The 64,119-nt window shown below is 36.4% G+C and overlaps 1 protein-coding gene across 1 annotated transcript; it reads left to right on the top strand.

The window, feature by feature from the left end:
• The first annotated feature begins 30,654 nt into the window (after positions 1 to 30,654).
• On the top strand, positions 30,655 to 59,011 carry LOC134739320 (sulfotransferase 1B1). The gene is made up of 7 exons (XM_063663144.1): positions 30,655 to 30,802; positions 31,074 to 31,202; positions 36,077 to 36,174; positions 51,820 to 51,946; positions 52,573 to 52,667; positions 55,404 to 55,584; positions 58,899 to 59,011. The coding sequence occupies exons 1-7, from the start codon at positions 30,655 to 30,657 to the stop codon at positions 59,009 to 59,011; spliced, it is 891 nt and encodes a 296-aa protein (XP_063519214.1).
• Positions 59,012 to 64,119: the final 5,108 nt, after the last annotated feature.

Raw genomic sequence — 64,119 nt, 5'->3', positions numbered from 1 at the left:
GGCCAGTCAGTAGGAGCAGGCACTTCAGAGCCAGCAAGGGAAGGATGGTGCCTTCCTGGACCCACAAGAGCGCACAGAGGCCCGGTTCTACCACCCTGACTGGAAGGGCAGGGCTGCGGCCTGCTCCCAGCTCCTACTGGCTCCATGGAGCATGCATCCTGGCTGTGCCCCCTTGCAGCCTGGGCCGGAAGCTGCATATCCTCACTGGAGCAGGGCCTGCATTCAGGGCATGGGCAACATTGCCAGGAGTTTCCCCTATTGCCCGGGTGCTCCCAGGCGGCCCAGGATGGAGCAGATCGTGGGCAGCAGGCCCTGGGCCCAGCCATCTGGAGTGTCAGGCTCAGCAGTCACCCATGGCAGGGCAGAACCCAGGGTGTGACTCCACACAGAGCCTCCTCTAGAGGCACAGGAACCAGGCACCCTTGGAAGGGTGGGTGCAGTTGCTGCGCCACTGGCCATGTCCCGGAAGCAGGCACTGCTCCCACTTCCCACCCCTGGTCCCAGAACATGGTCCCAGCTCCACACCCCAGGCTTGGCCCCTATGGTCCATGTGCAAGTGCGGCACAGCCCCAGGCCTAACTCTGCCTTCGGGCCCCACTCTTCCTGACTGCACTGCTCCGCCATCAGAGGTCAGCCCAGCCCAGCCCCATTGAAGCGGCCCCCAGGGCTGTGGGCTGTGGGGTGGCTGGCCACCTCCTTCCCGTGACCTCCCTGCAGTGGCCAACGTGATGACAGCAGCTGCTCCAGATGGCCCTGGCTGCCATCATTTTGAATATACCAATAGGTTATTTTTTTGGCTTAAAATATGCTAGATTTCAGACTTTTTTTTTTTGTACAATAACAGTGGGACATCAAACACTTAAAATTGATAGAAAATACAATTGTCTTTCAACTGTGGACAAAATATGAATCACATTCCACATTATTGCTGTGAAGTACGGCTCTTCACATGGCTTTGCTCACGCGGCGGTCCTCACAAGGGGCACCGGTTGAGGTATTACTCTTCACACTTCCTTCTCAGCTTGCCCCACGAGGGGCTCTATCTGCGGGGAGTCTGTTTCTGCAGACCCCTAACGTTCCTCACACGGTTCCTCACACTGTTCCTCATACGGGTCACCAGTTGAGGTATGGCTCTTCACACGGCTTTCCTCTCACGGCGGTCCTCACACGGGGCACCAGTTGAGGTGCCGCTCCTCATGCTTGAGGGCATCAGCTGCGGGGTCTGCCCGCAGACCCTGACCCAAACGACGGATGAATAAAACATACACTGACACACAGATGTTCTGCTTTGCCAGTCCTGTTTAGTGTCCGGCTGCCTACACACCAAGAGAGGTTTGTCACTGCGGTCGACCCTGAGCAGTTCACACTTCAGGCATTTATTTAGTATACAATTAACAACAGAAGCTTTGAGTCAACACACTTGTGGATAAGTAACATGGTTAAGAGAGTATTTCTAGGAATGATTAAAGCTCAGGTGTCCGCAGTCTAAGGTAAATACCATTAGGGGGCAATATCCCTAGTCGACCTCCCCCCAGAGGGCCATCTGGCTCAAAGGTTAGTTAATGCAGGTAGGGTAAACAGACTTAACTGAGGGAGCCTCTATTGTCCCTAGTATTTACCCTATGACCTAATGCTTTAAGGTAAGAACCGGCTACCTTCAGCCTGTTCAATTATTACAAGCTATGTAACCTTTTGGCCTTCCAAAAGGTTTGTGACTGTTCCCTGTAACTTTCCCTCATATTTCCCTTTAATATTTCTGCCACCATCCTGAGTGAATCCCAACATAGCTGCAGCTATAAACACAGCATCCACAGTAAAGAAAACAATGCTATGAGCTATAATAACCACACACTCAAAATTTCCCATAATAGCTTTCATTTCAGATATTTTGTTTTCTTTCCCTCATATATATGTGAGTAGATTTTAGGCTATGTCACCAGTATTTTCATTCAGAAAACAACAGCACTGCACTTACAATTCTTAGACTTAGAAGAAAAATAACACTGAGGGCATTAAAATATTCAGTATTGTCCATTTACATCACTCAGTTGGAATGGAAGTGTTCAAATGGTTTTATCTGAAATGTACATTTAATGTAAAACATTTGATATACAAATGATGTGAAGGGACTTTTATTGATAAATACAGTAATCTATGATTTTAATATTTAAGTCCTTTTTAAATCTCAACTATTCTAATTTTAGAAAAATCATCAAGAGTTCTAATTTAAGATGAAGGAATTTTAATTGACTGGAATTAGCAGAATTAGTGGCTGAGTAATTGAGCTTGGCATGATCCTGATTTCTACTAAAAAATGAGATAGTTTTGCTTTGGGTATCTCACAGTCAACTAAGACAAATAATAAGACAGTTACTCTGATATCATTCTAAGTACAGCCACATGATGCTTCTAAAGGTAAAATGAGAATATAAGGAATAGATATTTAAGGTTAAGATTGTAAGTGATTGCTCAGAGTAATTGTCCTACTGTGTTGCAATGAATGGTATATAATCATTTTAATAGTGATATTAATTAATTCAGCAAACTAATAACCTACTGCTACATAATTTTAAATAGGCACTCTCCAGTGGATAACTTGATAACTATAAAGTGTGCAACATGTTCCATAAATTCAATGACCATAAAAGATTAATATGTGTGTGTGTGCACAAATACACACACAAAGTGAAGTAACTTCAGGCAATGTCTTGTGATATTTATTGCCTATGCGGAATCCAAAGAAAGTAAATCAAAAACTAATGTTACTGCTAAGAAATAAAAACAGGAACAAAAATATGTATGATATAATTTCGTAATATTTTATCCAAAATAGCGATATTTACCAAAATTAAAGCTATGTAAATAAAGAGAATTCTGAAGGAATGATTGTCAGGAATTTTTCTCTAATGCATATTTTTCTGTTTTTGATTTTCACTTCTTTCCATCAATCAGTTAATGAACATGTGCGTCTATATTTTTATCACTTTATTAGTCATTGTTAAAAGAACAAAAAAATGCAGAGCACATGACTTGTTTTTCTTTGGGGAGCTTACAAATGAATGCATCAAAATGAACTGTGAGACTATGTATTAAATGTTCACTTGTGTTGTTCAAACATTACATATCTCAGGAATTCTGATATGTTATTTATTTCAGCTGTAAGAGACAGAGTGCATATTGTATACTGACACCCCTTTTGTCTCTAGAAAGAGAATGAGAAGAGTATTTTAATTTAGAATTTTAAAAAATTAATGTGTTCTAAACAATTAAACTCTGCTTTGTATGTGAAAAGACAGGGACTGAGAAGATTTGGGGAGAATTACTAGAATCAGAACAACAACTAGGTTAAAATAATATGTATAAAATATTACATTCTAAAAGAGGAATCTATTTTTAAAATAATTGTAAAGACTGTGTGTGTGTGTGTGGTGTGTGTGTGTGTGAGGGAGAGAGGGTGAGAGAGAGAGACAAAGAGACAGAGCATGCCATGTTTTACACAGGGTCTCCCACAAGACTACTGCATGAAAACTGAGAAAGATAAATTTATCTTTCATTCCTTCCATTTCTTTACCTTCCATAGGGAGATAAAATTTATCAATAATAGAAACCAGCATTTGTCTGTTAGATCATTTTTAACAAGCATAGAATTATGCGTAATTTATTGAACAATTTAAACCAAAAATTACTAACCTTATGAATCCTACACATTAGTATGGTCTGGGGGTTCTAATTTTTCAAAGCGAAAAAAACATGTGAGATACTCTGTCAAAGAAAGTGGAAAGTATCTTACATTTTAAAAAATCTTAACCATGACCTTTAAGAAGTACCATATTTATGTAAATATGAGGTTTTATAACTTCAACTAAAAGTTATGGAGGTTCCTTGAATAATTTTAAGAAATTTGATCATGGCCAGATTCACTTTTTTCAAAGACAAGTTTAGTTACTATGGCTTATAAGTTAACATACCTGGTTATATTGGGAAAATTAGAAGATTACTGTAATGATATTAATCAAAATTGCGATGACTTATCTAACCAAATTGACAAAAGACTCACATAAAGGAAAAGACGGAAATAATAATGAATAATTGGAAATTCATTTTATTACCAGTATTCATGTTAACTTGATAATAGAAATTCACTCATTAATTTAGATCTTCTTAGTATCTTTACAGTTTTATATTTTCTCCATATTTCACATGATGTTATATTTATTTTTATTTTAATAATTTTGTAGATTATCAATATTTTAAACATAATCTATGTTTTGTTGATAGTGTGAAAATACAATTTCTTTTTGGTATGTTGTTCTTTATACAACAAACTTGCTGAAGCATCTTAGTCATCTAATAATTGGTCAGTGTAATCTTTTTAGTTTTCCAATGATAGCATCTTCCAATGATAAAATTTTATTTTTTAATTCCAATTTATATGCATTATGATTTGTTTTCTTCCCTTATTTTGGCAGCAGAGACCTTTCACTATTTTAAATATAGGCAGCAGTTAGTATATATCTTTATCCTGACTTTATAGAGGATTCATCTAAAGGATTATCATTAGGTTCATTATAGATTCTGATAGATAACCTTAATAAGTTTAAATTACATTAAAATATTCCTGTCTGTTCCTAATTTGTTAGATATTTTTATAAAATACTGTCAGATTTTATTGACTTTTTTCAGCTGTCATGGTAGTTATATGGTTTTATTCCATGAAGATATTAATGGAAAAAACCACATTAATAAGGTTTTTTTTCTTTTTGCTTTTAAACAAAACTTCCATTCCAAAAATAAAGTAACTTAGTTTTAATATCATTTACATTTAATATCATCATTTACATTTTATAAATTCTGTTTGACAGTATTTTATTTTTTTTTGCATTTGTATTTATTGAGATTGGCCTGTATGTATTTTTTCTCAGATTGTCATTATCTGGTTTTGATATTAAGGTTGTATCAGCTCCACAGAATAAACTTGGATGTACTCTCTGTTTCCTGCTTCTCTGAAAGAGTTTATAAAGAATGGAAATATTTTGAAAAGTTGTCAAACTTTTGAACAGCAACAAAAACATTTAAAAAAAATTTTTTTAATTATAATTTTTGCCTTAAACCACATAGGATTGGCGATTTCTTTTTGGGATGAATTTTCATCTCAAATGTAATTCTTTTAATGATTAAAGTACATTTTTCTATTTCTTCTTGAATCAGTTATTAGGCATAATTTTTCTTTTCATTTATTCATTTCTATTATTTTTTACATTTATTGGCATGAAATTGTCTATAAATTTCTCTCATCTGTGTTTAAACTTCTGTAATTTGTGGCAGTCTCTTCTATTCCTAATATTGTTTTTCTCTTCTATTTGTTTTACAACCAAGCTTTCCAGAGATATTTATAATCTATTAAACTGCTCCAAGTAAAAACTTTTATTTCTCTGATCCTATCTAGTGAATACTTCTTGTTTGTTTTATTTAATTCTCATCTATTTAGTAACTCCTTTTTTTTCTACTTGGTTTTGGTTATTTCTTGTTGGTTTTATTGGGGCTTCACTCATCATCTTTTGAATATATTTATTTATTTATTTTTTATACTTTAAGTTTTAGGGTACATGTGCCCAACGTGCAGGTTTGTTACATATGTATACATGTGCCATGTTGGTGTGCTGCACCCAGTAACTCGTCATTTAACATTAGGTATATCTCCTAATGCTATCACTCCCCCCTCCCCCCACCCCACAACAGGCCCCGGTGTGTGGTGTTCCCCTTCCTGTGTCCAGGTGTTCTCATTGTTCAATTCCCACCTACGAGTGAGAACATGCGGTGTTTGGTTTTTTGTCCTTGCGATAGTTTGCTGAGAATGATGGTTTCCAGCTTCATCCATGTTCCTACAAAGGACATGAACTCATCATTTTTTATGGATGCATAGTATTCCATGGTGTATATGTGCCACATTTTCTTAATCCAGTCTATCATTGTTGGACATTTGGGTTGGTTCCAAGTCTTTGCTATTGTGAATAGTGCCGCATTTTATTTCTAATGTAAATATATAAGGCCACACATTTTGCTTCATGTGCTACTTAGTACTGCTTTAGCTGATTTCTACAAATTTGATATGTAGTTACTTTCACTATTTTTCAGTAATAATTGCATTTTTACCTCCACTGTTTCTTTTTTGTATCACACATGACATAAAAATGGGATTTTTATATTTCAAATGCTGATATTTTACGTTAACTTTTTGTTTGAAACATTATTGCACTGCAGTCAGAAAATAAGACCTATGTGATTTCAACTTTTTAAAATAGGTAATGGCTTTATGCAAACCTAAGAGAATATGTGATCTTGATTGCTTGGATTTAGGGTTCTGTGTTATTCCATCTAAGTCTTCCATAGCCTTATATATTTTGTTCTTCTTAGTCTCTTAAAAACTCAGAAATGTATGTTGCATCCTCCACAGATACGATGGTTTATGAAATTTCTCTTGTATGGTTAGTGTTTCTTAACATTTTAAGAAAAATTTTTAATAGCTTACAATTTTTAATAGAGCTAGTTTTTAGAGCTGTTTTAGGTTTACAGCAAAATTGAAAGGAAGGTACAGAGGTTTCACATATATGCTCTTCCCCTACACATACATAGCATCCCCCATTATCAACATACCCCACCATACTGATACATTGGTTAAAACTGATAAACTTACATGGACACATCATTATCATCCAAAGACCATAGTTTACATTAGAGTTCACTCTTGGTATTACACATTGTATTGGATTGAGCAAATTTATAATGATGTATCTACAACTATAGTATCATATGGCATGGTTTTATTGCCCTAAAAATCCTCTGTGTTCTGCCCCTTCACCCCTCCCTTCCCCTTAGCCCTTGGCAATCACTGACCTTTTTACCATCTCCATAGTTTTGCCTTTTCCAGAATATTATATAGTTAGAATCACAGATTATATAGCTTTTTCAGATTGGCTTCTTTTACTTATTAATATACATTTAAGTTTTCTATATTTTTAATGGCTTGTTAGCTGATTTCTTTTAAGCATTGAATAATATTCCATTGTCTGGATGTACCATAATTTATTAATTCACCTACTGAAGGACATGTTGTTTGCCTGCAAATTTTGGCAACTATGAATAAAGTCGCAATAAATAACTGGGTACAGGTTTTTGAGAGGACATATTTTCAACTACTTTGGGTAAATAAAGAGCTAGATTTCTGGATCACGTGGTAAGCATGTTTCTAGTTTTATAAGGAATTGTCTTCCAAAATATCTGTACAATTTTGCATTTCCACCAGCAATGAACTCAAGTTCTTATTGCTTTTCATCCTCTTAAGCATTAGGTGTTGCCATTCTAATAGCTGTGTAGTGGTATATGCGTTTCCATGATGACTAATATCTTTTCCTATGCCTGTTTCCCATCTGTACATCCTATTTGGTGAGGTGTATGTTAAGGTCTTTGGCCCATTTTTCATCAAGTTATTTGTTTTCTTATTCTTGAGCTTCAGGAATTCTTTGTATATTTTGTATAATAGTCCTTTATCAGCTATATATTTTTTGAAAATATATTTTTCCCATTCCATAGTTTGTCTTTTCATCTCTTGACAGTATTTTTAATAGGACAGAAACTTTTAATTCTAAAGAAGTCTAGCTTATTAATTATTTCTTTCAGGGATCATGACTTTGATGTCATATCCAAAAAATGTCACCATACTCAAGGTCATTTAGATTTTCTCCTATGTTATCTTCTAGGAGTTTTATAGTTTTACCTTTTACATTTAGATCTGTGATTCATTTTTGTTAAGTTTGGTGAAAGGTGTAGTAATGTCTGTGTCTAGTAACCTACAATTTTAGAATGATCATAGCTTTCTAGTGAGTTGAAATATACATATATATATCACTATTCAATGACCTGCTTTTCCATCAAAATTGTGGGTGTTCTTATTTTACCTGATGTTAATATGGCTAACATAATTTTTCTTTGATTAGTATTTTGCAAGTATAATAACATTCTTTAACTTTAGTCTGTTTTTATGTTACAGGTATTTTACTCTAAAATACTTTTATTGTATTTTTTGATGTAATATTCTGTATTTTAGGTGGTAAAATTAAATCCTTTTAAATATTTTTCAAATACATATACATTTGAATTTATTTCTACCATTTTATTTTATACTTTCTATTTTTCTTGTTTTATTCAACTTGTCTCCATCCTCCTCCTCTTTCTCCTTTATTTCTTTTTTATTTCTTAATTCTTTTGAATTATTTTTTCTCTACTCTTGTTTCTACCTCTACTTGTTTGGAAGTTATATGGTTTCTTATTCTAATTTTTTTTTTGTTTCAGTGGCTTCTCTCAAAATTATCCATGTACAATTAACAAAGTTAAAAAATAATGATGGCACACGTTTACCCATGTAACAAACCTGCACATCCTGCGCATGTACCCCGGAACTTAAAGTACAAGTTGAAGAAAAATAAACAAATAAACAAAAATAATCAAACTCTTTAAATTTTGCTTCTGAATAATAGAATAAAATTAGAATTTGTCTTAACAGGCTACATATCCCTTCAATTAACATTTTGGTGCACACAATTAGAATTTCACAGATATTTTCTCACAGTCCTAGAAATACGTTACTCTATTACCCTCTGGCCTCTATTGTTCAATAGACAGCACTATGTTCTGAATGACTGCTATGGTCTGAATATTTGTGATGATTTCTATTGCAAGCAACACTCCCAAAAGTGTACCCATGAGACCAGATTCCATTAGTGTTCAGCCAGAGCAATATTGGGAAAAGAAAAGATACAGCTTCATATTAAGGAAGTTCTAGTAATCATGAAGCGATATGTTTGACTTCACCCTCAACTCATAAACACTCCTTATTTTCAGACAGTGTCAGAGAAGGATAACATCTGTTCCTGCATGTTTCTGACAATCAGTTTGCATGATATCTGTGCCCTGTTCACATCCCCTTGTTAGATAACCGCTAAAGATTATAACATGAAGCCTAACAAATCAAAACCATAGCTTAACTCAGAAATTCATGGTATAGTTTTCTTTGAAAAGCAAATACATTTTTAATAAAATATAGGCCACAATTTCTAGAGGATATACAGGGTCCACAGTAAGAGCTTCTACATCTGAGGCACTCTGATGGCTTCAAAATTCCCGAGAGTAAATTTAGTAAAAACGAATATGGACAGTGTAGGGAATAACAGAGGCTGTGGATGTTTATGGTATGTGAGTTTTTGAGTTGAGGTGTTATGAGAAAAGTGGAAGAATAGTAAGAAATCCAGAGAAAGTGAAGGAAGTGCACATACACTGAAATTTTATCTGTACATGTAGGTATATAGTAGTAGCATGAACGGAGTTTTCTAGCACAATGCAATGAAAAAACCAAATGTGTTCTAAGAACCGACCTCTAAAGAAGAGTAGCTGTAGCATAGTTGAGGAGGAAGCCAGTCACAGTGACATTCCCATAGAGATACAGTCCCTACTGTCATGAACAATGTTCTTTGTGAGCATGACTATATCTGGATCATTAAAAGTTCTACTAAATAGCCTATTTTGCCCCATAACCCACTGCTCAGAAGCCATCTTCATTGTTCTAGCTTCTCCTGTTACTTAATGAGAAAGTGAATGCAAAAATAATAATTACAAAATCCTATACTTGCATAATGCTGACCATCAGTGATAGTACTAAGTGCTTCACAAGCATTATCTTTGAAAATGTGCACACCGTCTCTGTGTATTAGGTACGGTATTATCCCCATTAATATATAATAAAATTGAAAGAGATATTAGGTAACTTCCTCAATGTCTGAAAGAACTGGGATTTGAAACTAGACATTTCTACTTTGTTATAAAAATCCTACCTTATCCCGACCCCAAATCGCTACTTTACAAATTAGAAAATTGACACTAGAGTTGTTAAAAGGTATTTCATGGGCTATACTGATAATAAAGTAGCAGAGACCAGGTTAGAAAGTATCTTGAATTCTGACTTTCAACCCTAAACCACTAATGTAATTGACAAAAAGGTGGTATAAACCAGAAAGTTAAGGATATTTAAAAATAAAGTCATGACAAAATAAAACATAGGCATATCCTGGAAAGAAAGACACAAAAACATTGTGCATCAGGTAGTGGGTGAGTTGCAATACAGCATTTTATGCTTTCTCTACTTTACCCCTTACGGATTTTCAGTATATTCAACCTGTCTATGAAGTTACAGCTCTTCAGGAAAGATTAAAAATGGGTCAGCTATGCTAGAAGTCTGAATCACTATTCTGTGTTTACTTACTGGTTAAAGTTTATTAATTTATGAGTACACTATGATAGGTACAGGGTATATATTAAACCACCTATGTCAAACATTGTACAGCCAGGTGACACAAAATTAACTCTAGACCCACCTCTTTATTTCTTTAAAAATATACAAAAACCTAAAAGGTCTCATGTGTCTTGTTATTTAATGTAAACTTGGAAAGCTCAACAGCTGTAATACACAATATCACCTTAATTTTACTAAAACTGAAATAAATCATTATTATACCTTTCAAAATAAAAAAAGATACATTTTATTTCCTGTGGGTAAATAAAAGTAGTCATTTATTTTGTTTTTTAACAATCAATCATAAAACAACCATTTTAGACTAGTCACTCTTTGATAAATTTACCTTATCTAGCTAGGAAAGTCAAAATTCTCAAAAGATTTAATACAACTTCTTTTTTTTTCTTAGTAAAATGCAACAAAATGTTTAATGAGCAAATTAATCTTAGCAAATATGAAACTGCCACAGAGAGTAGGTGAAGGGTAGGGGCCACGGGGCTGGGCGCAGGTTGGGAGAGACTAAAGAGGAAAAATAAACTACATAAGAAACCCAGGAGGGGACCAGAGAGGACCAGGGGCTGAAGGAACAGAGCTGTGGTCCTGGTAAGGGAGAGGGCAGGACTGAGGGCCGGACAACAAAATTCAAAATAGTTTGGCCATAAAATACAAACATGCTATGTGGGGAATACAAAATACAAACGTTCCTACCGTGGGGAAAGGGAGGAGAAAGGGGGTCTAAGGGAGAAGGAGAGGCTATTTTGGGAGGGGCTGGGGTCCTACCCCGCCCTGCTGTGCACAACTTCTAAATAAGTAAATGATGCTAATCATCTGCAAAGGCAATTTGAGGAAAACCTAGAAAGCAGGTGGATAAAAGGCAGCAGGAATCTCTTCTAAAGACTTATTCAGCTGTAAAATATTAATTTCTAAATATATATTTAAAAATTGATTTGGTGGTATTTTGATTCATTTGATGTATGTACAAAGAACTACATTCAATCTAATACATAAAACATTCTTCATTTGTTAAAAATTACATGAAGCAATGTATTCGATAGGGACACTTGCCCAGCTGCACACTTTGATATAGTTTGGCTGTTTCCCCACAGTCTCATCTTGAACTGTAGTTCCCATAATCCCCATGTATTGTGGGAGGGACCTGGTGGGAAGTGATCATGTCATGGGGGTGGTTTCTCTCATGCCCAAAAATGTTGAAGTGACTTTGGAACTGGGTAACAGGCAAAGATTGGAATAACTTTATCAAGCTGATAATGGATGAAGATCAGAGATGTGGCCAGTATCTCCAAAGGTGAAGAGTTAACAGAGGGAGGAGTAATGGGGTAAAGGTTGGAGATATTCAAGTGCAAATTACATGTTAATAAAAATATAATTTTTATGTTTTACTGAAGCCACCTAAGAGATCTCAGGGTAAAACCACACTCTTTTAAGAGAGCTTTTGTTGTTTCTTTTTCATGAAACGGAAACCACAGGCAGATTATATGGGCAATAGAGGCAGCTGTTCACCTTTCCTAAGGCTACGAAAAAAATAAAAGGGCCATCTGTGTCTCCCCTTGCTTCTTCCCAACCTTGGCACAAAAAGGAGAGGTAGTCCTGCAACTCAATCCCTTTTATGGTAAACAAGAAGCAGGTGAGCCTGCCTGTATTTTTGTGAGTTAGAGTGTGCGTGTTGGTCTGATTCAAGGAAGTAGTAACTCTCTTATCCTCTTTTCTTCTGCCGAGAAAAGGATTGTGAGTGTATGTGTGCTGTAGGTAGAATTGAGTGTGTATAAGTGGGGAAAAAGAACATATGTATAAATGGGCATAAGGTAACGAGCTTTGTTACTTCCTTCTCCAGGGGCAAGAAACAGGCCAGAAGTAAATAGAAAAATTATAGCCCTCAAACAGGTCTTCTTTCTTTGGCAGCTAAGAAAGTAAGCACTCATGTAATTCCCAAGATTACTACAATTTTGGTACTGAGACATTCATTGTCTAGTGTTCTATAGACTCATTTTTATTAACAATGAGAAAGAAAGAAAAAAATACATACCCATCTGCTTAGCCCCAAGAACCTTGTCTGGCCTAACCAGATACATCTCCCTTTCTTGAGAAAGAAGTGAATACATTGGTTGGTGGCAGTTGTGTATGAGAATTTACTTTTGTGCTCATTTTGGTTTCAATTGTGTTTACACAACAAGCAACAAGTAGGTTGGAGAATCTTGATCTGAACTCAAGTCTATCTTTCTGATACTGGAGTTCATGATCTCACCACTGTACTATGTTTCCATTGAAGGTTGATTAGTTGGTTTGGGGTGAAATAAATAATTAGAGATAAAACAATTGTGATAACAATTACATGATTGTATTTACCAGGTACAATTGGCTCAATAAAATTAATCTGTTTTCTATACCTAGGACTAAAAATTCCTATTATATGTCACATAACTCTATGATTATTAACATATTCCTAACAGCCTTTCATTCAGAAATACCTGTACTGAGTACATTATAAAGGCTAGGATCAGTCTTAGTCTATAGTACCAATGTTACAGAAAAGGGGTCCCAATCCAGATCCCAAGAGAGGGTTCTTGGCTCTCACACAAGAAAGAATTCTGGGCTAGTCCACAGAACAAAGCAAAAGCAAGTTTATTAATAAAGTAAAGAGGGCCGGGCTTTGGTGGCTCACACCTCTAATCCCAGCACTTTGAGAGGCCGAGGAGGGTGGCTCACTTGAGGTCAGGAGTTTGAGACCAGCCTGGCCAACATGGTGAAATCCCATCTCTACTAGAAACACAAAAAATTATCCGAGTGTGGTGGTGCTTGCTTGTAATCCCTGTTACTTGGGAGGTTGAGGCAGGAGAATCGCTTGAACCCAAGAGGCAGAGTTTGCCGTGAGCTGAGATCATACCACTACACTCCAGCCTGGATGACAAAAAAACAAAAGAAAAGTTTTTTTAAAAAAAGAAAGTGAAGGAATAAAAGAGTGGCTACTCCACAGCCAGAGCAGCCCTGGGGGCTGCTGGTTGCCCATTTTTCATTTTTATAGTTATTTCTTGATGATATGCTAAATAAGGGGTGGATTATTCATGCCTCACATTTTCAGACCATATAGGGTAACATCCTGACATTGCCACGGCATTTGTAAACTGTCATGGCACTGGTAGGAGCATAGCAGTGAGGATAACCAGACGTCACTCTCGTCACCATCTTGGCTTTGGTGAGTTTTAGCCGGCTTCTTTACTGCAACCTGTTTATCAGCAAGGTCTTTATGAACTGTATCTTGTGCCAACTTCCTATCTCATCCTGTAAGTTAGAATGCCTTAACTGTCTGGGAATGCAGCCTGGTAGGTATCAGTCTCATTTTACCTAGCTCTTATTTAAGATGGAGTTGCTCCAGTTCACATGCCTCTGACATTTACCCCCTCCCTTTTATAGGAGAACCCTTTATCCTAAGAGAGCAGAGGGATGAAGATCTATCTTCTGTAACTTTTTCTGCTGAATAAAGGTGATGATATTCCTGCCTAACTATGAGGGTCTCTTGTGTTTAGAATAGAGAGGAGCTCAGTCAGAAAGTGTTGGTATGGCTATTGCCATACATAACTCCGAGTTCTGACAAAAGGTGATTACTGGAAGATTAATAAGTTTTCAATATAAAACAACATTCAACATTGTCCTGAATACCTATGCAAAGACTAATCAGCAATATATTCCACAACAGTAAAGCAAAACAAGTAAAATTACCCCAAGTAAATTAATTAGCAGGCTTTCCATGAACTGGGCAACTGTTGGAACCAACCTGATATGGGGTTGCTAGGTGACTCCAGTATATGCCCAGTATAAGAATACTGATCCAGATTTTTACATAACCGATTCCTCTTTTTTTTCTTAGCAGCAGTTAGAGATCACTGGTTTGTTCACAAGAATATGCAGGATTACCATAAATTGCATAAACATATTTAAAAACAACTGAGGAGACTAGAATCTAAGAGCAAATGTACCATAGTTCTTGAAACATAATATTTCTCTCTCCGGTTTCCTATTTTTACTAAAGACAAATCACGGTGAGACTGATTTGCCTTATTATATTTTGCCTGATTATTTGTATAAAGTACAGCAAGAATAATTATTTTTCACATAGGCTTCTCAAAATTGGTTTTGATGAAACCCTGTTCTATAGAAAGAATCTCAGATAAGACAATTTTGAAGTTGGTCCCTGCTATTTGCACCCTCAAATACCTAAGAGTTGGGTAAATTCCTCTCCCCTTGGGGCCTCAAGATAACTTGTGGCTCCTGGACCTGTTCAAAAGTGAGATTCTTGGTCAGGCATGGTGGCTTATGCCTGTAATCCCAGCATTTTCAGAGGCCAAAGTGGGCAGATCACCTGAGGTCAGGAGTTCGAGACCAGCCTGCCCAACATGGCGAAACCCCGTCTCTACTAAAAATACAAAAAAATTAGCTGGGCATGGTGGTGTATGCTTATAATCCCAGCTACTCAGGAGGCAGGAGAATTGCTTGAATCTGGAAGGCAGAGGTTGCAGTGAGCCAACATTGTACCACTGCACTCCAGCCTGGGCGACAAGAGTGAAAATGCATCTCAAAAAAAAAAAAAAAGTGACGTCCTTTAATTACCACAGGTAGAAAACCCTGTACAGGGACTGTGTAGGGAGTCCAGTTCCCCAAAGGGCTTTTATTGACTTTACAACTCAAGTTTGATTCCTTAAAGGAAAGCACACCATTCCAGTCAAAGCCTTGATAAAATAATTTCTCTGCGTCTTGTTGAAAAAAAAAAAGATTCTTATTGTGCTTATGCAAATAATTATAGTGCCATAAATTAAGATACTCACAAATAGTTTCCAAATTCTGGAGAAATCAGGTAGAGAGAAACAAATATACACAAATTTTGTTTACAGAAGTACACTGTACTCAATTTCTACAAGCTGTAAATAGCGCAAACGTTTCCTTGACTCTAAAGAAACAAAACAAAGGATCAGCAATATTTTAAGCAAAAAGAGTTAAAAAGTTTACTTCAGTTTTCTATTGGTTCAGTTAATTCAGTTTACTCTTATTCTGCTTGATATTCATAAACATTTCAGCTTTTCTTGAGTATTGAAAGTTTTCCCCTCTATTCTAATGTCATAATCACCAAAGTTATCAGAAATCTGCATTCAAGAACACCTGCTAGAGTTCTATAGCTGATTATAATCCCAGCTTCTAAAGAGGGTTAAAACAACAATTGTTTGTAGATGACAAAACATCTTAGGACAGCCACTATTAAAGTCACAATTGATAAGGAAATTTGGTTACTTCTGTGGCATATAACAATTTTACATAACAATTATAACTATTAATAATGTACCCTAAGTCATATTAGAATTATAGGAGTTTCCCAATATTATGGAACATATACCAATAACTCATACTTATACAAATATAGCCCAAAGAAAGCCAAACATCATTTCATATTTGACAATGCTTCTTATATGATTTTTACACCAAATAAGCCAAATTTCACTCTTCTGTTAGTACATTATTTATGTCAAACTCAATTCTTAATAAAATTTTATAGATAAATCTGTCCAATCTTAATCAGCTGAACCATAAGGTAAGATTCTTGTAAACTTTTTACAACCCTTTACAATTTTGTTAAAGAGCAGATCATAAGCAGGTTTCTGCTCTCATAAAAACCTGTTATGCTTTTGTTTCAATGTTCAGTTTACAGAAAAATTGAATAATATCCCTTTAACTTTAGCCAGTATGTTTGCAGAGTTTCTTTTACAATTATCTTTTTCATAAACCTTCCACAACTTGTGCAAACCTTTAGCTTTATTCTATTTAACCTAAAACCATCCTTTAACCCTTGAATTTAGGCAGGAAATCCATATTCTCATGCCTTCTTATAATCTTTTACCAAAAACACACTTCACTTTCCTTACATGCCTTGCATGCAAAACTGTTTCTTCAGTAGTCTTAATTACATGTTACACTGTTAACTCTTAGGGACTTTTACTTTTAGTGAAAAGTTGTTAAGTCCAGGATTTTAATTATGTAGTAGGTATGGAGCCCAGGACAGCATAGAGAAGTACAGATAAGGCCTACTTTTTCTAGCGTTTAACTCCATGTGTCCCAGGCCTTACCTAGCTGTAAAGCAGGCAGGTTGTACAATTAAGAGTCATAGTGGCATTTAATTAAACATTTAGGAGGCTTAATCACCTTTAAATTGTACAACATTTCTTCCATAAATTCCCTTGTTTTAAACAAACAGTTACTTTAAGACAAGAATGTGCCATAGAAGATCCTTTCTTATATAAAATCTCTTTACTTTACAAACTTCTTTACATAACTAGGAGGCATGGCTAATTCCATATGTCCCCAAGCCTTACCTAGAATATAATGGTCTGAAATCAACTGAACAATTTTCAAGAGTCAAAGAAGCAGTTTATGACTTTAAAGCATTTAGCAAACTTAATGTCTGAACTGCCTAATTTAAATCAAAAGTTTATATTTTTGAAGATACTTCTATTTTACCAATAATCTTTAAAGGTATCATTATTTCCCAAATATTAATTAAGGCACATGAACTAAATAAAAGGCATTACACTTTTTACTTTTCTGACAAAATATTTGATTTAAGCTTTTATTATTATTAAACCAATTAAAGCTTGTTCATATATAAACATCACACACATAATACATATAAATACATAGACAGAAGCAAAGGATCCTCCCCTAAACTGGGAATTGAACCCTGAACCGGAGGGAAACCACATCCAGTTTGACACGCACACACACACACCAGAAGTCTGTCTGGTAAGAAATTCCTACCCTTTGGCCAGCATGCCAGGCTTCAGTGTTCCCCTTCTCTGACCCTTCTGGGGTCTTACTGACCCTACTGACCCTTCTGACTGCACCACAGCCCTGGGGGCCGAGCCGCAACACAAAGGAAAATTATTTCTTTCCTTTCTGGCTGGAGTAAGATACCTGTGACAAAACATATACATTAGCCACTCTTCTTAGCACCCAATATCAAGCTGGCAAGGCTCAAATTTGCCCCTAGTTGGGCCCCATCATTATTAATCCAACCCCGGACCAGGAGCTTCAACATGTGATCTCTGGGAAAGAAGGTTACCCCGAGTAGTAGAAAAGAAAAGAAAGGGAAAGGAGAGAGAGTAAAGCTTTGCCTGTGGCAGGGTGGGGTAGGCGAAGCACTCAGGGATCCCACAGAAAGACCTAGTCATTGCAGTGACACTTCAGTTGCAGCCGGCTGCTTCTTGGTCACAGAGGGATCTTTTCCAGCATTCCCATCAGCTCTCAAGTTTTCCCTCTTAGGGAGGCAAAAATTCCCTATGTCCCACGATCCTGTACATGCCTAATCCTGTTACTCATAGCCACCAGCAAAGAGTGCAAGGCAGATCAATCCAGAGAGAACAGCAGTTAACATCCCAGAGTGCCAAACCCATTCTTAGCTGAAAGAGACTTTACAGAGAGGGCGTTTACCGAGAGGGGCCTCTAACCCAAGGTTGGTCAAGCTTCCTTGCCTTTTATTGAAAGGAGCCTTTAACCCACTCTGTCTTAGGAGACACTCTAACTCCCTTAAGTTGGGCCTTTAACCCAATCCCATCCTTTACCCGGGTAGATGCACCCCACTTATCCAAAGTCGTTTAATCAGTTCTGCAGTCGGTGGGTTTTAGTCAGCTTCTTTACTTCAACCTGTTTTGTCAGCAAGGTCTTTATGACCTGTATCTTGTGCCAACCTCCTTTCTTATTTCCTTTGGGTTGGGGTCTCCTCAGGTATTGTCCCTTCAAGGCTTGCCAGAAAGATGTTACTGGACCCCACCACGTACTCAAAGTTAGCCTTTGGGTCAGGGGTTTCTTTAGCATCGTCCTTTCCAAAGATGTTACAGGATAGGGGTCCCAATCCAGACCCTGAGAAAGGGTCCTTAGATCTCATGTAAGAAAGAATTCAGGGCAAGTCCATAGAGTAAAGTGAAAGGAAGTTTATTAGGAAAGTAAAGGAATAAAAGAATAGCTACTCCATAGGCAGAGCAGCCCCCACGGCTGCTGGTTGCTCATTGTTACGGTTATTTCTTGATGATATGCTAAACAAGGGGTGGATTATTCATGCCTCCCCTTTTTAGACCATATAGGGTAACTTCCTGACATTGCTACAGCATTTGTAAACTGTCATGGTGCTGGTGGGAGCATAGCAGTGAGGATGACCAGAAGTCACTCTCGTCACCATCTTGGTTTCAGTGGATTTTAGTCAGCTTCTTTACTTCAACCTGTTTTGTCAGCAAGGTCTTTATGACCTGTATCTTGTGCCGACCTCCTGTCTTATCCTGTAAGTTAGAATGCCTTAACTGTCTGGGAATGCAGCCCAGTAGATCTCAGCCTTATTTTACTTAGCTCCTATTTAAGATGGAGTAGTTCCGGTTCACAAGCCTCTGACACCAGCACTTATGATTGTGCATATTGTGCACTTCACAGTTCCAGGAAGTAAATTTCATATCACAGCACACAACATGGTATCCCTAAGTGGGATCTTGAATACAGTGAGTTTATGAAGAGGAAAAAGGGGTGTTGCCATGAAAGGACACTGAGCTAGTGTTGAGCAAATAGATTCCTTTTCTTCTGATCGTATCTAAAGAAGGAAGATCCAAATTCTGTGAGCCTACTTTTGAATATTTCACTTATTTTCTAATGTCAAAATTTTGTTTATTCTGGATATTACATTATCTAATAATGTCCCTTTACTGTTACCATCCTTCTTCCTCATTAAAGATAAGTCAGGCATACAGGGAGATCAATATTCAGATGAGAGACTTCAATTGTGCAAAAGGAAGTGAGAAAAACCATTCTAGCGACACCTGTCAGTGAAACACACCTTCAGAGAGAAAAGTAGATTCATCTTCATTCTAATCCCTGACTTCTCAAGTGGATAAGCTATGATGAAACAAGGGAGGTCAAGGATGTGAATCTTACCATTGTTTCTATCACAAGAGAAAAATGATAACCCTATGCACAGGAATTTATATGGGTGCAAATAACTGCAAAAAAAAATTGGCTGCTTCTTTGAACTCACACTTTCAAAAGAAGGGTAACAGAAAAGAATGCATGTAGAATTTGCTGGTAAATGAACCAATAAATTTGGAAAATTTACACATTCTAATATTAAAATGCATATCTCTAGATGAGAAAAGTAAAACAAATGTCCTCAAATTATAAAGTAAACTAGGAAAAATATACTTTCTCATTTTTAGCTAACTCTAAATAGATTTTTTAAAAATTCTTGGAAATTTAGTGATGTTGAAAGAATCCAAACTTCTTAAATACTTCTGTGTAGCCTGGATGATATGCATTCAGGACCAACTGTAGAGGAAAAAAGTGCATTCCCTATGAGTCTTTAAGTCTTTAAAAAATCTCTCTTCTATCTCTATTATTTTATTTGTTAAGGCTACATGACTTAGAAGTCGCAAGTAGTTTTCTGAGCCTGACTTTTTACCTAATACTTATAAGAGCTTAACCAAATCACTTAGAATCTCTGAATATGTTTCCTCACAGGTAAAATTTGAGCTAGTAACAGATTGAGAATGCCGTCAATAAATTATTATTTATGAGTTGAGGGACAAACCCAATGCTTTTTTTTCCTAGTGTAGTATCTTGGAGCTGGTAAATTTGGTAACTGAATGAACAAATACATGAAAGAATGATTCATGAATGAATTAACCATAGAAATCTTTAAAGCAAGAGTGATTTTTTATTTGTGTTTCTAAGTATGGTCCTCAAACTGGTAGCTCACCATCATTTAGGATCATGCTTGAATTACAGATTTTCAGACTCCTCCCTAGAACAACTGAATCAAAAAAACTGAGTGTCGGGGGGAAGCAGAATTTGTATTTTATCAAGCTCTTCAAGGTCATTCTGAAGCATTCTAAAATTTAAGAATCTCTTCTCTAGGTTGTTTTTCAATACTGATTTGGAGTTTAATTAGTTAATTAATAACGTGGTTTCCAGGTAACTTATGTATATTTAAGTAGAATTTTTATGTAACTAATACCTTACGTCAAAGTTTGCAAATTGCATCTCGTCATGTGCCATACAAAAGTGTTTGTCTGGTGCATGTGTTTGGTTATCAATACTTAAACACTTATTGTATGCACACGTCTCATGAAGAATCTAAATCTTTAAAATGTTGCCTTGTTGTTCTTCATAACAAGAATATGCTGGACCTTAGCCTCTCCAGTGTTATCACCGTATTATTCTTTATCAGTTTATTGTTTTGCTTGAGCTGTTACTTTTCTTAATCTCAAACTGTTTCATGAATGTTCTATGGATGTATGGGTAACCCACCCTCCAGGTTTGTCTGAGGCCCAGTTTACATCTTTTGTCACCACATAATTATTCATAGCCTCTCTTTTATTCCCCAAAATATCTTGGTTTGGATGATAACTGATGGGTCACCCTATTCATAGGCATGTGTTTTTGCAACTCCAGACTTAATGTCAGCCCTGTTCAAAGTTAATATTGAAGATACTCTCTCTAATTAGAGATGAAAGTAAATATGCCCGTAGGCACGAGGAAAGGAAAGAAGAAAAGTTAAGGGGCATAGCTCAAATGATCTGTTCAAGAAGAATTTTTTTTGAAATATTATATCTTTTCTTTAAATCTATGTAATATTTCCTTCTGTATTATTATATTTACTCTAAAATTAAAAGACCACCTTTAAAATGAGAAACAAAAAGGGAAATATGTCTTTAAACTGTTTCAATCAGTTAAGGAAATGCTTTTGCACTAAGTATATTTTAGGAATTTGGCATGAATTGAAGAATAATAAACATCAGATTAAACTCCCAATTAATTTTACTTCCTTTCTTTGTCAGCACAATATCTTGAGAACTCTGGCTTTTATGAATATATGGATTAAAAATTCAATATTGTTTTCACTGGTTTATTTGTCATAAGAAGCCCTAAATATAAATGTTCACAATTTTGACAATTTTGTCAAAGACTATGCATAGCTACCAGGTGGAGGCCTTTTGGGTAGTTTCCTGATGTTGCTGAAAGGTTGTACATAAATCAGTTTGTTAATTTTTTTAGATATATTTATAATATTTTTCCAGGGTGGGAACATTGTTGATAATAACATTGTTTAAGTGACACTGTAAATCTAATATTGAGCTTCTTATAGTTTCCACAATCAACTCTCTTCTTTCAAATCTCTTAATTTGTTCTGAGGTTATTTTCTTATATAAATAAAACCATGTAGGTTTGCATTGCAGCGGTTGATTGAAATTTTATTTTTTTAATGAAAGCTCAATATGTATATTTTCTAAAGAGAAATTAATTTGTTTCCGAGAGTCTCTGATGGAAGATTATTTTTCTTCATGAATAAATGCGACAATTCCACACAAATAAAGAAAACTTATTAAGCTAACATCAGTGTAGTACAGTAAGTGTTCAATGTTATTCTCATTAAAAAGAAAACAACAACAATCAGGATTTATATTCCTTTTTATAATGTGTTGCTTGATTTTAACACGTGTACACATGTACACACACACACAGTTACTTTTACATTTTAAATGAAAACAAATAAGTAAACAAGAATAACAAAAGCCTAATTATTGTATGAGAAATTTCTTCATTAGGGCTTTATTTTTGCTCTATATAGTTGAGATATGCAGTTGACCTAATTACTAGTGTCCTTGCATAACGACACATCTTCCTTTTCTGCCCAGACAGCATGGTCGATATCTGCAGCATGAAGCCTCACCATTTTCTTCCCTATGATTCTATGATGTAACAATTCATCTTCCAAGATGATTTTAAATTTCACACCAAGTAAGAATTAAGTAATTTAAATATATTTTTGTTAGAATTTGCTTTTCCTTAAATTCATTTTAAACTTGATTCCCTCTTCTGGGTTGCAAAAGATTATTACACATTGTATGCATGTATTAAAACATCATAGATACTCTATAAATATTAATGTATAATCTAGTATAGACCCATGAAAATTAAATATACTTTTTAAAACTTCTGCTGTTTCCTTTAAGCTTTGTAGATTGTATCTCATATGCTGCTGCTAGAATAATCATATATAGGGCTTTCTCACAAGACAGATGCTAAGGTTTCAGCTCATTTGTATCTCTGTAACAATAAACACTACATTTTAAACAAACATTTGAATTATAATGACAAAATTTCTTTGAAAGAATGTGATGGATAGGATATGTTCTAAGCACAATATTTATATTAACTTATTTAATAATTAAAACAAGTATGTAGACAAATGGGAACTGTTGTGCATTGCTGGTGGGAATGTAAAATGATATAGACAAGTAAAACAGTATGGTGGTTTCTTTAAAAAGTTAAAAACGTAATTACCAGCAATCCCACTTCTTGGCACACATCCAAAGGAAATGAAAGCAAGATCTCACAAAAAATTTGCATACTCTTGTTCACAGCAGCATTATTCACAATAACTAAAATGTAGAAGCTACCCAAGTATCCATTTTATTTTTATTACTTTGAAAAAATTATAGTATCTGTAAAATATTTAGCCTTAAAAAGAAAAAAGCAATCTTACACAAGCTATGATACGAATGTACCTTAAGAACATTATGTTACATGAAATAAGCCAGTTACAAAAGAACAAATACAGTCTGGTTACACCTTTATGAGGTATTTTGAGGAATCAAATTTATAGAAACAGAAGTACAATGGTGGTTACCAAGGATCAGAGGGAGGATAAGTTGTTCTTTAATGGGTACGGAGTTTCAGTTTTGCAAGATGAAAAAGTTCTGGAGTTTGATTGCACTACAGTGTGAATATACTTAATACCACTGAAGTACACTTAAAACTCATTAAGATGGCAAATTTTATGTTATATGTATTTTGTCACACTCAAAAAAAGGAGAAAACTGAAACAACTGTATAAAGAAGATGCTATTATTTCCAGTGTGGCAATGGAGGCACAGAGAGGCTAAATTTCCTGTCCCTCTCACAAGGCTGATTAATGATTGTGTTTGGGATTTAAAGCCCAGGACTTGTGCTATAGCCTACCCTCTTGCTGACTAGTCCTCTCTCACTGCCTTCAGTGTGTTTTCCTAGCTTCACAAGTTGTGGCTAGGTTAGAATAATCACCTTTTTCACTGATAACTTTACTTAAGGAAGCCTGAGGCACAATTCAACAGGTTTTCAAAATGTGTCAGATTTCAGGCTGTCTGAATCTATTATATTATCTTGCCTATTGAATTGGTTTTAAATTTACACTATAAAATAATTTTCAATAGCAGATTTATATACTCAATTGAAAATATAATTTGTTCAGCTTTTGTTTTCGGTGGTTCACTACTGCAGAAAGTTGACCTATACAGACTATGTCTATGGAAAGTGTCAGCTGACTGCATGAAGGTTGGTAGGAAGGGGAGGTGGTCTGTGGGAGCCAATGGCTTTATGTGTCATCAAAAGGAGAAAAGAAAATCCTAGTTTGTAAAATCACAAAATCATATTTAGAAAATAAACAAGTTAGCCTAGAAAGCTAACTTTCTAAGCTAGGGAATCTCAGAAAATTCAAACATTTCAGGTTCTCAATCAAAGAGAGACAGATTGACATATGACAGTCTCAATGCCCTCTATGTGCCTGTTCCTGATTCATTTGGAGGCTTCATGCTTCCCCATAAGGGCAACAAAATACAACTACAATAGGTGCACATAAACCCCTTTTGTCTGTATTCTCTCTTTAATACTCTTCCACCCTCTTTACAAAATGAAAATAAAACAACCCTGACTGGCAAAGATTAGGAATCTGTTGGCAGCATCTTTTAAGAAGAAAATATGCTTTACATTTCTTTAATAAATTTATAAGTTAAACTGACGGTCTAAAGGAATGTGCTAGTTTCCCTCTGGTCTTCCTGACTTTCCCAGGCCTTCATAGATATAACTCAGGGGCAAGAGCTTGGTGGTTGTAGTTGTGTGTAAGTTTGAGATGAGTGCTCTTAACAAATGGATTGATTTCCACTCATTTCTTGTCTATGTGATTTTGCATTCCAAAAGAAGAAAAAACCAAGAGTTGTGGAAATGATTAGAGTATTTGTGTTTCTGATGCCAAAGTAATTAATCATTTCATCTTTAATATGTTTGATATTTAATGATATTAGAAACTCACGTTTATTCCAGATGGAAACATATACTGACACATGCACAAACACACACAAAACCAATTTTTATTTCTGTTATGGCCAAAATTGTTACAAGACATTCTTATAAGATATAGAGAAGCAACAATTTTGATCCACTAACCCTTCATGTTCTTTCCCTCTGCATTTCTCAGACGCTTTGAAGCTTGCAGAGAGCTTAAAATCTAAACAACCTGTGCCTGTGCTGACTTATGGCCACCACCCTGAACCACTTCCTGGCTTCCTGGCTTTGCTAGCTGTTGAAACAGTGGAACTTGCCTCATGTGTGTGTATGTGTGTGTGTGTGTCATTGTGGGTGTGGGTAGTTTAACCTTTTTATATCTTAGCTGCCTGTAAACTCAGTGATTGCTACATTCAGATCAACCCTTGAACTTGTTTTTTTCTGGTGCCAGGAGCCTTCCTGGGTTCCCCATTCCATGCCAGAACCACCACTGTTTCCCATGGTTACTCTACAGCAGCTTCACTGGCTGAAAATGAAAACTGAACAAAGGGATTAAATTGTCAGGTAAAATTTGCTTTTCAATTTCTTTCCTTGAAGTTTTGTCCTACCCCCGCAGAATATTGTGTGCCTCAGAACAATTTCTGTTTTGAACATATTTTATAATTAGAAAGTCTTTTGCATAATTCCAGTTTTCTTATAGGAAACTTTTGTTGTTTATGCTGTCTAAAATCTCTCAAGCTTTCAATGTTCAATTTTACTTTTCTACATTTAATGGAACTGAAGCATGCAAGGAATGGAGGTCTTCTCAAGAAACTGTAAGCCACTTAAGGAAAAAGAAATCTTTTTCAAGTTTTCGTTTCTCTGCTCCCATCTTTCATCCAGTCCCACTCACAAACATGCATGCACACATATGCACATACACACACCTTTAAGGTGCATTCCAGAATATAAAACATGTCGTTTACCACATTTATTTAAGTAGCTTGATTTGATGTGTATCAGATAGAGCTAAACTTTGTCAGAGTATGACAAATGAAAGAAATTGCTTTTTCTAATTGACAGAAAAATATAGTTTTAATGTTAAATGACTCAGTTTCTTCTAAAACAGGCATTGTTTTTTATTTTTCTCTTTTGTTCCGTTAATATTCCTTAAAGTCAATTTTAGACATTTTAATTTTCAGCCTATGGCTCATCTTAAATAGGAAGTCTTGAGATCCCATGTATAATTTACAACTACTTTAAATAGCTGTTCCTTTCCAATAGAGTTTAAAATATTTTATGAACTAATTTTTAGATTTTAAAGTAAATGTCATTCATAAATCATCTTTCAGCATATCTAGTTTAATTATATTAATTATTTGACATCTTCCAGTCCTCCCCTCCATACTCTTCTCCCATGTAATTCAGAACTCATCATTTATCCACTGGTCATGACGAGGTAATGCTATTTCATGCCTAATACCCTGTAGCTTCCTGAATTGGACACACCCACTTCCCAGAGGTGACTAGCATATATTCACAATCAACTGCCTTATTTTCATCTTCCTACTCATTCCATCCTTGTCCGGCAACAATCTTACAGCACGAAGTGCCTGACCTTTTTGTCACAGGGGATTTTCATTGTCAAAGCAAAAATCCCTTCCAATTTGTAAATACTCTTCTTTGAATGAGATAAATCACAGACATTTTTGACTCTGGGTTGGGCGTACGGTAAATTTTCAGTATGATCACATGAACAGAGCTGGGCAAACTAAAGTCCATTCCTGGGTTGCCACTCCTTTTCTGTGTTTCCTTGAGCAGACGCTCTGAAGATCTGTTTCCTAATCTTATCCACCAAATGAAAGTAAGACTTATCATTTCAGGGTAGGTAATGATTAGAGATCATATACAAGAAGCACAATCAGTACAATTTGTTTTAAAAGACCCTGAATTCATTTTGATAAAATCATTTACTTACACCCTGTATCATTAGATAATTAAAGGTAGTTTAAAGTCATTTTCTCAAGTTTTAAGTGCAAACAAATTAGTTGAGGATCCTACCAAAATGTAGATTCTGATTATGGGTTGAAGCCTGAGATTCCACATTTCCAACAAGCTCTCCATTAAGGCCAATAACACATGGGGCTTGTACATGGACTGTAATTTGAATAGAAATTGTAAATCAATTTTATGCATATAAAAGAATAGTACAAATTAAATTAAGATGAATAAATAAAGAAAAGGCAAAGGATGAACCAAGACATGAAATGGAACCAGAAATGATGCTATAAATATGTAATATAAGCTACTTGCTACATGGGGAATCAATTTGTCTATATAATTTCAGCAGACAGTATGAAAAGGGTATCGGCTCCCTCAATATTCATTCACTTTTGCATAATATGTATACATTATAGGAGTTGGTAAGTAAAGTTATACTGCTACTAAACATTACATTCTGGAGCCAATGAATAGAGACTGATTTATTTTTCTCAATTAATTCAGAATAGACAATTTTTGAAATGAGGTGTGCCATCGATACTTACCTTTAGATAATTTGGGAAGAAACAACTTGCTAAGAAGTTAATAAAATAAAATGTTTCAGAAAGAGTTATTTCATTTATCATGTGGAAATCAAGTCTAACATCTGAATGTACTATGTTGACTTCTGTGGGCACTGATTCCTTTATATCCAAACTGAGATGGGGCACTATTCTCAAGATATCAAAAGATTCTGGGTGAGAAGTGGAAATCTCATGATTCACTCACTTCTTCATTCAATTTATTCAATACCAACTTCATCCCAAGTACACTACTTACAGACTTACTTTCTTTTCTTTCCACTTCCTCCTTCTGCTGACTTCTTGACCATCCACATTAATTGTTCCTTTCTTGAGCTGCTAACATGTTCTACAGTATTTCATGCTGGAGAATCTTTTCTACGAGACTATCTCCACTAACAAAGTATTGCAAAGACTACCTGACATTTTACTGGAAATGGAGGATAACTGAGAAGCATATAGAAGATAAATATTGAATATAATTTTCCTAAAATGCTCCATTCACTCAGCTGTCATTGGCATCCTTGCCCCAAGGTCTCACATGCTCTAAACTTGATTGTGTCTAATCTATTTTGAGACTGCTCCCCCATTAATATCCTCTATTCCAGGTTTCTGAGGCCTGCAACTCCATTACTCAATAAACAGTATGAAAATGCAAAATTCAAGTTATTTTATTAATTTTCACTCTATTTTTAGCATAAGATGCTACATGTTTCAGGACAAACATTGCTGAATAATGACTTTTACTGGAAAAACAAAGAGACACAGCATTTTTCTGTAAAACACATGAAAGATAACATATAAAAATATGTTATGTAATACATGTCTTACAATATAAAATGAAAAAATGTTTGCCCAAATTTCTCCCGCCTAGATTTTTTTGTGTGTGTGTGTGTAGATGGGGGTAGTGATGGTGGAGGAGTTGGCTTTGAAATACAAGGCTGTTATACCAACATGTTTTTCCTAGTCAAAAGCACACCTCTTTCTATACAAATTAACATTAGGTAAACTAGTTTAAGCTCCCGCTAGCTGTTAAACTATTGATTTTTGTTTGTGGGTCCACAAATTACTTACAAAATATTTACCAGAAACTATTATACTTAATCAATTAAGAACCTTTGACTGGCAATCTTTAAAGTTATTTTACTAGAAACAATACAATTTCATCTAAGATATTATGCAATTTATGCTGCAATTAGTTCAAATTCTCTCTATCTATACAATAGTAAACATGTTCTATGTTATTAAATTAACAGATCTTAAGAAATAAAGGGAACATCGATTATGAAGGAATCTATAAATTGTAAAATAAAATAAAATTGGCGTAAAATGAAAAAACATTATTAAAAGCAAGGCTATGGTTTTACTTACAAAGTTCAGTGGAAATGAAGTGGAAAAAATAAATAATAAGTAGCTCTTTGTGATACCAATTTTATGTGTCCAATTAATGGGGCCACAGGAAACCCAGATGTCTGATGAAACATTACTTTGTGTGTGTGTGTGTGTCTGTGTGTGTGTGTGTGTCTGTGTGTGTGTGTCTGTGAGGGTGTTTTCAGATGAGATTAAAATTTAAATTGGGAGATTGAGTACAGCAGATTGCTTTCCCTAATGTGGATGGGACTCATGCAATCAGTTGAAGGCCTGAATAGAACCAAAAGGGTGACTCTCCTGGAAGTAAAGAGGAATTCTTCCTGTCTGACTGTCTTTGAACACATACATATATGACATTATTTTAGAGGCAGGTATGCAGGCATATTCCAGGATATGTAGGGTGACCTGGCAAACTGGAGACCCAGTAGAGCTGATGGTTTAGCTCTAGTCAAAAGGTTGGCAGGCTGGAGATCCAGGAAGAGCAATGCTTCCGTTTGAGTCTGCAGGCAGAAATAAAGAAACGAACAGAAAACAACGATGTTTTGATTAAAGCTCAAAGGCAATTAGGTAGAAGGAATACTCCTAGGAGCATCACCCTTTTTGTTCTACTCAGACTTCAACTAATTGGATGAAGATCACTCACTTAGGTAGGACAATCACTCAGTCTACCAATTTAAATATTAATCTAGTCCTAAAACACCAATACAGAAACACTCTGAATAGTGTTTGGCCAAATGTCTGGGGACCACTTGGCAGAGTCAGGTTGACACAAAAATTATCAATGACAGCTTCTAATCAAGAAGAAGTAATAGGAACACCAAGCATCCAATAAAAAATTATCAGACATGTAAACAAGGAGAAAAAGCCTACCATAATGAGAAAAAAATCAATCAACTGAAAACAACATAGAATTATACAGATGTTACTGTTAACAAATAAAAAAATCATTATAACCGTATTTAGTATGCTTAAAAAGTTGAGAACAAAAAATATATGCATATTGAAATTGAACAGCCAGAGATTAAAACTCCAAAGCCCAAGATAAAAATACACTGGATAGGAGTAAAGACAGATTAAACATTGCAGAAGAAAAGGTTAATAATTACAAAGACATAGCAATAGAGAATATCCCAAATGAAACACACACAGAGAAAAGCTTTTTAAAAAACTAAATGGACATGGATGAAATTGGAAATCATCATTCTCAGTAAACTATCGCAAGAACAAAAAACCAAACACCGCATATTCTCACTCATAGGTGGGAATTGAACAATGAGAACACATGGACACAGGAAGGGGAACATCACACTTCAGGGACTGTTGTGGGTTGGGGGGAGGGGGGAGGGATAACATTGGGAGATATACCTAATGCTAGATGACGAGTTGGTGGGTGCAGTGCACCAGCATGGCACATGTATACATATGTAACTTACCTGCACATTGGGCACATGTACCATAAAACCTAAAGTATAATAATAATAATAATAATAATAATAATTACAATAAAAAAAAAAAACTAAATGGATAATCTCTCAGCTGTGGGCAACTTCATATGGCCTAATATGCATGTAATTGTAGTCTCAGAAGGAGAGAGAGATAGAAAAAATATTTGAAGAAATAATGGCTGAAAATTATCCAAATTTGATAGAAACCATAAACTCACAATTTCAAGAAGCTCAATAAAGCTAAAATGTATACATGCGTGCACACACACACACACACACACGAAAATAACCACACCTAGGAACATTATAATCCACTTGCTCCAAATGAGTGATAAAGAAAGAAATCTTAGAAACACATAAAGAAATAAGATGAATTACAAACTGAAAATCAAAAGTCAGAATGACAGCAAATTTTCTGTAAGGAAAAATGAGGTAAAGCTGAAGTCTTAATAATGAGCAGTGGATTTATTTTGCCTTAAGTCAGATTGTTCAGATTGTTTTTGCCATATTTCTGTGAAACATGCTTTTTAATTCAAAGAGAGTTATGCAGTTTCATTTCTTTCCAAAACTTCCACTAGAGACCTTTGTCCTGCTTGTCACAGAGCCAGTTATTGCTCTTGCAATCTACTGCACCTAATGCCCACAAAATATGCCCTTTGTACTTAGATCTCCATGTGCCCAGAATGTTAAAGGCCAATTTTACTTCGTGAAAAATTGCAGTGTCTTAAGACCAACATTAGTTACTCAGATTCTGAATTTTATTCTCTGTATTTCTCCAGAACGACTGTCAATCTATTATATATTTGTACAATCTGGTATTAAAATGCTTTCCCCAAAAGATATTCTGCGAAAAGATCTGAAGTTGGTCCATGGTTATCCCATGACCTGTGCTTTTGTGAGCAACTGGGAAAAAATTGAACAATTCCATAGCAGACCAGATGATATTGTGATAGCCACTTATCCTAAATCAGGTGAGTTCTGTGGCCTGACAAATTCAAGTCCGACCTCAATTTTTGTTTCCTGGAAATCAACTTGTCCATAAAATCATTATCATTCTAAATAAAGTTAATATACATTTTGTGCAGCCATCTATTTTAATATATTAAAATTGGCATTTGGGGCATAGAAAGGGGAATTAAGTTTGTAATAGAATGTGTTAAGATGGTAGTGTTTCCAATAAATTCTTCTCCCTCTCCCGTGCAATTTGGGTAATTATTTTGAAAATGTTGCCTTTTGTCACAGGTACTACTTGGGTTAGTGAAATTATAGACATGATTCTAAATGATGGAGATATTGAAAAATGTAAGCGAGGTTTTATTACTGAAAAAGTTCCAATGTTGGAAATGACTCTCCCTGGATTAAGAACATCAGGTAAATTTAACCCACTTGGAATTATTATTTTGTAATATTATTTAGACAGCATATGCATTATCGTATGTGTGACTTTCACTGAAACTGGAGTACATTTGGTGACATAAAATGGAAGCCGGCAAACAATATAAAACTGAAGAATATGAAGAAACTTTATTTTTGTCTGTTGTATATCCAGGTATGATATCAAAGATGAAAGATCTTACTGTACAAAACAATTACAAATTTGATTGATAAAATAAACAATATTTTTTGGTCTTATTGACTTCTATTTGGTAGAATTTGTCTGATTAGATCAGTAAGTTCCTAATTTAGGACATTGTTGTAATTAATAAATAAGAAGTAACTTTTCTTAAAACATAGAATTCACTAATACTATTAATTTTTCTTCCACAAAATATTTATGGAATGCTTGTAAAGAATTATTCACTGTGCTATGGTACAGATATATAATGATTAGAAATTGTATATTGTATCACAGGGAGCTTACAGCAATATTGTGACGTTAAAAAGTAAATAACAATATGTCAATGTTAGTAGTCTTACATAGCCAAATAATAGGGTTCTGTGGAAGTGAACAATAGGAAAGCTTATTTTAAGTAGGTAATCAAGGAAAAAAACTTAGACAAATTAAATTAAATGAGTTTAATTGAGCAAAGGACAATTCACAAATCAGGCAGCCTCTTGAGCCAAAATAGCCTCAGAGATTCCAGAACAGCTACATGGTTTATGGAAGGAAGGAATGTGACATACAGAAAACAGAATTGAGATATAGAAACAACTGGCTTAGTTAAAGTTTAGTGTTTATTTGAACACAGTCTGAAGAGTTGGCCACCTTTGATTGGCCAAAACTTGGTGATTAGCACAAGAGTAGAATGTAATATGTTTACACATCCAGATAGGTTACAATTCACTATGTATAGAGAAACCTTTAAGCCAAACTTAAAATGTGTAAGATGACAGCTTTAGTCTAAACTTAATTTAACAAGGGGTATCTACTCCAAATTGAGATTAAAAAGTTGTACATACTTGGGGAAAGAATATCCCAGGATACAGTCCTGGAAAGCATATTCCAGGAAGATCTTAATATAGTCCGGGGACTAAAATGATCTATGAAAGAAGGAAAAAGTGGGATGCAAAACAATTGGAAATTAGGCTAGGATAGATCATGTAGGACTTATAATTCTTATAATATTTTCTCATTTTATTCCAAGAACATTGAGGAAGATATTGAAGGGTTTTATGCAAAGAAAAATTATAGAGTTTTTGTTTTTTGTTGTTGTTTTAAATACAAAGATTCCACAGGTTGCTTGGTAGAGGTGGAATTGAGGATACTAGATAAGACATATTTTTGACTTGTTGATGGACTGTAAAAGAAATATGAAGAAAATGAAAGAAAAATGAGTTTTATTTTTCATCAAGCAAGTGGACTATGGAACCATTTGCTTGCAAGGAAAAGTACTTGGAGAGGAACACATTTTGGGTGTAGGGTTATTAATAATTCAGTTGTGAAATGTTAGCTTTGAGATGACATTGGATATTGAAATCAGTTAAAATTATAATGAATTAAAATGACGGTATTTGGAGCTTGTAAAAATATATTCATTAGGCAATGGTCAGCATAATTGGACATTGGAATCAATATGATTGCCCAGGGAAAGCCTTTGGAGCAATATGAGAAGAGAAGCGCTGAGCTGTGAGAAACATCAACATGCAGAAGTTAGGTAGAGAAAGAGAGGCTAGCAAACGAAACTGAAAAAAAATGAGCTAAGAGGGAATGCAAGAGTATGGTGTTCTGTAAGTAAGTGAGAGGGATATTCAAGAAGTGAAGCTTGACTCGCAAATGCTGCTGGAATCCTGGGAAACAAATAAGTAGTAGGATGGTGATAGACCTATATGCCAATGTGAAGAGAAATATCCAAATCCTCTTCTATAATGGAGGTGCCCTTCAGCAGGCTGACTGAACTAGTTACTTCCATAGGCAGAGACGGATCAACTGGCAGGATGTCAGTCCTTCTATGTCATTGCCAGAATTCAGAGAGCAAATGCCAATTTTTGTTTTGTTTTGTTTAAAAAATATATTCAATTTTTCAAAGTTACAAATATAAACTCCCAGTTGTTTCCTAAGCCATTAAGTTCAGCTTATAAATATTATTATTTTACTTATATAACAAAAGGAGTTTAATATTCAATCCAAGTTTTATTTAATTAAGCTCCTTTAAGCACTTAAGTGGCATTTATATATTAATATATTTCATTTCCTTGAGTACTTAAATTATCTGACCAAGACAAACCTTCCCAACTACTTATAGTCCAATAAATTAAGCTCATAAATACAGCAAATCTTAGCCATTTTAAATGTTCCAAAACTACATAGAAACTTAGCAATGATTCCACCACTGTACTCCAGCCTGGGTGACAGAGCAAGACTCTGTCTCTAAACAAATTTTAAAAAGAAAATTAGAAACTTAGCAAGATTTCAACTCAAAATTCAAGTATAAATACTCAACATTTTTTACTTAGCATTACAAAGCAAATCTGTTACTCTCACAAAGTTGTTAATCTTACATTTTTCAAGGACTTAAAATGCAAACTGCAAAGATTCTTAAAACAAATGGTTATGATAAGATGTTCTTAAACATGACTATGTTATGGCTTGATGTTCTTAAACATGCCTATCCTTGGAAAGCTTGGAACTGAGGGATTATACTGGGGCAAGGAACCCAAATGAGTTCAAGAGGGAGGCAAGACTTCAGAACCATAGAAAGTATGAAATGAAAAAGTGACAGAACCAAAGTAATCAGAGACATGGGAGTCAGGGATAACAGATGGAAGGCAGGATTGGGGATGGAGAGGGAGGCTATGCAGCATTGCCTGACAGTGAATGGCTGAAGTTCATCAGGTACATGAAGGTAAACTGCAGCATTTAAATCTACTCTACGCTGGTTGCAGTGGCTCATGCCTGTAATCCCAGCACTTTGGGAGGCCGAGGCGGGTGGATCACGAGGTCAGGAGATCAAGACCGTCCTGGCTAACACGGTGAAACCCCGACTCTACTAAAATATACAAAAAATTAGCCGGGCTTGGTGGTGGGCGCCGGTAGTCTCAGCTACTCGGGAGGCTGAGGCAGGAGAATGGGGTGAACCCGGGAGGCGGAGCTTGCAGTGAGCTGAGATCGCGCCACTGCACTCCAGTCTGGGCAACAGAGCGAGACTCCGTCTCAAATAAACAAACAAATAAACATACAAACTCTAGAGCCTGAATGTGGATAATTTTGTTGTCTTTATACATTGCTAACACTCATACTTGTGGATATAAAGGGTTCATTAAAAGACTCACTTGGCAAAATGATTGCAAAATAGGGGAAATTGAGAAATCTTTCAGGTAAGCTGAATGCGGAACAAGGAACAACAGATGTGAGAAAAACTTCTTAAAAGAAACAGACATAAGTTCATGTAATGGGCATTAAGTAATAACGAGTTGTGGAAGATTACAATTTCTCATTTTTATATGCTGGGTAAAGTGACTGTAGCTGCTAGATCAGTAGAGGCATAGTAAAATCCCTGGTGGAGTTGTATAGTAATTTATGTTTACAGTCATTTATATTGGCAAATAAAATACAGGACAATTAATTAATTTCAAATTCAGATAAATAACCATTCTATTAAGTATATAAGTACTTTCCAAATGTTGTAAGGGAAATATTCTTGCTAAAAACAACGTATTTATCTGATAATTCAAATTTAACTTGGATTTTCACATTTTTTAATTTCCTGTCTGCCAAACCTGTGTCTACTGACATTAAATAGTCTTCTTCATATTAACTATGTGCTAGTCACTGTTCTGTATGGACATTTGTTTATGAACAAAACAAGTTACATCTCTGTTCTTATGAAATCTCCATTTTAGTGTAAGTTTAGGAGTGAGGTTGGGGAAGGGACATGGGGACCTACAGTAAACAAACAAGTAAAGAAACTATGAAGTCAAAATGTGTTTTATAGAACATTAAAAGAAAAATGTAATAGGCTGAATGACTTCTTAGCATATGCAGTGAATTACTGTGAACATTTAAAACAAAGTATCGTTTTCAATGAGTGAGTCAGATGCAATTTTGTGTGGGTTTGCCTTTCTATTCAGAGATGGCAAGATTATGTAAGATTATCAGGTATTCTAGAGTTTAGACTGTATATAAGTAATACTGTGGAACAAAAAAGAATGCATAAGAAGTTTATGTATCATCTATCTTAAGACCTTAATTTGAAACCAAGTTCTACCACATATTTGTTGTATGACTTTAGAGAGTTAAGCTAATATCTAAAGATTACACATTTTTACTGTCCATACATATATGGAGAGACATATGGCACATAGGATATAATGAAAATATAGATACAACAGCTGATATTATATACAAAGTTAACATCATCTATGCTACAGTACCTGATACAACACAATAGCCAGTTTTAGACTTACTAGTTATTGATATCTCTTTGGCATGAAGAAAACATTTAAATAGTCATTTATAGCAATGCACAGGTACAATAAAACTCCAAAATATTAAAGAAGGTATTATTATCTCTCATTTTGGAGATGGAGAAAGTGAAGTACAGAGATTCTGAGATACTTTCAAAGTGTCTCACATGCTTAAGTGATAAAGTCAGCATTTGAACTCAGGGTGGCTAACCTCAGAATGTGTATCCTTGAATGTTACACAATACTGACTCTAGTAATGTGGTGAAATGCCTGTGATTGGTTCAGAATTTATTTGCATTACATAATGCTCAAAAATGTCTTGAAAAACTGGTTGGCAAAATAAGGAAACGTAGCCTTTCTGGAGACTCTAATATTTCCCTATACTTAACTAAATTTCTCAGGTATAGAACAATTAGAGAAGAATCCATCACCCCGGATTGTGAAAACACATCTACCAACTGATCTTCTTCCTAAGTCTTTCTGGGAAAACAATTGCAAGGTATACTCCAGACTCCAAGTCAGTTTTTTAGTATGGCCCTATCCCTTTACCCACTCACATAGTTTATATTTTAAAATATTTTTTGTTTCTTTAACCATATACTTGCAACAATCTATATTATACCCACTCATATTGTACGTAAATCTTCCAAAGTCATTTACTTGTGACCATGAAAACTGAGCTACATTGAAATATTTCAGTTAAAAATAAGTTTTAGTCTGAGTTTATATACTCAAGTTTTCCAAATTTGAGCAGCAACAGAATCCAAACCTCAGCACAATATTGCTACTTTTTTTCCCAACTCTCCTCAGATCTTCAGGCCTTCTGTAAAAAATGAACTTAAGGACGTCAGTCCTTATTTGAAGATTTGGTATAATTCTTTGGTGTAACATTTGTTCCTGCCTATCTGCTTTTGGGGAAATTTTATATTTCAAATTCTATTTCTTTAATAGCTACAGTGCTATGTAGATTATGTGTTTTTTTCTTATCTGACTTTTGACAATTTGTGATGTGTGAGAAACTTTTCTAAGTTGTTGACTTTACGAATGAAAAGTTGTTCATATTATAATTTTAATGGCTGCAGGATTTGTTCTGATACCGTTTTGTTCCTGATCTCAGTTATTTGTGCCTTCTCCTTCTTTTCTTTGTCACTCTTAAGTATATTAATTTTATTCATATTGTTAAAGCTAGTTTTTTGTTTTATAAATTATTTCTGTTGTTTATCTGTTTTTAGTATCATAGATTTCTGCTTTTTTTCTCTATTGTTTCTCTCCATCTACTTGCTTTGGGTTTATTTTACTCTCCTTTTTCTAATCTCTTTAAGTAGGAACTGAGATTATTGATTTGTTTTTTTCCTATTTTCTAAAATAAGCATTTAGTGTTGTAAATATTTTTCCTCAGTAAAGCTTTAGTTGCATCCCACAAATTTTGATATGTCATGCTTTCAATTGCATGACATATCAAAATTTGTCATGCTTTCAATTGCACTCAAATGCAAAATTGTCATGCTTTCAGTTGCACTCAATGCTATGCACATTTTTTATTTTATCTGAAATTTCCTCATTTACTGCAAGATTTTGAAGTGTATGATTAAATTTCTAAGTGTTTGAGGATTTTTATGTTTTTGTTCTGTTATTGATTTCTAATTTTATTCCATTTTAGTCAAAGATCTTACTCTACATAATTGCAATTCTTTTAAATTTCTTTTGGTTCATCTTGTTCTATCTTGTTAAATGTTTTCTGAACTCTTGAGCAGGTTGTGTATTCTTCTTTGTAGGTGGATGTATTCTCTATATTTTTATTACATCCTCTTGACCAATAATGTTGTTCAGTTCTTTTATATCCTTTCTTGTTTTCTGTCTAGCAGTTCTATCAATTGCCTGAGAGTGGATTGCAAACATGCTCAACTATAACTACTGATTTGTCTATTCTTACTTCAGCTTTACTGGTTTTCATTTCATGCATTTTGAAGTTCTGCTGTTTGCTGTTTGGAATTCAGAATTACTTTATCTTCTTAACAGATTAGTCCTTTTATCATTATATAATGTCCCTTGTAATTTTTTTCCACTGAAGTCTATCTTGTATTGATATAGCCACTCCTAGTTTTTACCGATTAATGTTTGCATTACATATTTTTTTGCTACCCTTTTACTCTCAACGTATCATTGTCATTCTGTTTGAAGTGTGTCTTTTGAACAACATACAGCTAAATTCTGTTTTGATACACTCTGCCAGTTTTTGTCTTTAGATTCATGTGTGTATATTATATACATTTAAAGTAGTTATGGGATAGAGCCAAAAAGGTTGACTAGGCGAATTCTGGAAGAGCTTCTCCCACTGAAAAAGACCAGAATATCAAGCAGACTGGCATACTCCAAAAAGATCTTTGGATAAAAGGCATTAAGAGTGAATAGAGGGAGAATGCAGACCCTGGAGCTAAAAGGGGAGGAAGCTAAGAATCCCGCATAGGTTTGCTGAGCACCATGACTCATTCCTGGTCCTGCACAGCTCCTAGAGAAGGAGTGAGTGAAACAGACATGGAACAGCCCACTCTTACCATGGACCTCCAGGATCCTAGCTGCAGGAGACTCCATGACGCCCAGAGAGAGACATTTTAGTTGGCAGGGAGAACTTCCCAGAGAATTGGCAGAGACAGTACTCTACTCTGTGTGGAGTCCAGGGGTTTGGCGCAGGAATAGCTGCAGTGGAACATGGCCATAGGTGCCCATCCCCCAAGGCTCTCCATATTTCTTTAGGTGACTTTAGCTTTTGTTAGCTCCCAGGTCTGGAGAAAGCAGGCCTGTCTTGCACATGGGCCGGGGCCAGCCTGATCTGACCACTCCTCTCTGTGCTGGGTTCTACTAGGGCCCCTGCATAGCCACACTCGCTTAGTGCACAGCCTCAGCTGCCCTGCCGAAGCACTTGCCAGCAGCCGCTGTCATAGTTCTTCAGCCAGCAGCCCCTAACTTCCAGTTTTTCACCCAGTTTTTTGCTTTTGCATATGGATCCCTACTGGTGCAGATTCACTTTCAGTCTTCTCCCACCAGTGCACAGTAACCTGCAGTCTACCCCTGCTACCCTGTGATCAAGTGTTTGCCAGTGACTGCTCCATCACTACATAAGTGCCTCTGGCTCCCTGCTTCCCTGTTGGATTACACTCTCTCATGTCATCTCCAATGCTCCACTGAAGCACTTTTGCCAGCATCTCTGACTGGAATATTGTTGCCAGTAAACTGGGAACACATCAGCACCTCTGGTAGAGCAGGTGCTTGACCTCAAGGGGCCAGAGAACAAAGCAAAGGTTCTCGTTCTAGCCCCCTAGAGACAGAGCACATAGCCCTGGAGTGCTGAATTAAGCCTTGGTCCCCTAAAAGCATCCAAAAAGGAAAACAATCTAATAAACCCAAATTTCCACTACAGTCAAAACCTCAAGGGCAACAAAGAATGTAAAAGCAAAAAGCACCATCCAAAGAAAAGGAATTTCAAAGATTAAAGAAACATTAGCTGTCACAGATGAGAAAGAAACAGCTCAAGAATTCTGGCAACTCTAAAAGCCAGAGTGTCTTTTTTGCCTGCAAATGACCTAACTAGCTTGCCAGCAATGGTTCTTAACCAGATTGAAATTGTTGAAATGACAGACATATAATTCAGAACCTAGATGTCAAGGAAACTCAATGAAATATAGAAAAAGTTTGAAACCCAATCCAAGGAAAACAGTAAAACTGATAAAGAGCTGAAAGAAAACATAGACTCGTTGAGAAAGAACAAAACTGAACTTCTGGAAATAAAAAATGCACTAAAGGAATTTCATAATACAATGGGAAACATTAATAATAGAATAGACCAAGCTAAGAAAAGAATATCAGAGACGGAAATCTGTTCCTTTGAATCAACACAGGCAGACAAAAATTTTAAAAAGGATATAAAAAATGAACAAAACCTCCAAGAAATATGGGATTATATAGACACCAAACCTGTGACTCACTGGAATTTCTAAAAGAGATAGAGAGAGGCAATATAACTTGGAAAACATATCTGAGGATATTGTCAATAAAAATTTTCTCAACCTTGATGGAGAAGTCAACATGCAAATTCAGAAAATTAAGAGAACCCCAAGAAGATATTACATAAGACAACAATTTCCAAAATATAGAGTGAAAGAGGATCGCCAAGGTCCATGTGAAATAAGAAATCTTAAAGACAGCTAGCAAAAGCGGCAGGTCATGTACAAAGGAAACCTCACCAGGCTAGCAGTGGACTATTCGGCAGAAATCTTAGAAGTCAGAAGAGATTGAGGGCCCATATTCTGTATTCCTAAAGAAAGGAAATTCCAACCAAGAATGTCATATCCAGTCAAACTGCTTCATAAGTGATGAACAAATAAAATCCTTTCCAGAAAAGGAAATACTAAAGGAATTCATTCTCATCAGACTTGCCTTCCTAGAGGTCCTTAAGGGAGTGCTAAACATGGAATCAAAAGACATGCCAGCTACCACAAAAACATACCTAAATACACAGAACATTAACACTATAAATCAATTACATAATCAAGTCTACATAATAACCATCAAACAGCACAATTACAGGATCAAATCTTCACATATGAATTTTGATCTGGAATACAAATGGGCTAAATGAGCTACTTAAAAGGTACAGACTGGCAAGTTGGATAAAGAAGCAAGACCCAACTCTGCTGTCTTCAACTTCAAGAGACTCATCTCACATGCAACAACACCCATAGTCTCAAAGTAAAGGGATGGAGAAATATATATCAAGCAAATAGAGAACAACAACAACAACAAAGCAGGAGTTGCTATTTTTTTCAGACAAAAGAGACTTTAAACCAACAATCAAAAGGACAAAGAATAATATTATACAATGATAAAAGGTTCAATTCAACAAGAAGATGTAACTATTCTAAATACATATGCACCCAACTTTAGAGCATCTAAATTCATAAAACAAGTCCTTATAGACCTACAAATATACTTACATAACCACATAATATTAGTGAAAAACTTCAACACCACACTGACAGTGTCAGATCATCAAGGCAAGACACTCAGGACTTAAACTCGACACTTGACTAAATGTACCTAACAGACATCTACTCAACAACAGAATATACATTCTTCTCATCTGCAGATGGCACATATTGTATGATTGACCACATGCTTTACTCAGCCATAAAGCAATTCTCAATAAATACAAGAAAACCAAAATCATACCAACCATACTCTCGGGCCACAGCATAATAGAAATATAAATTAATGCCAAAAAGCCCTATCAAAACCCTACAATTACACGGAAGTTAAATGACCTGCCCCTGAAACAGTGTAAATAATGAAATTAAGGCAGAAAGTTTTTAAAAAGTCTTTGAAACAAATGAAAACAGAGATACAAAGACACAACATATCAGAATCTTTGAGACACAGCTAAAGCAGCACTAAGAAAGTTTATAGTGCTAAATACCTACACCAAGAAGTTAGAAAGGTCTCACATTAACAACCTAACATTGCACCTAGAGGAACCGGGAAAATAAGAGCAAACCAATACCAAAAGTAGCAGAAGAAAAGAAATAACCAAAATCAGAGCAGAACTGATAGAAATTGAGATGTGAAAATCCAGACAAAAAAATCAACAAAAACAAAAGTTTGTTTTTTGAAAGAATAAATAACATGTACCACCAGCCAGATTCACAAAGAATAAAAGAGAGAAGATTCAAATAAACACAAGCAAGAATAACCACCAACACCACAAAAATACAAGGAACCTGCAGAGACTTCTAGGAACACCTTTATGCCTGCTATCTAGAACACCTAGAAGGAAAGGGATACATTTTTGGAAAAATACAACCTCCTAATGATGGCAGCGGCGGGGAGTCCAGAGTGGCTGCTGCCATCACATCGGCTGCAGTGGGGAGACATGGGTGGTGGTGGCAGGAGCGGCTACAGGAATAGCAAAGGCGGCAGTGGGACCCCTGTGCCCCATGACCCCATGGCAGCCTACTGCACCACCCTTACCTTTGCATGGCCAGGCAGGACCCACTTCCAGGCCCAGAGCCTCCACTGTGTCGGGTTCCTTTGTACAAAGTTGACCAGGGCCGCTGCGCCTCCACTGCGGGGAAACACAGACAGGAGGCAGTCAGTCCCTAGAGTCCACCCCGGGACTCCCCCGAGACCCTGCTGCCCTGTTATCACCCTGCTGCCGCGATGAGGCCGCGCCAAGTCATCCGCCGATGGGAGAGCAGCGTGGTTAGACATGGAGGGAAGGGCATAGAGGGGTTCCAAGGCAGAGCTGGGCCCAGGGTGGTGCCCTGCTCCACGAAGCCAGCGGGAGCAGAGAGCAGGCAGGACCCCCACCCTCCTGGGCACAGCTGCAGCAGCCCAAGTAATGTCTGTGGACCCAGGGCTCCCTGTGCTTTTGGGGGCCAGGAGCAAGCAGGCAGGAGCACTGCCTTCCTGGGAGCATCTGCAGCCACCCATGCGCAGCTGTTGATCCCAGCATTTCTGCAATCTAGGAGGCCAAGGAAGGCCCCCACCTTGTTCCCACAGGCTCAGAGGTGTCTGCTCCCACTATCTGGCCACTACCCGCTCGCGGAACACACTCCAGTCTCGGAGCATGGTTGACACCAAGCCCGGGTGCTGTCATAGCCCTGTTGGATGTGTGCACACTTGGGACAGCTCTGACACACCAGCCCCCTGCCACCTCGGTCCCCTCTGGACTTTGGGCACCCAAGACACACGAGGAAAGTCGAGGGACTGCTGAGGGCAGGTCAAAGCTGGTCTGCAGGCAACCCTTGGCAGTAACAGCCTTGGTGCTATGAAGTGTGGCAGGTGGTAGACAGGCTCCTGGGCAGAACGGGGTGGGTCCCGGGTGAAGCCCACCTTCAAACTGGGGAGGGCCTGAAGCCTAGGAGCTGGGCTGCTGGTCCTGTGGACTGGAATGGGAACTTGTGGTGCTTTTTCTGGGCCCACCTATGGTTGCCCATGGGCCAATGGGACTGCTCTTCTTCCCCTCTGAGGCCCATAAAACGTCCTAGACTCAGACCAGAAGAGAGGATGGGAGGACCAGCTACAGAGAGAAGCTACTCACCCCAGGGTATCCTCTTTGCTGAGGGCTGAACACTCATCCGGAAACCCTGACTACCATGCTCAATAAAGCTCCTCTTCATCTTGCTCACCCTCTATTTGTTTGTATACCTCAGTCTTCCTGGATGCAGGACAAGAACTTGAGACCTGCCGCATGGCAGAACTGAAAGAGCTATAACACAAACAGGCCTCAAACACACACCTTGCTCGCCACCTTGTGTGCGACAAGAAAGAAGAGAGAAAGAGAGAAGAGCTGTGGCCCTTCAAGGATCCCAGACCTAGAAGCTCCCTGAGCCAGGGCTGTGACATCCTCTTTAGGGCTCTGTGGTTCCTGGTGTCTCCAAGCTTCTGGGTGCCACTGTGTTCCCCGGTATCAGCTGTGGAAGTTGTTTATGGTGTGCCTGGTCCAGCTGCAGCCTGGCAGAAAGCTGAGGCCATGAGGCTGGGGCCATGCTGGTGCCTGGAGCTGCCCACCCCACTGCAGCTGGCAGGCCAGGCTCTGCGCAGTGGCCAGACTACAGGCTTGCTCACACACCCATTGCTGCTCCACACCTGGCTCGCCCTCGGCAGGCATGAGATCCAGGGTGGTAGCATAAGCCAAGTGCAGCCTGCAAGGCTGAGTGATCGGAACGAGCCCAGAGGGCCAGAGCAAACCTTGGACAAAGGCGCCACTGGCCACAGAGGTTTCTGGCTGGTGAAGCAAAACCCCAAGGATCTCATAGCACTAGGATTGAAACCCCCATAAATTTAAATCATAAACAGAACAATAGCCAGTCCTGAAAATGAATTAGTAATAACAAACCTACTAATCTATCAAACCCTTGGGCCAGACAGATTCACAGCTGAATTCTATCAGATGTACAAAAAAGAACGAATACCAATCCTACTAAAATTATTTCAAAAAGTCAAGGAAGAAGGACTCCTCACAACTCATTCTATGAGGACATCAGCATTCTCATACCAAAACCTGGAAGAGGCACAACAAAAAAGAAAACTTCAGGCCAATATTCCTCATCGACATAGATGCTAAAATCCTCAACAAAATACTAGCGAACTGAATCCAGGAGTAAATCAAAAATCTAATCCATCATGATCAAGTATGCTTTATTCCCAGAATGCAAAGTTAGCTCAATACATGCAAATTAATAGGTATGATTCATACAGAAAGTACTAAAAACAAAAACCACAAAATCATTTCAACAAATTAAAAAAAATGCTTTTGATAAAATTTAACATCCTTTCATATTAAAAACCTTCAGTAAACTAGGTATTGAAGGACCATACCTCAAAATAATAAGAGCAGTCTATGACAAACCAACACACTGAACAGGAAAAAGTTAAAAGCATTCCCCATGAGCACTGGAACAAAACAAGGATGCCCACTTTCATCACTCTTTCTCAACATAGTACAGGAAGATCCAGCCAAAGCAATCAGACAAAAGAAAGAAATAAAAGGCATGCAAATAGAAAGAGAGGAAGTCACATTATTTCTCTTCATAGTCAATGATTCTTTAGCTAGAAAACTCCACAGTTTCTGCCCAAAAGCTCCTAAAACTATTAAGCAACTTCAGCAAACTTTCAGGATACAAAATCAGTGTATAAAAATCAGTAGCATTTCTATACACCAATAATGTCCAACCTGAGAGCCAAATCAAAACGTAATCTCATTCACAATAGTCACAAAAAAATAAAATACTAGGAATATAGCTAATCAAAGAGGTAAAAGATCTCTACAATTACAAAACATGGCTAAAACAAAGTAGAAATGACAAAAATTAATGGAAGAACATTTCATGCCCATGTACAGGAAGAACCAATATTGTTAAGATGACCATACTGCCCAAAGAAATTTACAGATTCAATGTTATTCCTATCAAATTACTAATTACATTCTTCACATAACTAGAAAAAAAGCTATTTTAAAATTCATATGGAACAAAAAAGAACCCAAATAGCTAAGGAAACCACAAGCAAAAAGAACAAAGCCAGTGGCATCACAATATCCAACTTTATACTGCAAGGCTGCAGTAACCAACACAGCATGGTACTGGTACAAAAACAGACATATATACCAATGGAACATGTTAGAGAGCCTAGAAATAAAGATGCACACCTACCTACAACCTGCTGATCTTCAACAAAGTTGACAATAATAAGCAATGAAGAAATAACTCTATTCAATCAATGATGCTGTGATAAATGACTAGTAGTATGAAGAAAATTGAAACTGGAGCCTTTATTACCATATACAAAAAAATTAACTGAAGATTGATTAAAGGCTTGAATATATTACCAAAAACTATAAAAACCCAGAAGAAAATTTAGAAAATATCATTCTCGATATAGGCTTTGAAAAAGGTTTCATGATTAAGTCTCTAAAGGCGATTGCAACAAAAACCAAAATGTTGAAGAGGGACCTAATTAAATTAAATAGTTTCTGCATAGAAAATGCGAGAGAATATTTACAAACTATAAATCTGACAAAGATCTAATATACAGAATTATAAGGAACTTAAATCAATGAGCAGAAAACAACCCAATTAAAAACTGGCAAAAGACATGAACAGCACTTTTAAAAATAAGGCAATTAAAACAGAATTACCATGAATCCCAGCAATCCCATTACTGAGTAGTTACCTGAAGGAATATAAATTGTTCTACCAAGAAGACACATGTATTTGTATGTTCATCATAGCACTAGTCACAATAGCAAAGGAATCAACCTAGATGCCTAATATGGTTTTGTTCTGTGTCTCTACCCAAATCTCACCTTGAATTGTAATAATCCTCATGTGACAAGGGCAGGACCAGGTGGAGGTAATTGAATCATTGGGTTGGTTTCCCTGTGCTGTTATCATGATAGTGAGTGAGTTCTCACAAGATCTGATAGTTTTATAAGTGCCTGGCATTTCCCTTGCTAAAACTCCCTCTGTCCTGCCACCCTATAAAGAAGATACCTGCTTCTCCTTTGCCTTCCACCATGATTGTAAGTTTCCTGGGGCCTCGCAAGCAATAGGAAACTGTGAGTCAACTAAACTTCTTTCCTTTATAAATAATCCATTCTCAGGCAGTTCTTTATAGCAGTGTGAGAATGAACTAATACAGTAAATTGGTACTGAGGTAGTGGGCCACTACTATTAAACATACCAGAAAATCTGGAAGTGACTTTGGAACTGGGTAATAGGCTGAGGTTGGAACAGTTTGAAGGACTCAGAAGATGACAGGAAAATGTGGGAAAGTTTGGAACTTCCTAGAGACTTGGAGGGCTCAGAACACTGGAAGATGTGGAAAAGTTTGGAACTTCCTAGAAAATTAGTGAATGGTTTTGACCAAAATGCTGATAGTGATATGTACAATGAAGTCCAGGCTGAGGTGGTCTTAGATGGAGAAGAGGAACTTGTTGGGAACTGGAGTAAAGGTCACTCTTGCTATGCTTTATCAAAGAGACTGGCAGCATTTTGCCTCTGCCCTAGAGATCAGTGGAACTTTGAAATTTCTAAGTGGCAAAGCATTCAACAGAAAGCAGAGCATAAAAGTTTGAAAAATTTGCAGCCTGATGATGCAGTAGAAAAGAAAAACCTATTTTCTGGGGAGAAATTCAAGCCAGTTGACTGCAGAAATTTGCATAAGTAACAAGAAGCCAAATGCTAATCACCTGGACAATGTGGTAAAGGTCTCCAAGGCATGTCAGAGACCTTTGCAGTAGCCCCTCCCATCACAGGCCCAGAGGCCTAGGAAGAAAAAATGTTTTCACAGGCTAGACCCAGGGCCCTCCTGCTATGTGCAGCCTAGGGACTTGGTGACCTGTGTTCCAGACCTTCCAACTGTGGCTAAAAGGGGCCAATGTACAGCTTGGGCCATGTGGATTCTGAGGGTGCAAGCCCCAAGCTTTGGCGGCTTCCACATGGTGTTGAGCTTGCGGGTGCACTGAAGTCAAGAATTGAGGTTTGGGAACCTCTGCCTAGATTTCAAACCATATGTGGAAACACCTGGATGTCCAGGCAGAGGTGTGCTTCATGGGTGGAGCTCTCATGGAGAACCTCTGGTAGGGCAGTGCAGAAGGGAAATGTGGGAGTGCAGCCCCCCACACAGAGTCCCTACTGGGGCATCACCTAGTGGAGCTGTGAGAAGAGGGCAACCATCCCCCAGACCCTAGAATAGTGGATCCACTGAGAGTTGCACTGTGCACTTGGAAAAGCTGTACATATTCAACACCATCTGTGAAAGCAGCCAGGAGAGGGGCTGTACCTTGCAAAGCCATAGGGGTGGAGCTGACCAAGGTCATGGGAGCCTACCTCTTACATCAGCCTAATCTGGATGTGAGACATGGAGTCAAAGGAGATCATTTTGGAACTTTAAGGTTTAATGACTGCCCCATTGGATTTGTCTTGAATGGATCCTCTAGCCCCTTTTGTTTCAACCATTTTTTTCCCATTTGGAATGGGTGTCTATACCCAATGCCTGTACCCGCATTGTATCTAGTAAGTAATAACTGACTTTCAATTTTATATGCTCATAGGCAGAAGGGACTTGCCTTATTTCAGATAAGACTTTGGACTTGGACTTTTGGGTTAATGCTGGATTAATTTAAGACTTTGGGGGACTGTTGGAAGCACATAATTGTGTTTTGAAATGTGAGGACATGAGATATGGGAGGCACCAGGGCAGAATGATATGGTTTGGCTCTGTGTTCCCACCCAAATCTCATCTTGAATTGTAATAATCCCCATGTGTCATGGGAGGGAACAGGTGCAGGTAATTGGATCATGAGGGCAGTTTCCCTCATGATGTTCTCACGATAGTGAGTGAGTTCTCAGAAGACCTGATGGTTTTATAAGTGTCTGGTGTTTCCCCTGCTTGGACTGACTCCATCCTGTCACCCTGTGAAGAAGGTGCCTGCTTCTCTTTTGCTTCTGCCATGATTGTAAGTTTCCTGAGGCTTCTCCAGCAATGCAGAACTGTGAGTCAATTAAATCTCTTTCCTTTATAAATTATCTAGTCTCACACAGTTCTTTATAGCAGAGTGAAAACTTATTAATACAATCCCCATTAATGGTGGAGCACATAAAGAAAATGTGGTGTGTATATACCACGGAATACTACACAGCCATAAGGAAAAGGAAATCATGTTTTCTGCAGCAACATGGATGCAGCTGGAGGCCATTATTCTAAGCAAATTAATTTAGGAGCAGAAAATCAAATACCATATATTCTCACTTACGCATGGAAGGTAAACCTTGAGTATACGTGGACACAAAGATGGGAGCAATAGACACCAGGGTATAATTGAGCATGAAGGGTGGTAGGAGGGTACAATTCAAAAAACTGCCTATCAGGTAATATGCTCACTACCTGGGTGACGAAATCATTTGTACACAAAACCCCAGTGACAGACAAATATGCAACAAATCTGTACATGCACCCACTGGACCTAAAAGTTAAAAATAATAAATAAATAAATAAAGACATTATTGGCATTTTAGGACTTATATGTACCACGTTATTTGTTTATTCTTTTTGTATCTCATTTCTTTTCTTTTTCTTCCTTTCCTTTGTTGTACCTAAACATTTTGGAGTTCATTTTTGTTTATTTATAATATTTTTGAATATATTTTTGTATAGTTTTCTTAGTGACTGCTTTAGCTATTGCCATAAATACACATAACTCATCACAGTCTAATGGTGTCAACATTTTCTCACTTTAAGTGAAGTGTAAGTACCTTACTTCCATTTAGGCCCCTTTACTATCTCCGTATTTTCAACACAATGGTCCCAAGTGATCCTGTACATAAACTGAACACCACATCAGATAATGTAACTTTTGCCTCAATTGTAAAATATGACTTAAGAAATGCATTGGGTGAGTGATTAGCTATTATGTTTACTTCTATTTTTACCCATTCTCTTTTTCTTTTTCCTTTCTAAAGTTTTCATCTTTCTACTGTCATTTTCTTTCTGTTTGGAGAACTTCCCTTAGCTATTTCATAAGACAGGTCTGCTAGCAATTGATTCTCTTAGTTTTCCTTTTTCTGAGAATGTCTTTTTCCCCTTCTTGACTGAGAACAGTTTTACTGGATACAGGATTTGGAATTGACAATATATTACTTTCTGCACTTGAAAAACTACTGTGCTATTTCCCTTTGGCCTTCATGGTTTTAGATGAGAAACTTGTCATTTGAATTGGTGATCTTTATTATGCAATGTGCTGTATATCTGGCTTTTTTTCTAAGAGTTTTATTCATCTTTAAATTTTAGAAGTATTTTTATGATGTTTCTTGACATAGTTTTTTTTTTCCCTTTTTTGAGTTCACACAACTTCTTAGATATATTGATTTATTTATTTCAACATTTATGGGAAGTTTTGGGTCACCAATTCTCCAAATACTGTTTCAGTTCCTTACTCGTCCACCTATCATTGCGTAACTCTAAATATACAAATGTTAGGCCTTTTGTTATTGTCCCACAGGTTCCTAAGGTTCTCTTTATTGTCTTTATTCTATTTTCTCTGTGTTGTTAACATTGAGTAAATTCTATTGATATACCTTTATATTCGCTGATTCTGTCCTCTAACATTGCCATTACACTATTCGGTCCATCTAGTGATTTATTTATTTATTTCAGTTATTATACATTGCAGATCTATAATTTCCATATATTTAACTTTACAAATATAACTCAAATTTATTTTCTATTTTTTCATTTGTTTTACATTTTTTTTCAATTTTTAACTTTTGTGGGTATACCATATGTATATATATTTGTGTGAATAGGAGCCTCATAACTCATACTGGTACCTTATCCCACTGTGGCTGAGCTGGTATCCAAGATGTAAGACGAAGTCCTCTTTGCTCTTCCCTCTCCTCTGCTCAAGTGGAAAGTAGGGATCTCTTTTGAATCCACCAACTGTGCAGCCTGGAGTTTGGGGAAGGGTGGCACAAGCAGTCCCTTAGTCTTGTATGTCTCAGTGTGTCTTGTAACCTCCAAGTCCACTGGCTCTGAGGCCATCTCAGCACTAGAACATGTCTAGAAGCATGTGGTCTAGACTGTCTTTCAAGTTTATTTACAGGTGCAGAGCACTTTAGCCTATGGTGGTGAGGCTTGCTGGAACTCATATTTCTACCACTGGGATGTGTGATTCCCCTCTAGATAGGACTGGTCTATATGCTTCCTTCATGGAAGGCTGTCAGCTGAGTTCAGTCTAGTTTTGCTTTCCACTGTGACAGGGCAGCACTGAGTTCAATGCAATGTCTCATAATTGCTGTGCTCTCCCTCTCCCAAGTGCACAGGTTCTCACCATGCCACACAGCTGCTACCAAGGGATGGGGGAGGCGTGGAAATAGCAATTCTAAGACGGTCTTTCCTATCATCTTCAGTGGCTGTTTTAGTGATATGAAGTTAAAACTAGGTACTGTGAGTGTTCACCTGATTTTTGGTTCTTATGAAGGTACTTTCTCTGTGTAGGTAGTTGGCAAATTTGATATTCCTTTTGAGGTGTGGGGGATGATTGGTCCACCCTCCAAGACAACTTTTAATGGAATGTTGACGCTGTTTTATGATAGCTACTTTAAATCTTTGTCAGATAATTTAACATTTGATTCACCTGTTTTGTTTTTCTTGCTTGATTTCTGGGGCTGCTGGACATACTGTACCATCCCTGCTGATGCCACATAAAAGGGGTATAAGGTACTTTCCTGGACTTCCTGCTCTTGTTAGCTGACTTTTTGAAAACTGGAGAGAAGCCTTGGGGCCTGGGAGAAACAGGGCTTCTCTGATGTCATCACTGTGAATGGGTGGGACTGCCCATGAAGCCCCATTTATATCGCAGGAGTTTGAATGGCCCAGTACTTCATTGCCATTACTGGCAGTGAGTTAGTTCACCTACAGAGAACCGGGTGTGGAGCAGAGTTTGGAATTCTCCACTATGTGTCTGTTGGGCTTCCTCTTTCCTAATCCTTTGACCAGGAAGAGTAGGTTTTTCTAGATATTTTTTTTGTTTCGTGTATGCCTGTAAATGGTTCCAGGTAACAGTCTTTTTTGCTGCCCAATCCAAGAGGGCATAGGAGATAAAAAGGACACTTAGGAGGAACTCACCACATTGGCATTACTCAGCTCTTTATCCAGTATGCTTTTAGAGTTCTTGTATCATTGTATGTTGAATAATTTCCAGGGCTTTAGTGACATTAAGAATAGAAAAGCCTGGGCACGGTGGCTCATGCCTGTAATCCCAGCACTTTGGGAGGCCGAGGAGGGCGGATCATGAGCTCAGGAGATCAAGACCATCCTGGCTAACATGGTGAAACCCCGTCTCTACTAAAAATACAAAAAATTAGCCAGGCGTGGTGGCGGGCGCCTGTAGTCACAGCTACCCCAGAGGCTGAGGCAGGAGGATGGCCTGAACCTGGGAGGCAGAGCTTGCAGTGAGCTGAGATCGCACCACTGCACTCCAGCCTGGGCGACAGAGCAAAGCTCCATCTCAAAAAAAAAAAAAAAAAGAGTAGGGAAGTAGAAAATAGTGAGTTTATACCTTCTAGTTTCTGAACTGGATGCCCCCAAACTTATTTTAATGCCTTTAATATCTTTATCTTCTTTTCCTTTCTATATATTTTTATCAGCACTTAATATTTTTCTAGGTATTTCACTGGTAGAAGTGAAAAGTGAAAACTTTTATTTTTTTTCCCACAATTTTGTTATTTTCAATTTGCTAGTATCCTCTTTAGTCACAGTGTCATTTTCTTGATAATGTGTGTTCTAGGACCTTGCGGATCTTCCAGAAGCCACAGTGGTCTATTTGTGCTTCACAGTGTCAAGTGACCAGAAACTGAAATCTTTGTTTCAAAACCTCTATAGCTCAATGGTTCTAATCTCAAAAATGCATTGCTGTATTGAAAATCACTTAAATTGATTCTATATTTTAGCTGTTAATAGAAGGGCCTCTTTGGCCCACAATTTCTATTTGAAAAAGTACTCTGCTATCTTACATGCATATAGGTTAATTTTTTCCTAAACAAAGTGTCTTTATCTTATTTTTTTCTCCTACCCCCACCCCCCACTGCAGATGATTTATCTGGCTCGTAATGCCAAGGATGTTTCAGTCTCATATTACCATTTCGACTTAATGAATAATTTACAACCTTTTCCTGGTACCTGGGAAGAATATCTGGAGAAATTCTTAACTGGAAAAGGTATGTGGACTTTATCTTAAAATTGATAAGTATTTTTTATTTTAATAATACTATTAACAATAACTTTTATGACTTTCAAAATACTTATTTTTTCAATCTAGTGAAAAGTATGTTCAAATATTATCTAAAAAACTAAATCTAATGCATCTAATATTTTTACTATGACCTTCAATTTATAAAACTAGTATTAATCATTGGCATAGAAAAGTATTCTATAATCTGTTCTCGGTTGCTAGAAATCCATTTTAGTCTCTCCTCGCAATAGACATTGTTTAACTTGCTTAAGCAATTAGTTAGATCTGTTAATGCATATGTCATATTTATAGTACTTAGGTAAATAGTTGATATGAGTACTTTGTAAGATAATAGTTTTCTTCTTTATGAGACTAAGTATAACTTTTTAGAGGTATTTTTGTCTGAAATGCTTTCTTTGTACTTGACATTAAAAAATATCTGATGTTTATATATCCATAAATAGCTAATTTTACTTTTTAAGATTGTCCTCATATTCTCAGTTCCTTTGGTTACTAAATTCCACAAAATGTTTTCACAATTTGATTTACTATTCAGACAGAAATATTTAATTTAATGAATGTTTATGAAAATAGACTTTTATCTGGTTTTAGTGGCCTATGGTTCCTGGTTTACTCATGTTAAAAACTGGTGGAAGAAAAAGGAAGAACACCCAATACTTTTTTTGTACTATAAAGATATGAAAGAGGTAAAACGGTAGTTATGGATTCTGGATAATTTCCCCACTGCATCATGCTGTAAACGGATTGATATTTGCTTTCCAACTTAGTCTATCGAGTCCAAAATGATGATTGCTTTGCCCATCCACCATGTGTTTTTACCCAAATCTTGCTATAATTAATGAGTTTCTAATTGTGAAAACAATTATTTATTTTTATTCCTCTTATTTCTTAGCCACTGCATTATATCTGACCACTCTTTCTTCTGCAATTATTTCCTATATTTACCAGGATATCACATGCTTATGGTTATCCTTAGATATCTACTCATTAATATTTTAACATTGTTTTTAAAAATTGTTTGCTATATTTGAGTTACCCCTTCCACGCTTATTGTTTTCACAACTATTTATGTGCTAATCATCCCTTATCTGTTCCTGCATTTTCACTTCTACCTCGGTTTTCTAGCCCATGCTTGTATTAAATTTAACATGCTCAAAACTAAACTTATTTTCTTTCTCTCCAACATGTAATATTTTTACTATTTTGTTCTCTCTCAACAATAAAAGTCATTCTTACTGTCTTTGTTTCCTATATTTTGCACATTCAATTGGTTCAGATAGTGTACCTATTGTATCTTTCAAAGGATTCCCTCCTTTACTTCCTTACTACCTCACTCTTAGTGTGGAAACTTGTAATCATCTATCTAGTATGAAGTAGTATTAATTAAATACAACTACAAATTTTCATGCCACATTATGGAACTCTTCTACTTCAATTGGCCAAATACGCACAGACATACACACAACAGGAAAACATGTTGAAATTAGTTCCTTACTTATAAAAGCCCGAACATACAAATTAGAATACTTTCAGATCTACAATGAAAATTCCAAAGTTTGTCTTCTTTGTAACTACATCCCAGTACTTAATACAGTCCATACAACATAAACAGGGGCTCAAGGTTACTTGCATGGATCATTGATTGTTTCAATAAATAAATGAGTGAGTGGTAATATCCAAAACTTTAATGGCATTAATCCTACTTTACATAACACAGAAATTTGGCCCCATGTGAAATATTACTTGCTTTAGGTAGTTTTGAGAAACTCCCAGGGGTTTCTCGTACCTTAGCACAAAGAATCCTCTGAGATTTTATTCACTGCCCAAGTTTTCATTCTCCATCACAGTTGTCCACATCCCATAAAGAATCTGTGATCTATGTCTTATCATTGTCCCTTTACACAGGGTTTGAGAGTATTAATGTTAATTTGCTCATACCACACAGCTGCAAAACCTTGCATGGTTTATGAAACTACTGTAACAAAGTGATATGTCTCTTGAGAGCTTGTTTAGCCAGAGATAAGTTATAAATTCTTCATAAGAGAGAAAATTATTCCAGCTCTCTAACAAATATCTCTCTTCATGTTTTGGACAGCAGAGCAGCACTTAAAAGCTATATGAAAATAATAATTTTAGCTTCTGGCAATAGTCCCTTTTCTCCATAAGACTAAGAAATACATTCTCTCTGTTTGGCTGTTATTCAAATTCCAAATCAACCATTCCACTGTTTCCCACATAACATTTGAGACCATTTCTGTCTTTATTTAGCTAAAATGCTTTATTCAAATAAACTTATTCATTTTGATTTATAGTCTAACCGGTTACCTTTTTAAGCATATCCATATATTTACAATTTCCTTCAAACTTGCAACATACATTGCATTAACAGACAATATTTTTTTTCTACCATACAATCATTTGTAGATAATATTATAGAGAAGTTTAATGAAACAACAATAATGGAAGAAAATTATAGAATATACATCAATAATAAAATTTGAAAAAAAGTCCAGTAATTTACATCATGTTTATGAGTATCTACATAAATTCCTAATAAGTGAGGTAAAAGAATAACAGATCAGGGGAAGATTCAGCCAGAGCCAGGACTCTGCTTTAACTTCTACTGGTCTATAGAGCAACACAGAGGTTCCCAGCCTTTTGGGCACCAGGGACCGGATTTGTGGAAGAAAATTTTTCTATGAATAGGGTGCAAGGGGGCTGTATATGGATGGTTTCCAGATGAAACTGTTTCATTAGATCATTGGGCATTAGTTAGATTCTCATAAGGAGTGTGCAACTTAGATCCCTCACATACTCAATTCACAATAAGTTTCATTCTCCTATGAGAATCTAATGGCACCACTGATCTAACAGGAGGCAGAGCTCAGGCAGTAGTGGTTGCTCTTTCACCACTCATATCTTCCTGTGTGGCCCAGTTCCTAACAGGCCACTGATTGGTACTGATCTGCGGCCAGTGGGTTGGGGACCCCTGGACTACTGTCATCATTAATATTTTAGGATTAGCCAAATTATTCTCCAAATATTTTTGACCTCAAAAAGAAAATGTTCTCTATTTGCCTGTCCATCTATGTGTTTTCCTAGCACAACTACTATCTTTAATTTTGGGCTTCTCTCTGCTATCATCATGTCTGCTCTTTTACTCATTCTAACCACTGACACACCTTAAGTTCTGATCTTATTCTTCTGTCAGAGAGGACTGACACAGAAAATATAACAGATATTCTTGATTTTTAATATTTTATGATTAGTTTATTTAAAAATTGAGAAAAATAAACCCAAACAAATATGGATTTCGTATACTATTCAGAGTCAACATTTAAAAAAACAGATTATAAATGTTTCATAAATATTCACATTGTGTGAGTTACTTGTTTATTGTCTTGGGTTTTACCCACTAATAGAATCCAAAGGAGGAAATCAAGAAGATCATTAGATTTCTAGAGAAGAACCTGAATGATGAGATCTTGGATAGGATCATCCATCACACCTCATTTGAAGTGATGAAGGACAATCCTTTGGTAAATTATACACATCTACCAACTACAGTGATGGATCATAGCAAATCCCCTTTTATGCGTAAAGGTAAATATTTTGCTGGATTTAATTTCCCTTTTGTACTTTCTTATGAATTATCATGAGCTAAGGATTAGTTCTGTGGTCTCTACTAAGTTTCTTAGCCTGTTTAAGCTTTATAGGAAATGCCTACCACCAAAAGTTGCTGAGATTCAAAGTTATTAAATGAAACAATGCATGTAAAGCCATTACTGGAATACCTTGAATATATGATAAATATTTACTCTTCTGTTTACTACTGTGCTAAATGAGAGTGGTTTTGGCAATTCTGATGTGAGCAATTCCAAATTTCTCATTCTTACTCCCTTAAATCTTTGTCTAAGATGGCATAGATAAGCTTCCTTCCTTCTGCTCCTCAGTGAAATACTAATTTCACTTAGTACAGTACCATAGTCTTTAAAGTCCCCGTATCACTTAGAAAACCATGGTAATTGCATTAAAAATAATTCACCAAACGGAGAAACTGTTATTTGACCTTATAAGACATTTTAGCCCTCTGCAAATACTGTCTAAACTATTAGTAACATAGAATCTAAATTTAACTTAGAAGAATATGGCATTTACTGTTAAAATACGTTACTTCCATTTAAGTAGTCTGTTTATTGTGGCTTATCACACATAATATATGTCAAAAATGTGTTAATAATAACAATACATTTAACAAATTACTAACTTAAATAACTTCGAGAAGTTATCCACTTAGTATATCCACTTAATAATGCCACGGTCTGTTTTCAATATCTTTGATTGAATTGGAGGGAGAGGGGTGGAATTTCAATTTATATGCTAGGAAGTAAGCATAACCTTAGGAATGTATTGTGCATATTAACATATGAAACAAAACCACCAATTTTGAGTAATATGATTAATTTTTTGAAAAGTTGTTTGTTAGCTTATTAAGGTAGCAAATAGTCCTTGTGTTTTCAAATTATGCTCTTTCTTTTCTAAAAACAATATATTTAACCTATTAAAAATAACTTCTAGAGTAAGAAAGCAAGTATATTTTTCATCAAAAATTGTATGCATTATAAGTTTGAGCAAAGAAGACTGATTTATATATATCTTATCTGTATGCTTATACACAGATGTAAATGTATGTGTATGGACAGTCATCCCTTATTACATGTGGGGGATTGGTTCCAGGAACTCTGCCTCTGAATATACTAGAACCTGCCTATATGAAAATTGGCACTCCAAATATGTGGGTGGGTTTCTCATACAAATACTGTATTTTTTATTGCTTTTAGTTGAAAAAAAACTGCATAGAAGTGAACCTGGCCAGCGCAAGTCTGTATTGTTCAAGGGTCAATTGTGTACATGCACATATATATTCTTTTTCCTGGTAGAAGAATCAGAAAATAAATCTTTATTAAACGTGGCAAATTCTCACTGTGATAGATACCTGAATATAATTTCCCAGCAATTTTATCTCAAATCATATGGAAATTGATGGCATTTCATGACATCTAATTATGATGTAGACATAAAGAAGACAAGCTCAGTATTTGGATTCTATGGCTTCTCCAACCTCAACAGAAAAAAAGCACTTGCTATTCTAATATTGAAGGCAGTCTTTACATCCCCTCTCTAGGGGGTTAAGAACATACTTTTGTGGTCAGATTGATCTGAGGTTTATCCAGGCTACGCTATTCCCTGAACCTATTATGCTGAATACATGAATTAACCTGCCAAAGCTCTGATTACATCACTGGCAAAATAGATAATATAATAAAACCCGTGGCAAAAGTTTCTGGGGAGGATTATGGTAAATGATATGTAAGCATTTAGGATATTTTCTCACAATAAATGATGCATACAGAAGTAAAAAGTATTATTAGTCTAAATAGTTTGACCTTCCTTCCTTCTGTCCTTCCTTCCTTCCTTCCTTCCCTGATGTATCCAGTAAACGTTTAGAGTACTCATTCATTAATTTGCATATAGAAAAACTTCTTCATGAATAACCATATACAGCACATATTCTTTAAAAGATTCAAAGGTAAATGATACATATCTTTGACTCAAGAAGCTCACAATGTAGTGCAAGGGGCATGTGCATGAATGAATGCTGAAAGAAGTTAAGTACGAACAAATGTGCCAGGCACACTGAATCTTGAAAGATGCCTTATTAGATAAATCAATGTTATTATTATGAGGGTGGGATAGATTATGTCCAATGTTTATTCATATGTCCTAAATTATAACAAACAGAAAAACCTGGCCTTTGGCCAGCATTTATCGAAAGTTCTTTTGTGAAGTAAATGTGTTTGTGTATATTATAAAATTTACATGCAGATCAGATCACTGGAATGATTTATATATAACTTTTAATTGCTTAAATCTGTGTTCTCCTCTGTTTTTAATGCATCCTTACGGATGCATTAGCCCCAAATGTTTATGTTGAACCCTTATTCAACCCTATGTTGAATTCCAGAGCTATTGACGTCTGGTGAACATAGAACAAAATGTAACAACTAGGGAAACAAGCATATCTATAGGAATGTTTTTCTTTTAAAAGACTGGGAAGTTTTATCAAATCACTGTGGATTAATATAGCTTGTAATTTAATATGATGTATTACTATTTCATAAAATAGTGAGATGTTTTTCTCTAAAAATACTGGCAGTACATTAAAAGTTTATTCATTTTCCAAAAACTTATTTATAAATACCCAAGTACGAGAGATTAAATTTAAATTTTTATCCTCAAAGATTTACTTTAAAGAACACGGTTCCAGGATGTTATATATTTGATATTAATGTTATTATTCCCACCTAAATTACAAATAAAGAACAAGCCTAGTGAATTTAGGAAAAACAACTATCATCTCCATATCATAGCATCCTTGTTTATAAATTCTAGGAAATGATACTTATCAACTTTTTATTTCACAGTTTTGCTGTGCTGATGACTAATTTTTTGTCTAGTTTCCAAAAGTTACTTTATGAAATAAAATATGCCTGACTATTGATCCAAGTGCTCAGTGATAATCTCATGACCCACGACCATTAGAAACAGTAAAATTATCACTCTTGGGAAACTATTGTAAAGCCCAGGAATTTAAACAAGAAAACTAGTCTTTCTCAGAATGCCTCTTCAAATGTCAGACTCTATTTAGTTATAAACCACCTTTCCAGATGGAAAAAATTATTCAATTTTTAAAAGGCTTAAAAATTTAAAGGTTAATACAATTTAAAGGCTGTTGGAATTCATTCAAATAAAAGGAAGGTCTTTCTTTAGGCCTTCTAACCTTTTCCTTTGGTATATACTGATTTCTTCTTATGGAAATATTTTATTCTTTCCTATGTTTTTTTATTTATCTTTAGGGACGGCTGGTGACTGGAAGAATTACTTCACCGTGGTCCAAAATGAGAAATTTGATGCTATTTATAAGACAGAAATGTCCAAAACTGTACTTCAATTCCGCACAGAGATTTAAAGTGTCTAAATCACAAATCTGAAGAAATAAGAGATTGTCTGCAGTTGATTGAAACGAGGGTAGTTACGAATTGATTTGGGCAATCAAATGAATTTATAAAGGAGAATAATATACTTTTAATATGTTGATTCTTTTCAATGTTATTAATCAGATCCCAGTTTTGTTCCTTTGATTCTGAGGTTCCAAATTCTCTAAGGCTAAAGTTCATTGTTAACTTTTTGCAACAAAGGAACAATGTAACCACAGGCTCTTCCTGCCTTTTTCTACACTAGTACTGATAAGAAAGAAGGGATTTATTTTACTTAATCTCCCATATATTATGATTTAGAATTAAGTTCCCCTCCCTAGTACCATGGTCCAAGAAATGCTGTTTTCATAATGAGACTGTATTTCCTAACTCTGCCCCAATTTCCCTTTGCTGAAAATTTGACCCAGGACACTGTGTTCCACTGCTGTCTACCGAGTTTCAAGTTGTTCTCTGAGTCATAGCTCATCTTCCTGCAGTGCCTCTATTTGGATAACATAGTTCATGTCCCCGATCATGTAGTTCAGATTTTGGAAATGTTTTTTCTATATCATACCTAATGTCTAAGTCTCCGAAAGGCAAACGCCTACAATAGTCTCTGTAGGATTCTTACCTGGGAACTGGAGCTCTGTTCTGAAAAGCAACCCTGAGGGCTGTGACCTACTTCTTATGGGGAGTCCTCTTTTTCCCAACAGACCTGTTTGAACTTCAGAGAAAACACCTACTGCTGTGTTCTGGTCACCACTTGGGAACTTCAGTTACTTAATCTTATGTTTGAATAGATTTTGATACCTTAATAGCACCTTTAATATCCTAGACATGATCATAACCGCTGCAAAATATTTCCCAATCTGGTGCCCAAGGAAGACTCTCTAGGCTGAATCTCCACTCTGCCCTCCTGACCCAATGTTCCTTCTACTTATTATTACATGCTTATATCTATTTGTGTGGTCTCTGATCTATGTTTTCTTGGAACATTTACATATATATATATTTATTATACTTTAAGTTTTAGGGTACATGTGCACAACATGCAGGTTTGTTACATATGTATACATGTGCCATGTTGGTGTGCTGCACCCATTAACTCGTCATTTACATTAGGTATGCCTCCTAATGCTATCCCTCCCCGCTCCCTCCACCCCACAACAGGTCCCGGTGTGTGATATTCCCCTTCCTGTGTCCATATGTTATCATTGTTCAATTCCTACCTATGAGTGAGAAAATGAGGTGTTTGGTTTTTTTTATCCTTGCAATAGTTTGCTGAGAATGATGGTTTCCAGCTTCATCTATGTCCCTACAAAGGACACAAACTCATCATTTTTTATGGCTGCAGAGTGTTCTATGGTGTATATGTGCCACATTTTCTTAATCCAGTCTATCATTGATGGACTTTTGGGTTGGTTCCAAGTCTTTGCTATTGTGAATAGTGCCACAATAAACACACGTGTGCATGTGGCTTTATAGCAGCACGATTTATAATCCTTTGGGTATACCCCCAGTAATGGGATAGCTAGGTCAAATGGTATTTCTAGTTCTAGATCTCTGAGGAATCACCACACTGTCTTCCACAATGGTTGAACTAGTTTACACTCCCACCAAAAGTGTAAAACTGTTCCTATTTCTCCACATCCTCTCCAGCACCTGTTGTTTCCTGACTTTTTAATGATCGCCATTCTAACTGGTGTGAGATGGTATCTCATTGTGGTTTTGACTTGCATTTCCCTGATGGTCAGTGACGATGAGAATTTTTTTCATGTGTCTTTTGGCTGCATAAATGTCTTCTTTTGAGAAGTATCTGTTCATATTCTTTGCCCACTTGTTGATGGGGTTGTTTGTTTTTTTCTTGTAAATTAGTTTGAGTTCTTTGTAGATTCTGGATATTAGCCCTTTGTCAGATGAGTAGATTGCAAAAATTTTCTCCCATTCTGTAGGTTGCCTGTTCACTCTGATGGTAGTTTCTTTTGCTGTGCAGTAGCTCTTGAGTTTAGTTAGATCCCATTTGTCAATTTTGGCTTTTGTTGCCATTGCTTTTGGTGTTTTAGACATGAAGTCCTTGCCCATGCCTATGTCCTGAATGGTATTGCCTAGGTTTTCTTCTAGGGTTTTTATGGTTTTAGGTCTAACGTTTAAGTCCTTAATCTGTCTTGAATTAATTTTTGTATAAGGTGTAAGGAAGGGATCCAGTTTCAGCTTTCTACATATGCCCAGCCAGTTTTCCCAGCACCATTTATTAAGTAGGGAATCCTTTCCCCATTTCTTGTTTTTGTCAGGTTTGTCAAAGATCAGATAATTGTAGATGTGTATTATTATTTCTGAGGACTCTGTTCTGTTCCATTGGTCTATATCTCTGTTTTGGTACCAGTACCATGCTGTTTTGGTTACTGTAGCCTTGTAGTATGGTTTGAAGTCAGGTAGCGTGATGCCTCCAGCTTTTTTCTTTTGGCTTAGGATTGACTTGGCAATGCGGGCTCTTTTTTGGTTCCTTATGAACTTTAAAGTAGTTTTTTCCAATTCTGTGAAGAAAGTCATTGGTAGCTTAATGAGGATGGCACTGAATCTATAAATGACCTTGGGCAGTATGGCCATTTTCACGATATTGATTCTTCCTATCCATGAGCATGGAATGTTCTTCTATTTGTTTGTATCCTCTTTTATTTCATTGAGCAGTGGTTTGTAGTTGTCCTTGAAGAGGTCCTTCACATCCCTTGTAAGTTGGATTCCTAGGTATTTTATTCTCTTTGAAGCAATTGTGAATGGGAGTTCACTCATGATTTGGCTCTCTGTCTGTTATTGGTGTATAAGAATGCTTGTGATTTTTGCACATTGATTTTGTATCCTGAGACTTTGCTGAAGTTGCTTGTCAGCTTAAGGAGATTTTGGGCTGAGACAGTGGGGTTTTCTAGATCTACAACCATGTCATCTGCAAACAGGGAGAACTTGACTTCCTCTTTTCCTAATTGAATACCCTTTATTTCTTTCTCCTGCCTGATTGCCCTGGCCAGAACTTCCAACACTATGTTGAATAGGAGTGGTGAGAGAGGGCATCCCTGTCTTGTGCCAGTTTTCAAAGGGAATGCTTCCAGGTTTTGCCCATTCAGTATGATATTGGCTGTGGGTCTGTCATAGATGGCTCTTCTTATTTTGAGATATGTTCCATCAATACCTAATTTATTGAGAGTTTTTAGCATGAAGGCTGTTGAATTTTGTCAAAGGCCTTTTCTGCATCTATTGAGATAATCATGTGGTTTTTGTCTTTGGTTCTGTTTATATGCTGGATTACGTTTATTGATTTGCATATGTCGAACCAGCCTTGAATCCCAGGGGTGAAGCCCACTTAATCATGGTGGATAAGCTTTTCGATGTGCTGCTGGATTCGGTTTGCCAGTATTTTATTGAGGATTTTTGCATCAATGTTCATCAGGGTTATTGGTCTAAAATTCTCTTTTTTTGTTGTGTCTCTGCCAGGCTTTGGTATCAGGATGATGCTGGCCTCATAAAATGGGTTAGGGAGGATTCCATCTTTTTCTATTGATTGGAATAGTTTCAGAAGGAATGGTACCAGCTCCTCCTTGTACCTCTGGTAGAATTCAGCTGTGAATCTATCTGGTCCTGGACTTCTTTTGGTTGGTAAGCTATTAATTATTGCCTCTATTTCAGAGCATGTTATTTTTCTATTCAGAGATTCAACTTCTTCCTGGTTTATTCTTGGGAGGGTGTATGTGTCGAGGAATTTATCCATTTCTTCTAGATTTTCTAGTCTATTTGCATAGAGGTGTTTTTAGTATTCTCTGATGGTAGTTTGTATTTCTGTGGGATCGGTGGTGATATCCCCTTTATCATTTTTTATTGCATCTATTTGATCCTTCTCTCTTTTCTTCTTTATTAGTCTTGCTGGTGGTCTATCAATTTTGTTGATCGTTTCAAAAAACCAGCTCCTGGATTCACTGATTTTTTGAAGGGGTTTTTGTGTCTTTATCTCCTTCAGTTCTGCTCAGATCTTAACACCAGCTTTGCATTAGAAGTAGTTGTTTATATCCCCATGTGCAGCAAAGTCCTTTTCCTGAGATCATATCACATGTGCCAGGTTACATGCCAAGCCATGGTTCTCAAGCTGAAGGTACAGTACCCTGGGCCCTTACTTGTTCTGAAAGGGGTGGGAGTGGTGGTTTTGGACATATTGTTAGACTTTCTCAGCCACAACTGAGGTAGCTATGGCTTATGGTATTTTGACTTCACAGGTGAATCTCTGCTGTCAGCCAGGAATAGCTAGGAATAGCTAAAATAGCTCCTTAAGCTGTAACATTTCTCTTTTCCAACCCCAGCAAAGGATTGGTCTAATGGTAACAACAAACCTCATAGAAGTAGTACACCTATTATTCTGGAGATAGTTGCTTCTATAGATTTATTACAATATGTTTTATAAAGTATTTTAGAGTATATAATTTGTGTTTATGTTCCACAGAAACATATTTTATAGGAGTTAATCTTGACTATCTAAAGGTATGGTGAACTAGTTCCAGCTTTCTCCAATACCCTTGTCCACAAGAAGTAAACTAAAATCATGTATCTATTTCCTCTATTATCTTTATTAAATAATAAGTTAATGTGGCCTGAATATATACGGATTTCTGACACTATGGTCTATTACTGAGGGAAAAAACACCACTAAACTATCCTCTAATCTGTGTAATAGATTAGCCACACTTTCTTCACTAGCAAGATAAAATAATTTCCACTTTTTCTAGTTTTGGCTTTGTAGAAATAACTCTCTGTAATTGGACTGTATTCAACAAAAACTTAGTAAGTTGTAATTATGCCTCAGGTATGTTTCTGTGCAGTGAATGAAGAGTGGAGATAAAAATAGAATTTAGATTTTCCTTTACTTTTTTAGTAGGTTGTTGCCTCTTATATATTTATTCTATGATGCAAATGTCACTATCCTAATTCCTCAGTTTATGTTTAACACCACACAGTGGCACTTCTATGATTCAAATACATTTGATACCCTTTGAAATCAATCAGAATACTGCAAAATTAATTTTTCTAAAACAATGCTTTTATCATTATTTCTCCTATTGAA

This window comes from Pongo pygmaeus, chromosome 3 (assembly GCF_028885625.2).
Source record: "Pongo pygmaeus isolate AG05252 chromosome 3, NHGRI_mPonPyg2-v2.0_pri, whole genome shotgun sequence".
In the NCBI taxonomy this organism is placed as follows: Eukaryota; Metazoa; Chordata; class Mammalia; order Primates; family Hominidae; genus Pongo; species Pongo pygmaeus.
This window is presented reverse-complemented; position numbering and strand designations above follow the sequence as displayed.

Bases quoted from the DNA above. Each gene is read 5' to 3' on its own strand.
- LOC134739320 (XM_063663144.1), top strand. From the start codon at position 30,655: ATGCTTTCCCCAAAAGATATTCTGCGAAAAGATCTGAAGTTGGTCCAT. The intron at 36,175-51,819 runs GTATACTCCAGA...CCCCCACTGCAG, and splicing joins TCTGGGAAAACAATTGCAAG to ATGATTTATCTGGCTCGTAA. The intron at 55,585-58,898 runs GTAAATATTTTG...ATTTATCTTTAG, and splicing joins ATCCCCTTTTATGCGTAAAG to GGACGGCTGGTGACTGGAAG.